We start from the raw sequence: 72,089 nt of genomic DNA on the forward strand, positions 1-72,089 counted from the left end.
ACCTCCCCGCCCCCTCCCCTTACCAAAAGCCACATTTCCCCTGTTTCCGCCTTCCTTTCCAAGTTGAAACCTTCACTCCTTGCTAGCAGCGCCGCCTCCTCGCCGGCGACACTCCTTCACGCTGCTCGGCCTATCCAGACAGGTAATCCACACCCGAGCCCCATCCTCCTCCTCCTTCCACATCCCACATGCTCCGACCGCCGGTGTGAGCGCGTCACCTTCCACCCAAATCACCGACCCCTCCACCAAATAAGTGCCGGCCTAAGCCATGGTGCACGCAGTATAGCTAGGATCTAAAGGAGCATTTGGCAGCGGAGAAGCAAATCGCGGCTGCGCGCGTGGATGAGGTCGCGATGGCTGCCATTCGTGCCGACCCCCAGATCTTGGAGGAGAACCTCACCGTCGAGGCCACCGTTGATGCCTCGCGCACCAATGCCACGACGCCGTTGGCTGCTTTAAAGGACGGTTTGTGGCATTTTCTCGAGGCCACCGTCGGTGCCTTCGACGAAGACTACGAGGTGTTTTCTCAGCGTGCACGTGCTTACCTCATCTCGAGAGCCTGCAGGTTGGTGCCCGGAGCGGCTCAGGCAACTCACCACTACAACAAGGGCACCCACGATGCGGAGGCACTACTAGGGAAAACCTTATACACAGAACTTTAGCATTAGCGCTTGTTAAAAAAGAGCGCTACTGCTACACAACAGTAGCGCGTGCGGAAAAACCGCGCTGCAGATACATATATAGCAGTAGCGCGCCCCGTCCTAAAAGCGCTACTACTAGAATTCCCACCACTAAGCCGATAGACTACACATAGTAGTAGCGCTCTTTTAGAAACAGCGCTGCCACTAATATTGTTGTAGCAGTGCGTTTACGTGTAAGGCGCTACTGCTAATGAAAATAAAATAAAATGAAAAACAAGTAGAGAAGTAAATGAAAATGAAAGAAATAGAAAAAGGAGAAAGGAAAAAATAAAATGTAAAGAAAAATAAATAAAAAAGGGAAAAAAGGAGAAAGGCATAGCAGTAGCGCGTTTCGGAAAATGCGTTGTAGCTAACTTAGCTATAGCGCGTTTTCAAAAACGCGCTACCGTTATGTTTCACTTAACCAGCGGTTTCCCTCCCCCCACCACTTCTACCCCAAATCCCTCGCCCCACATCGCCGCCGTCTCCCCAATTCGCCGTCGCCGCACTTCGCCGCTGTCTCCTGCCGGCGTGGACGCCCGCAACCTCACCGTCTCCCCCCGAGGCCGCCCTCATCCTCACAGCCGCCGCCCGAGGCCGCCCTCAGCCTCACCGCCACCGCCCGAGGCCACCCTCGACCTCACCGCGGCGGCCCTCGACCTCACCGCCGCTGCCCATGCCCGAGCCCGCCCTCCCCGCCCCTGCCTCCGTCGTCGAGCAAAAAATTTAGTTTAGAGCAAAAGATGTTAAGTAGTAGATGTGAGAGCAAAAATTAGTTTAGAGCAAAAAATTTGGTTTACAACAAAAGTTAGTTAGGGCAGTAGGGTTTAATTAGGGTTTTTGTTTTCATAGATGTTTTTAGTTAGGGCAGTAGGGTTTTGCTAGGTTAATTAGGTTAGTAGTGCTGCTAGTAGTAGTGGTACAGTAGGTTAATTAGGTGAAGTTAAATGAATAACCTAAATGAATGAAATTAGTAGTTAACTGAATTTTTTTCCTTTCATCATTATAGAGCACTAAAGTTAACTGAATTTTGTTCTATTAGTAGTTAAATGAATTTTCTTCTACACTTAGTTTTTGAATTAGCTGGTGAAATTTGCACATGTATATTTGGACATGTGGTTGTTCGTGTTTATTTGGACATGTGTTGCGGTGTCGAAGATGGGTATTTGAACACTATTTCCAGGGAATGAAGCCGAGTGGCCTATGTTTTGCCGGAATGTTGATTCATTTCCGTCCCGGCAAATTTCAGGTTCTCAATTTATCCATTTTTTAGCAAAAGTCATATCGAAATTTTCCGTGAATTTCGGCATGACTTGTGCTACAAACTAGGACATATAGAGTGCCCGGGATTTGCTGCACCGGGAAGGAGTCAACGTTCCTGCAGAGCATAGGCCTTTTTTTATGTCATTATTAATTTTATTAGGTCTAGATTTAACTGACTAGATTTAATCTTAGGAAACATGGCTAGCAACGATGAAGGAGACGGTTCTGGTGACTGCGACAACGTGTACCTGGCGGCAGAGGATGTTTTTCGGGAAGCCGACGATCAACAGTTGATGTTGCTGGGTCCACCTGTCACTGAGACTGAGACCGACATCGAGACCGGCACTGGGACTGAGACCGGCGCTGAGACTGAGACCGGCATCGAGACCGGCGCTGAGACTGAGACCGGCATCGAGACCGGCGCCGAGACTAGCGGAGCCGGTATAGAACCGAAAGCAAAGAGGCAACGGCTTCCTAACAAGCTCAGGACTACTAGACTGGTGGTCACGGAGGTGGACGACGTCAATTTTGAGCCAAACGCGCTCGAGGAAGTGCGCGCGTGCTACGACAATCAAATAGGCTGCATCATACGGACAACCGCCACCATCAATGATGAGAAACTAAACAAGATAGATAATATGAGGCCCTCCCTTCTAAAGAAGATGCACCAGATATTCTTGTTCCCGGGCCGGAATGAAAAGGATTATTAAGATCCAGATAAGGACCCGGCAATGAAGAAGATAAACAAACACGCCATGACCAAGTTTAGCGACGCGTTCGCCGCCTGGAAATCAAGGGTGAAATATCGGATCGTCAAGAAAAAGGAACCCTGCTCCGAGATTGTAAAGGATAATCCGACAATCACGGCAGAGCACTTTAAAATATTCAAGGTGGCTTGCGAGGCCGAAGCTGCCAAAAAAAGTCGAAGTACATGAAGGGGCTTCAACAGAGGAACATTGGAAGCCACCACCTCAGAAGCCATGGTTACGGCGGGAAGAGGTCCATATGGGCCAAGGAGGACGTGGAAGCCACGCGTCTGGGCATCCCAGACCCCTTGGCGGAGTTCACCGTCCCGCAGGAGCGTGACGTCCTCAGGGCTGGGCACCGTTGGGACCCAGTGAAGAAGGTTTTTGAGACGAACACGGTCACGACGGAGTTCATGAGACTGCTGGTAATTTTAGTTTCTGATCAATTCGACTGCACGTTAGTCATATTTGTAAACGATCCTTGTGCCTTTTGCAGAGAGAGCGGCACAGGATTGCGTCCGAAAGCGACTCGCCGTCTGAGGCGTTGGCGAGGCCCAAGTGGGACACTCCATTCAACCGGGCGTTGAACAAATTGAAACGACTCCCGGTGGAGACTCGACCGTCGTATGGACGCGTGCACGGTTCGGAGACGGCGCCACGTGGAAGAAGTAGTACCGTGAGACCACGGAGGAGAGAAAGGAAAGACGGAGGTTAACTGAAGAAAACATCGACAAGAAGGTTGAGATTGCGGTTGAGAAGAAATCATCTGAGACAGTCGCAACAGCGGTAGCTGCCGCAAAACAGGTGCTTGTAGATATGTCTACTACCTTGGTTCCGGCCGTTTTGAATTGTAGCAGGAAAAATCCAGAAAAAATGCAGCGGACTTTCCCCTTGCTGACTTCTTCGGGACAGCTCGACTAGCGTTGCACCAGCACCTGCAGCTGCACCTGCTCCCGCACCGGCTCCCGCACCGGACGTGCTCGGCGGTGCTTCATCTTTGGCTGAGCTCGACGCCCTCACGGTATCTTTCACACCGGCCCCCTTCAATAAATGTATAATCTCATGTTTTCGTTGCCTTTCAGATGTCTCACGTCGCAGACTTTTCTTTGCAGGCCGACAAAACCCCGTGCATCATATTGTACACCATCGGCGACTAGAAGGTGGGCGTGGGGAAGGCGACGATAATGGAGCCGAACGAACCATTGTTCCACAGTCGGCCGATCCCCCTGGACGTCTTCAAGGTTTCCGTGGCCAGTGTCAAACCGGGCCACGAGAATTTGGCTCCTGTGGTACTAGTGGGGGATGACGACGAGACACTGCGGCGGCTCGGTGATTGTTGCAATGGGTGGGTCCTGTTGTGGCCAAAGAGTCTACTTAGTCTGGAGGCGGCCGGGAGCACACCATGAGCACGCAGTTAGGTATGAGCATCAACACCTTACCTACCCAATTAGCGTCGGCTGTTGTGCTGGGTGATAGCGGAGGGGGTGAGGAAAAGGCTCCATTAGTCGCTGGTGACGTCGCCATAGATGAGGATGAGGATGACGATGGCACTCAACAGTATGTCAATACTGGAGCCTACTTAGGGTTTGAGCGTCATGAGTCGGTGCCTGAATTGCCGTCTCCGGAGGCTGAACGTATTATGGACGACCTTCCGGTAGTAAAGAAGTTTAGGAAGAGATCGAGGAAAGGCAAAAAAGCTGCTTCTATGATCCAGCCGCCTCAGCAGCCTCGGGTTCAAGACCGTATAGATATCCCCGGTGCGGAAAAATGGCATATCCCCGGTCAAGCAATCCTACCTGAAGCAGTGCTAGGGGCTAGATTCGGCGATCTAAGGAGACTTCATGATGATGTGCTGTGGATAGAGAAAGGCGTCATCGCCTCGAAAGATCCAGGATACCCACTCTACGTGGTTAACGTTCCGCAACAATTGTTATACGTCGACACATTCCCCGCGGAGAAGTTCTTCCTTCGATTCGATTACATATTCGACATGTTTCACGTGAAGAAGCTGGATTTTACGTTTGTCCGCCTTTATGCCTTGCACATGAACTACCCCATCGGGGTTGAGCAGATACCTCATATATGTGTCGCTGACCCATAATTCATGCACGAGAGCTTCTTGGGAGTCTGCGCAAAGCACCGTGAATACGCGAGGGAATACATCGTCAATTTCATGCTCGCCAATAAGGACAAGGAGGCGATTCTCGTGCCTTATCATCCCTTGTAAGTCATCTGCGCGGATATCCTTCCTTCGATTTCAATCATTCATTTGCACGGTGGAGGCTAATTAATTTGAGGTGTACTTATTTTGCGCAGCGGCGGGCGCGCCGTCCTCATCATCCTCTACCCCCGATACTCCCACGTTCTTTACTTGGACTCGTCGAAGAACATTGACAAAAAGGATTACACCCACATCAAGTCTGTTCTCAACAATGCTATGTTTTACTACGACGCACGGGGTGGAGAGCTCACGGACAAGAAGAGAAGGGACGGCAGGCCCGCCTTCGGCCATAAGACCGATTTCTACTGCATCCAGCAATCGAGTGATTCTCTTAACGATGGATTCTATGTCCTACACCACATGCTGGAGTACAGACGGGATCACCAGAATCTTCGCATGTCACCTACATCCGACGATGCCCATATTCTGCAACGGGCAAAGAACGTAGGAGATATCGAGGATCATCGACTTCGAGCTGAGTTCTATCACATCTAGCGTGAACTTGCCCAAATCATCATGAAGGAGGTTGTCGGAAAAACAGGGATGTTCTACGAAGAAGGACAAATGTCGCGGGAAAACGTCCGAACACGGGTAGCCGCTGAGCGTCTCGACCTGAAGCCTTTCACTAGGCTCGGGGACTATCTCCCTGACTTGGATGGATGGCACTACATGTTGGAGTGATTGTCGATATATGACAATGTGTCCGTTTAGTCCATACTTTCTGTATGACGATACTTTGAGTTATGCACGACGAAACTTTATTTGTGATGTAATTAAACCGTCCTCCTTGACTAGCGATGATCACTCTAGTTAGGGCATTTTGGGTACGATCAACTTTGTTATTTATGCTTATGATATGTTGCCTCTATTTTTGCCAAGTCTGTCTCTTTCTGTTGCTCAACTATATATGTTGCATATCATCGACTGATGTGACGATGCAGGTGCATAGATCATCGATGGCGAAGGAGTGCTACGCCAGGAGTATATATACGACGAGTGGCCAGTGTGTCAGGCCCAGGTGTACCGGTTTCCGGTTTTCGAGCGACAGGCAGTAGTTAGTTTAGGTTCACGCTAATGCGAGAGAGGGATACGAACTCATGTACTGCATAGTTCCGCTCTCACTCAAAGTGATAGCTCTTCTCGCGTATATCATTGTTTAGATGGATGACGATGTAGTTGCAAGTAATCGAGACTTGTATCGCTATTTTCGAGATGATGACGAGAGACCACTTTGTGTTGGATGATGATTATGATGATGAAATGATTTGATGAGACTATTTGTATGTATAAGCTATGATTACATTTGTATGTGTATGATATGCTAAATATTATTGTATAAAGCCCAGTAAAAAAACAAATATGCAGAAAAAACAGAAACTAATAAAACTAGCAGTAGCGAGGGAACAAAGTTAGCAGTAGCGCTCCCTTACCAGTAGCACTTCCTGCTAAAAAGCGCTGCAGATATTAGCAGCAGCGCTCTGCACTAAAGCGCGCTACTGGTAGCCATGTATAATAGTAGCGTGGGTCGACAGGCGCTACTGCTACACGTTAGCTGTAGCGCCCTATCAGTAGCGCGTCGTCCCGCGCTACTGATAGGCAAAATACCCGCGCTACTGCTAGGGTTTTCCCTAGTAGAGAGGCCTCGCCCTCTTCCTTGTCCAAGGAGCCAATCGTCATCGATATCTCCGACAATGAGGAGTAGCTTGTCTTATTAGCTCACTATAAGGACCCATGTCCGGTTTGCTAGCTACTGCCTTTCCTTAACAAATTCTAGTGAATTGTGCTATCTACTTTTACCATGCAATCTTCTGCTATAGTGTATATGCTCTATATGTCGTGTATTGTGGTGTTCAGTTAACTGCTTGGTTCAATTCTACAAATGTGATGTTCAATTCTTCAGGGTGCAATATTTCCAAGTTGTTAAGCACACTTGGTTTGGTTAACTATCCGATCTTCTATTACGAGTATGTTATATTGTGCAATGTGGAGCTCAGTTAACGTTTAGTTCATTTGTTGTGGTGTTTAGTGAACTGCTTGGTTTAATTCTGCAATGCGATATTCAATTGTTGTGGCTGCATTCTGTTATTGTATACCATGTGAGGAATAAATCGAATTTGGCTATACTAAATACATGAGAAACAAACACAATTGCTATATTTCCAATTTGTTAAGCATGCTTGGTTTCGTTAAGAGTATGTTATATTGTGCAATGTGGTGCTCAGTTAACGTTTGGTTCATTTGTTGTGGTGTTTAGTTAACTGCTTGGTTCAATTCTGCAATGCGATGTTCAATTGTTGTGGCTGCATTCTGTTATTGTATACCATGTGAGGAATAAATCGAATTTGTCTGCACTTAATACATGAGAAACATATACAAGTGCTATATTTTCTCGTTCTTAATCATGTTTGCTTTGGATAAATGGGTTTTCCATGTGGCTTGAATTAATCTGATGAATCTGCAATGTGCTTATTTATCATCAACATATTTTACTGATAGCATGCGAACCCTTACTTAACCTGATGACTCACTACCTTATATGTGTTGCAGGGAAACAATGGGAAGCACTGAGGTTTACAAGATGGTGGTAACTATTATACGTTGCCTTTTTTATTCCATTTCCCCCTTTCCAATATAGAGAAGATATTTATGCACATCCTTGTTTTCAGGCTTCACTGATGATTACCTCGCAAACCACCTCTGTGGTCAGGAGGCGAGGAAAGTTTTCATACCCACGGTTCAATATTGAAGTGTTCCTGAAGAGGTCGAAGGATGGACAGTCAATCAACCACAGGCACTGGCCTAAATTTGAAAAGACCTTCAACATGAATGAAGGCTCAGTATTTGCCTTCCGCTTCAGCAGTTTCCAGTTGAGATGCATCTCTCTATGTACCGTCTATGATGCTAATTTTGAAAGGTTCTAGATGTTGCATGTGAAACTTGCTGCTGGTGCAGTTGTGTAATGGGGTAGCTGAGTGCTGAAGCTATATCATGTTGTACTCCGATGTATTTCAATTATGAAATCCTGCTTCCTTGATATGGAAATGGAATATATTATGTTCTTAATATGAATGTCAATTAGATTAGTAAATGAATTATTAATAATAGGCAATTAGCCCGCTAATTGGCCAATTAGCTTGCTAATTGAGTTTTCCTATTGCAAACGGTCATTGAGAACACACCATGGGCAATGACCTTAGGCAACGCACGCAATTTCTAGGAATAAACCGTGTTGGATGAACGAACAATCACACACGACATTCTCTTGAAAACTGTTTGCGTTACGCCACCTTGCGCAAACGTTTTCCTTGGAATGACTGTGTGGGATGTATATAGGAACGGAAATGTTTAGCGGTGACTGACTGTGTGGGATGTACTTACGATCGGAAATGATTTCGCCTGTATAATTGTTTTTTAGCACTACTGTACGTATTTTTGTATTTGAGTGCTCGCCGGTCGCACACGACCTCATTTTGCCGAGCGTGGGTGCCAGGAGGGTGCTACCTCTTGAGCACTGCGTTGGTTTTCCCTTGAAGAGGAATGGGTGATGCAGCAAAGTAGCGTAAGTATTTCCCTCCGTTTTTGAGAACCAAGGTATCAATCCAGTAGGAGTCCACGCACGAGTCCCTCGCACCTACACAAACAAATAAATCCTCGCAACAAAAGCGATATGGGGTTGTCAATCCCTACACGGTCACTTACAAGAGTGAGATCTGATAGATATGATAAGATAATATTTTTGGTATTTTTATGATAAAGATGCAAAGTAAAATAGATGCAAAATAAAAGGCAACGGAAATAGCTTGTTGATGGGAGATTAATATGATGGAAAATAGACCCGGGGGCCATAGGTTTCACTAGTGGCTTCTCTCCAGAGCATAAGTATTATGGTGGGTGAACAAATTACTGTTGAGCAATTGACAGAATTGAGCATAGTTATGAGAATATCTTGGTATGATCATGTATATAGGCATCACGTCCGAGACAAGTAGACCGACTCCTGCCTGCATCTACTACTATTACTCCACACTAGTCTCAAATTCTTTTGCGAATTCATAAATTCTTTTGCGAATTCTTTTGCGAATTCATAAATTCCTTAACAATAGTCTCAAATTCAGAAGGCATCTTATTAAAGTTTCCATAAGAATTGTTGTAAGAATTACCATAATTATTAGAGGAATTACTAGGATAAGGCCTAGGATTAAAGTTTCCTCTATACGCGTTGTTACCAAAATTATTCCTTCCAACAAAATTCACATCCATAGGTTCATTATTATTCTCAATCAAAGTAGACAAAGGCATATCATTAGGATCATAAGAAACACTCTTAGTAGCAAATAATTTCATAAGTTCATCCATCTTTCCACTCAAAACATTAATTTCTTATATCGCATGCACTTTTTTATTATTAGATCTTTCAGTGTGCCATTGAGAATAATTAACCATAATATTATCTAGGAGTTTAGTAGCTTCTCCAAAAGTGATTTCCATAAAAGTGCCTCCCGCGGCCGAATCTAAAAGATTTCTAGAAGCAAAATTCAATCCGGCATAAAAATTTTGTATAATCATCCACAAATTCAATCCATGCGTAGGGCAATTACGTATCATTAATTTCATCCTCTCCCAAGCTTGTGCAACATGTTCATGTTCAAGTTGCTTAAAATTAATAATATCGTTTCTAAGAGAGATGATCTTAGCGGGAGAAAAATGTTTAGAGATAAAAGCATCTTTGCACTTATTCCAAGAATCAATACTATTTTTAGTCAAAGATGAAAACCAAGCTTTAGCACGATCTCTAAGCGAAAAAGGAAATAGCTTCAATTTAACAATATCATTGTCCACATCTTTCTTCTTTTGCATATCACACAAATCAACGAAGCTATTTAGATGGGTAGCGGCATCTTCACTAGGAAGGCCGGCGAATTGATCTTTCATGACAAGATTCAACAAAGCAGCATTGATTTCACAAGATTCAGTATCGGTAAGAGGAGCAATAGGGGTGCTAAGAAAATCATTGTTGTTGGTATTGGTGAAGTCACACAATTTAGTATTATCTTGAGCCATCGTGGCAAACAAGCAATCCAACACACGAGCAAACAAGAAGCGAGCGAGAAGGAGGCGGACGAGAAATAGAGGGCGAATAAAACGGCAAGGGTGAAGTGGGGGAGAGGAAAACGAGAGGCAAATGGCAAATAATATAATGCGGGAGATAAGGGTTTGTGATGGGTACTTGGTATGTTGAGTTTTGCATAGACTCCCCGGCAACGGCGCCAGAAATCCTTCTTGCTACCTCTTGAGCACTGCGTTGGTTCTCCCTTGAAGAGGAAAGGGTGATGCAGATAAGTAGCGTAAGTATTTCCCTCAGTTTTTGAGAACCAAGGTATCAATCTAGTAGGAGGCCACGCACGAGTCCCTCGCACCTACACAAACAAATAAATCCTCGCAACCAACGCGATAAGGGGTTGTCAATCCCTACACGGTCACTTACGAGAGTGAGATCTGATATATATGATAAGATAATATTTTTGGTATTTTTATGATAAAGATGCAAAGTAAAATAGAAGCAAAATAAAAGGCAACGGAAATAGCTTGTTGATGGGAGATTAATATGATGGAAAATAGACCCGGGGGCCATAGGTTTCACTAGTGGCTTCTCTCAAGAGCATAAGTATTACGGTGGATGAACAAATTACTGTTGAGCAATTGACAGAATTGAGCATAGTTATGAGAATATCTAGGTATGATCATGTATATAGGCATCACGTCCTAGACAAGTAGACCGACTCCTGCCTGCATCTACTACTATTACTCCACACATCGACCGCTATCCAACATGCATCTAGAGTATTAAGTTCATAAGAACAGAGTAACGCTTTAAGCAAGATGACATGATGTAGAGGGATAAACTCATGCAATATGATATAAACCCCATCTTGTTATCCTCGATGGCAACAATACAATACGTGCCTTGCTGCCCCTACTGTCACTGGGAAAGGACACCGCAAGATTGAACCCAAAGCTAAGCACTTCTCCCATTGCAAGAAAGATCAATCTACTTGGCCAAACCAAACTGATAATTCGAAGAGACTTGCAAAGATAACCAATCATACATAAAAGAATTCAGAGAAGATTCAAATATTGTTCATAGATAAACTTGATCATAAACCCACAATTCATCGGTCTCAACAAACACACCGCAAAAGAAGTTTACATCGAATAGATCTCCACGAGAGAGGGGGAGAACATTGTATTGAGATCCAAAAAGAGAGAAGAAGCCATCTAGTTAATAACTATGGACCCGAAGGTCTGAGGTAAACTACTCACACATCATCGGAGAGGCTATGGTGTTGATGTAGAAGCCCTCCATGATCGATGCCTTGTCCGGCGGAGCTCTGGAACAGGCCCCAAGATGGGATCTCACGGGTACAGAAGGTTGCGGCGGTGGAATTAGGTTTTTGGCTCCGTATCTGGTAGTTTGGGGGTACGTAGGTATATATAGGAGGAAGGAGTACGTCGGTGGAGCAACAGGGGGCCCACGAGGGTGGAGGGCGCGCCCTGGGGGGTAGGCGTGCCCCCTACCTCGTGCCCACCTGGTTGATGTCTTGACGTAGGGTCCAAGTCCTCTGGATCACGTTCGTTCCGAAAATCACGTTCCCGAAGGTTTCATTCCGTTTGGACTCCGTTTGATATTCTTTTTCTGCGAAACTCTGAAATAGGCAAAAAACAACAATTCTGGGCTGGGCCTCCGGTTAATACGTTAGTCCCAAAAATAATATAAAAGTGTATAATAAAGCCAAATAATGTCCAAAACAGAATATAATATAGCATGGAACAATCAAAAATTATAGATACGTTGGAGACGTATCAGAGGGCATATCCCCGATGGTTTTTGGGTCGTGTGGGAAGGACCCCCTATAGCCCACACTCACTAGGTGACGGTTCCGAACGCCGTCGCGGAAAGGGGTTAAAAACATTTGTATAGCACTGACGTGTATGAGTGTATTATGCTTTTTTTGATAATTAATTTTACTTTTTTTATCAATTTAGGAATTTTATTTCTTTACTACCAGTTCAAATTTGATTTTTTGTCAAGTCTTTCATTTTTAATCTTAGTCTTTTTTTTATTTGGCATGTTATTAGCTATGGCGTTGCCCTTTCTCCCAACGCCAGTGTTAATCTATTCGGGTCAACTTAGTAAAAGACCTAAGTCACCACTCTCTCTCATTTCACACCCCTCCCGCTGACCAAAGCCGCCGTCGCCGCCCCGTCGACGCCCCGTTGATGGCCCCATTGCCGCCCCAAGTTAGATGCACTGTACTCCTTCCATCGTGTCTCATTCCTCTCCACTCTCCCACGTCCTCCGTTCGCGGACACGCCGGCGGGATCCATCGGGATTCATGTAGTTGATTAGGGCATCCACAATGCAGACGCTTACCACGGACGCTAGGCTCAGATTCCCAGCCAATTAACAGTTATTTTAGTGAATCCCGGTGTCACATTAAGCACCGGCGCCAACTTGTGCACCAAGCGCTAGGCTCGTTTTCTTTCCTCATCAAGCACTCCAGGTGGTTTAATTAACCCAGGAAATTAGCGGCTGCCGTTGTAGACTAGGGCGCTTAGATGCCTTTTTTATATTTTGGTATTTATTCTTTTATGCATGTATAAGCAACTGCCATTGTATATTCCCTTATGGGATTGCTTTAATTTGTGTAGAAATTTAGTATATATATCATGGATTACTTTGTGTCATGTAGAATCCAAAGTTAGTTGCATGGATTTCTTTTTGTCATGTAGAATCCAAAGTTAGTTGCATGGTTTGCTTTGTGTCATGTAGAATCCAAAGTTAGTTGCATGGATTGCTTTGTGCCATGTAGAATACAAAGTTAGTTGCATGGATTCCTTTGTGTAGAAATTGTAGCTAGTGATAATGTCATAGCCCTATAATTGATTGCAATTAGTTGCATCAACATCTTGCATCAAGTGTAAAATTAATTGAAACTTGAAATGGCGGATGACCAAACCCTAGCACCAAAGTAATTCAAATAGGTTCAACCCAAAATATTTTCAATGAACCCAAAATGCCCTTAAAATATTCATGATTTATGTAAAAAGGTGAAACCTTAACCAGAGACGATCCACATTTATCCTGCGCATTTTGGTCTTTGAATTAAATCAATACTTATTTGAATTGGAGATATAAATTCCTATAAATACTTTTATAACTCCAATAATTCTGAAAATTTGTGAGTGGCTCTGAATATTTTGTATCAGGCCACATAATAATTTTCAGAAGCTACAAAAATGATTTGGTTTAGGAACTAACTCAAAATAGAAAGAAATAAATAGAAAACAAAAAGGGAAATGAAAAAACAGAGAGAGAGAGAGAGAGAGTTAGAGTTTACCTGGCAACCCACTTACCTGGCCCAACTCCTCTAGGCAGCCCAGCCCACCTGGCACTGCCAGTCATCCTCAACCTCGGGCCAGAGGGCATGAGGGCGCGTGGTCGCCGCCCGCTGGCACACGACCCGACCACCTCCAGCCTGCCTGCTCGCGGTGGTTACATCCCGCGACGCCACGGCACACCCCCAGAACCCCTCGGTCTCCCCCCGTGCCCCTCTCCCTCCTCTGTTCCTCTCCCTCGCTCCTCTCCGGACGCATCCGAGACCGGCGACGAGGACAACCACGGCCATAGCTACCCCTTCTCCCCTCGGTTGTGCCCACGAGCTTCGCCGCCGTACATTTCATTGCCTCGACTGAGCCCCGAGCGCTCGAATGCCCTGCATCGACCGCCACATCCTCGTCTTCCACCTTCGGCCGCCGAGATCGCCGACAATGCCACGACGCTGCCAGGACCTCCCCGAGCTCGCTGACCTCCTCTTCGGCATCGCCGTGAGCTCCTGCTCCCAAAACCTTTCTCCCTTCGGCATCGCCATCGTTGCGCTTCGTCGCCGTCGTCGCTAGAGCCGATGTAACTCGAAGCTGAGCACACCCCCGTGCTCACTGCGTCCTCAGGTGCCCATAGCAACCCACCGCCCGTCCTGTTGCTCGCGACAATGCTGTGCCCGTGCATGCCCGAGCTCCAGCAGCCGCCAAGCACGACGCCGGCGAAGATCCCAGCCACCCCAGCTCCTTCCACCCGCACAACTCGATGCGGGCGAGTGTCCACTACGCGTAGGTGCCCTCCGGCCCGCATTTAGCCGCCGGAGAAGCCATCCCGCAATTCTCCACTGTGTTTGCCGTCGCCGGTGTCAAGCCGCCGGTGGCGTTGACCCTTTTTAAACAGGGGTTTGATCTCCCCGGGTCACTGACAGGCGGGGCCGAGCCGTGCTAATCACGTACTTTGGGTTAGTCAACTTAGGATTAGCCACAGAGTCACTGACATGTGGGCCCCAGTGTCAGGTTTGACCCTGACCGCTCCTATTGACTTGCTGACATCACACAGACATCATGCTGCCGCAATTAACAATTTTCTGGATTAAAAATAATCCAGGAAATTTCAGAAATTTTTTAAAGCTTCTAAAAATCATAGAAAATAATCTACATCTCAGATGGAAAAGATTTATCTATGAAAAATGATCAAAAAAAATCCAATCTATCCATTGGTGCTTGTTTCATGCATGACTAATAAACTTAACCTTGTTGTTTCATCAAAATAAGTTAATGCACTTTGTAACTTCATAACTTGAGTTTGAATTTGAACCCTTGGTTTAAATAAGCTCAAACCCTTCTGGTTTTAGTTGCATTAGCTCAAACCACAGCATATTGCCATGTCACATTCATGCATCATATTGTTGCGTTGCATTGATTGTGTTTCCTCTCTGTTGCCGGTAATTGTCCCACCTCAGTACACGTTGTTCTGGCGATGAGTTCGATGACACCGATGAAGAGCTATACTATCTTCAGAAGTTCCAGGCAAGCAACCCCCCCTTAAGCATTCCGATAGAATCCCACTCTCTCGCTCCTGCTCTCTTTTACTGCATTAGGACAACAGCGATTCAACTATTACATGCTGCGGTAGTTGAACCCCTTTCCTCTGCATGACCTGTCTTTGCCACAGTAAATAGTTGAATCCCACTAGCATGAGTAGGAGTTGTTTGAGCCATGATGTGCCAACTCATTTATGCTTCCTTGTCATGCCTGCTATTGCTTAGAGTTGTGTGATACGTCTCCAACGTATCTATAATTTTTGATTTCTCCCTGCTATATTATCTTCTGTTTTGGACATTATTGGGCTTTATTATTCACTTTTATATTATTTTTGGGACTAACCTATTAACTGGAGGCCCAACCCAGAATTGCTGTTTTTTGCCTATTTCAGAGTTTCGCAGAAAAAGAATATCAAACGGAGTCCAAACGGAATGAAACCTTCGGGAACGTGATTTTTGGAACGAACATGATCCAGGAGACTTGGACCCTATGTCAAGAGATCAAGCAGGAAGCCACGAGGTAGGGGGCGCGCCTACCCCCCCCCCCCCCCCCAGGCACGCCCTCCACCCTCGTGGGCCCCACGTTGCTCCATCGACGTACTCCTTCCTCCTATATATACCTACGTACCCCCAAATGATCAGATATAGAGCAAAAAACCTAATTCCACCACCGCAACCTTCTGTACCCACGAGATCCCATCTTGGGGCCTGTTCCGGAGCTCCGCCGGAGGGGGCATCCATCACGGAGGGCTTCTACATCAACACCATAGCCTCTCCAATGAAGTGTGAGTAGTTTACCTCAGACCTTCGGGTCCATAGTTATTAGCTAGATGGCTTCCTCTCTCTTTTTGGATCTCAATACAATGTTCTCCCCCTCTCTCGTGGAGATCTATTCGGTGTAATCTTCTTTTGCGGTGTGTTTGTTGAGACCGATGAATTATGGGTTTATGATCAAGTTTATCTATGAACAATATTGGAATCTTCTGAATTCTTTTATGTATGATTGGTTATCTTTGCAAGTCTCTTCGAATTATCAGTTTGGTTTGGCCTACTAGATTGATCTTTCTTGCAATGGGAGAAGTGCTTAGCTTTGGGTTCAATCTTGCGGTGTCCTTTCCCAGTGACAGTAGGGGCAGCAAGGCACGTATTGTATTGTTGCCATCGAGGATAACAAGATGGGGTTTTTGTCATATTGCATGAATTTATCCCTCTACATCATGTCATCTTGCTTAAGGCGTTACTCTGTTCTTATGAACTTAATACTCTAGATGCATGCTGGATAGCGGTCGATGTGTGGAGTAATAGTAGTAGATGCAGGCGGAGTCGGTCTACTTGTCTCGGACGTGATGCCTATATACATGATCATACCTAGATATTCTCATAACTATGCTCAATTCTGTCAATTGCTCAACAGTAATTTGTTCACCCACCGTAAAATACTTATGCTCTTGAGAGAAGCCACTAGTGAAACCTATGGCCCCCGGGTCTATCTTCATCATATTAATCTTCCAACACTTAGTTATTTCCGTTGCTTTTTACTTTGCTTTTATTTTGCTTTGCATCTTTATCATAAAAATACCAAAAATATTATCCTATCATACCTATCAAATCTCACTCTCGTAAGTGACCGTGTAGGGATTGACAACCCCTTATCGTGTTGGTTGCGAGGATTTATTTGTTTGTGTAGGTGCGAGGGACTCGCGCGTAGCCTCCTACTGGATTGATACCTTGGTTCTCAAAAACTGAGGGAAATACTTACGCTACTTTGCTGCATCACCCTTTCCTCTTCAAGGGAAAACCAACGCAGTGCTCAAGAGGTAGCATTGTGTCAGGTATGATTAATCGGGGATGATTTGGAATGTGGTCATCATGTCCTATTGTTGAGAGCTAAGTGTGTGAACACGATTTGGTAAATGTAGCGGTGAGAGGCCATGTAGGAGTACATGGTGGGTTGTCTCATTGAATCCTCAGGAACTGAGTTCTGTGTGTGTGATTCAAAATCAGCTACTACCACGCGTTGGGCCTGAAACGAATGGAACCTCTCGACTTACTAATTAACCTATTCTCTGTCCAGGAGTTGCAAGTAGTTTCTGGTGTTTGTAGTATGCTGGAGGCCGTGCGAAGCGCTGACCCTAGGGGTGGGCTGTGATGCGGAAACCCTGCACATATCGTTTGGGGTCGTAACTTGGACTAGAGACTTGTGTGGTTAGTCAGGTCGTGGCCGACACCCTCGCTGGGCTTTCGCTTGAAGGTTGCCGAGTACATGTCGTGTAGGCGGCAATAAGTGGTGGAAGCATGTGTGAAGGAGTACACCCCTGCAGGGTTATCAAACTATTCGAATAGCCGCGTCCGCGGTAATGGACTACTTGGTTGCGTATGCAGTTCGAAGACAAGTGAAAGTGGATACTCTAAAATGTGCAAGATAAGCGTGAGTGCTATGGATGGCCTTCTCGTAGGGAGACGGGACTGGATCCATATTGGTATATTGATATGGTGAATATGTGGACTCGTGTGCGCCACCCCAAAAGAATTACCAGCAGTCATAGTACAGGATAGCCACTGAGTCAAAGATGGCTTGCTGCAGTTAAACTCCACCACCCCCTTTGTTGATACTGATGCATATGTAGTTAGTTCTGATGTAAGTCTTGCTGGGTACATTTGTACTCACGTTTGCTTAATTTATGTTTTTGCAGAGAGACCTCGTTCTCACTAGTAGTTTCACGTGGGCTTCGACAATTAGCCTGCGAATCCCAGGCAGAGGTCTGGCTCCTTTGGAGGGTCTTATAGATAGACAGGCTTCCTAGCCCTCTTTCTTTTCAGATGTCTGTACTCAGACATGTTTATGCTTCTGCCTGTGCTTGTTGCTTGTATGACTTGAATCCTGGGTCATGAGACCCATGTTTGTAATATCTGGCTCCTCGGAGCCTATTGAATAAATATTTTGAGTCGTAGAGTTTTGTTGTGATGCCAAGTTGTATTTGCACATATCGGGCATATTGTGTGTATGCTTTTGAAATGCTTGCACTACAAAAAAATACACTTCCGTGATGATACGTGTTTGTCACAGTAGTTCGCATTTTTTGTCATGCATGTACATCCATGACAAATTTATGACAGAATCAAGATAGTCATACCTGTGCTGTCGTAGAAGTGTTCCATGACATTACCAAAATTATCATCACGGAAGTGTCCACTTCCATGACGATAAATCACGCGTCACAGAAGTGCTTTCGTCGAGGGTGACCGACACGTGGAATCCACCGTAACAGAACGCCTTAAGCTATCGGGTCCGGTTTTGGATCCGATGACCCGTTAAGAACCCCGACCAATGGGGATTTTCCACATGTAAAATCATCATTGGCTGGAGGAAACACGTGTCGGCTCACCGTTGGGACAGATGTCATCCACTCATTGGACACAAAGCGCCTATGATACGTCGGCACGTGGCACGGCCCAGCAGAGGCCCATTCCTGTGAAAAGGCCGGCCCGTTTGACTTGGTCAAAAGGTGGCGAGTCGGCCCTCGGCAAGCCTGTTAACGGCTTGTTTGCATATAGCCCATTTACAGCCCGCTAACCCAGGGCCCGTTTACGGCCTAACCGAATTAGGCAAAGTAGCGTCATCTGGGCCGTCCAATATAATTCCAGCCCATTTTAACTTCCGGCCCATGTATGGCCCATGACGTCTTTCGGCCCATATGTGGCCCTTATTACTCTCGGCCCATTAACGGCCCGTGGTAAAACTGGCCCGTAATGAATAGTGTATCACTTTATACCCATTAACGGCCCGTGGTGAAACTGGCCCGTAATGAACAGTGTATCACTTTATACCCATTACGGCCCATTATTCCGTTGGGCCGTTTCCAGCCCATGTTATCTTTCGGCCTTCTCGGGGCCCATTAATTCTTGGGCTCATTTCCACATTCGTTTACTTATGGCCCGTTACTGTCATTTTCAGCTTGTGGGCTAAATTCAGCCCGTGGTTATAGTCTGCCCGTTTGTGGCCCGTTAATACGTTGGGCCGTTTTCATAGCGTCATCAAAATACGGTCGATTAATGACGGCCCGTTATGGTCGGCCCATGAACGGACGATTTCAACTCTAGCCCATTCACAGCCATATTGTGGGCTGTTGATCGGTTGGCCCATGTTTGGCCAACCGATAATAAGCCCGTAGAAGGCCCATTGATGATACGGCCCATAGAAGGCCCATTGTGTCTACGGCCCGTATAAGGCCCATTGTTTCTAGACCACGTAGAAGGCCCACTGTTTCTACGGCCCTTAGAAGGCCCATTGTTTCTACGGCCCGTAGGAGGCCCATGTTAACTACAGCTGGTGGGCATCAAAGTTCGCCACCAGTGCAAATATAGGGAACACCCTACACTATACAAAAATGGCTTGCTATTTTCTTCAGCCGGTGGTTGCACGTTAAGAACAAATTTTGTCTCGCACCAAAACAAATTACAACTATAAAACAAAAGGAAGGTTGGCATAAAAGTTAACCGTCTAGCAGATAAATGCACCACCAGAAGTTCAGAAGCTCAGTTCATTTGACCTGACCGTTATGTTTTCATGTTGTATTGTTCGATGGAGCACCATATCCTTGGCCTTCAGTTCTCCTAGACTCCTGAACAACATAGCAAATGTCTGATAGTCTGGTTTCAAAACCATGCATATCTTGACAACATCGAACAATGTCTCTCCTTGTTTCACAAAGGGTATCTGTTAGGGAATGGACTTGTGTCTGGAGCGCAGATACAACATTGTTTTGAGCTTGCATATCTTGATCATGAGGCAGTTTGGACGAGATTGCCTTAACAACCAACCCAGTATTACGCAGGAACGTGCTTTTGGCACTGTTAGTGGACAGGTACTTACCCACTGCAGCAAGAGCTGACATTGCGGTTATAGTTGCCTCGCCACCTTCAGAAGGTAGCGGTTCCACCATTTTTTCCATAGCTCGCTGAAAAGTTGTGGTTTTACATTAGTAGTACCGAAATAGAAGATATTAAGGAGGCAGCAAAACCAAACAAAATAGCTTTGGTCTATATACAGAACTTATTCTGGTGAACCCATGTAAAATAATAGTTGTATTTTATTGCAAAGTACATAATAAAACCAGGTTCCAAACATATGACCATGTACCATCGCTAATGTATTGTCTATTTCTTCACATTGTATTGAGGGCTAAGAATAAAGAGATGAAGTTTATAATACGGTAAGCACAGTATGACATCATTCATATCACAAAACAACTGAGAACAGACAAACAGGCAATTGTAACATTGTGTGGGCAAGTCCAGCACGGAACTAGATTACAGGTCAAGATCAAAGGAACATCACTCCTCTCTTTTAAACCTTGTAAGGTGCAATGATACGCTAAGACAATTGTGTATAAAATTGAAAAGAGTAATAGACATTGGCTGCAAACCATGCAGTTCAAGGCACAAGTCAGAGTAAGTAGTAGTTAAAAGGCATGAGGATTAAGGACTTACAACAGCGGCTTTGACTGGTGTAGTCATGCCCTTCTTCTTGCTGGTGTGACAGTCCTTGAAGATTTCCACAGCAATTGGTTCAGGTACTTTTTGGTCCTTGCGGGCTTTCCTCTGCATTTGGAACAAGTCAATATAGATCTGATAATATGGTACAGCGAAAAGAGTGAAACAGCAGCTAATTACAAGAGCCTCGCAGTGTGCAATATAGCTACGAGATCCTGTCGTCTGTTGGAATTTCACTTTCGTACAGTTGGCCTTGTTCTTTGAACAGTTCACCTACAAGAAGATAGATTTGTGTGGCACATGCGTAAATAGGACTTCAACATGTGATCTGATGACATATATATAATGTACCTGATACTTTGGATCGGACCAGTGTTTAATGAGGCCTCTCCAGTCTTCATCAGATATATTTTCCACTTGAGATGTTTGGGCAAGTTCACTGTTAGCCTTACCTTCAAAGTGAGTTTTCCTCAAGTTATACCGATACTGTCGCAGAGCAGACTTGAAAACATGGGTGCAAGCTTGTCTGGTTGCATCATCTTGGCTATCCAACTTGAACCTCATCTGTTGAAAATTATGGGACTCTCATTATCAGCAACCTAGAAAGTATTGGACAGAGCAAGACGATATTACTAGTTTCCATACATAACCATACTTACAGATAAATGGTCGAGGAAGGTGTTGAACTGGGTTTCGTCTTTGTCATTCCTGTACTGAATCCATGTTGGGAGGATATGTGCATGACACCTAACAGCAACCGCTGCCTCTGATACTAACTTGGCTGACTCTGTAGCATCACGTGGCCTTTTTAAACCTGCCTCAAAACGGATCTCCATTCTTCCTCCTCTAGATTTAGTTAACCTATCGAGCATTATCCCTGATGTTTGTTTCCTCTTGCGCCTAGGTGCTAGTCCAACAACAAACATAGGAAGTGTTAGTGTACATCAAACTGTGAGACTACATATAAAGATGCATGCAACTATAACTTGACTACAGCAACTACCTTCTTGCTGTTGAAGCTCACAAAGTTCATCTAATCTTGCCAACTCATCTTTTGTCAAGAGTGCTTCGGAAGTAGTGTCTGGTGGCAAGGGAGCTTGGGAATGTGCTGCTAGCTGAGTTGACGAACGAGTAAATCGTGCAGCTGGTGGTACCGTGGAAGGTGTTGCAACAACTAGGGTTGTCTCTGATTGTTTGGTGGCAGCTATTTGTTTCTGTTTGGCTTGTTCTACAGCTCGTGTAGCATGGGATACCCTGTTGGTACAATTTTCCGCTGGACTCTGACCTTCTATTGCACCATCAGTACCAGTAGAATCTGCAGGATTGTTGCGGTTCCCTTTCCCTGCCATTCTGTCTTGCTTCCTCTTTCTCTGTGCCATGTTAAGTCAAGCCGACAAGAAAAACGAATAACAATTTAGTTATTCAGAACAAATGTACTTTGATGTAAGAACATGGTGTGATAGATAGATATTGTATGTTCTAGAAACAGGAACACGTGTCTTGGTCACAAGTATAATGTGTAAAGTAAGCAGATGCAATTTAACAAAATTAGAAGCAATACAAGCTAGGCATCATACATAACATGCAACCACATATAACAGTGCCAAGTTAGATGGAGCACCTTTGATGGTGCACTAGGGGAGACCTGCTCATCACCAACACAGCTACGTTGAGTGTCTATGCAGGTGTTGTCTTGGAAATCATCTTGGGGGGATGGAGGAGTAGAATCTATAGAGGCCCTCCATTTGGAAGGAGCACCTTCATCCGCTGTCTTGCTAACTTCCTTCCGCTTTATTGATTTTGAATTGTCAAGTAAAACCAACAAGAAAAAGCAATAAAAATTCACTCTTCAGAACTCATTCGTGCATGATACTGACAATCAATACTTTGATGTAAGGCAAACACATGATTCCAGGATGGAATAATACGAAAAACAGGACGGCATGGCATATTCACAACTGTTTGTGTAAACTAAGCAAAACCATTTCACCAAATAAGAAGCAATGCAAGCTAGACACCACGTGAAAGATGCAACCAATATGACTCTGCCAAGTTAAAAGTGTCCCATCATAAATGGCATTTCAACAAATTAGAAGCAGCGCATGCTATAAATCATATCAAAGATGCAACTAATATCACACCGCATATACTGAAGGTGTCTCGTCATATTGATTTATGCGGGATACAAAAAAACAATAGTTTTATGTGAGTACATGCTTAATAGACAGATGTACTATGTACTAAATACAGGAAGGCATGTCACATTAACAGGTATAATGTATAAGCTAAGCAGAATAGCACATGCAGTTTAACCAGATTGGAAGAATTACAATCTAGACACCATATGCAACATGCAACCACATATCACGCTGCCAAGTTAGAGCAAGCACCTGCGATGCTAGTGTAGGGGAAATGCGGTAATCAACTACAGAGCTACGTTCACTATCTTCATCTAGCCTTGCTGTTTCTTGAGAATCATGTCGGGAGGCTGACGATGCATTCTTTAAATGAGGAGTATTCCACTTGCCTGACTGCCTCATCATAAGTGATTGATGAGGGATACACAAGAACATTAGTTTGATGTAAGAACATGGTTAATACACAGATGTACTAGTCTGTACCAAAAACAGAAAGGCATGTCATATTCAAACGTATAATGTGTAAGCTAAGCAGATGCAATTTAACCAAATTGGAAGCAATACAAGATAGACATCCGGCTGGAGTGGTGAGCATGATCATCTAGGACCTGAGAGCCTGGTGGGAGGCGGGCTGCTTCGCCACCATCGCGGCTTTTCAGTTGGCTTCCAGGTGATGCCTCTCTTTGCTGGGCTTGTCACTGGCTCGGCCAGTGACCTGACTAGCTATTTGTCTTCTGGTGCTCACGGGATGGTGGTTCATGTGAAAAATATCTTTCCTTATCTTAATAAAGACCGACTTCGGCCTTTTGAATACAAGCTAGACACCATATGCAACATGCAACCACATATGACACCGCGAAGTTAAAGAAAGCACCTGGGATGGTGGTTCATGGCGAGCGAGATCATCAACTCCAGAGCTACTTTTACCGTGTCCATCTACAGACACTGCACCCTTTATAACGCTGAAACGTGTCTTGTCTAAGCCCGAAGAAATCTGGAGCTGCTTCTCTCTTTTATTTCGTGCTTCTAGCAACTGATTGGCAGAGTCTGAAATACCCATGCATAAAAAAACAATAGTGAGAGTATGGGTGAAGAGTGTGCAGAACTAAAGCACTGTAAAAGTAGCAGATAGCAAGTGGCTGAAAAATAAATGACAAGAGACATATGATAGCTCTACAACATTGCCTGGCAAACAAAATTAGATTCTACCCCGTATGATTTTGTAATATATGAGCACAGGGATGGCTGGGAAATGCAGGTACTCCTCCAGCACACCACCACATGTGGTCATGTCAAGATAATAGTCGACTGAAAATAAATAGGTCACTCGATTTTTTTAATGAACCGTACGATCTATAAGGAACGGGCAGATGGCCTTCGTCTACCTCCCGCCAGTCACTGTTGAAAATCTTTCTCGAACCGCCAGCGACCACCGGCCCAGACTCCTGCCTCCACCGCCCCGCCCTCCCCTCGACCTCACACCACCGCCGTGCTTGGCAGCGCCCCCAGGCCATCCCTTTAATACCGGCCGACCTCCAGATCAGACGCCAGTAGCTCTAGGCCCCACACGCCCCTAAGATAAACACCGAGGCGCTGCTTCCCCGGCGTAATAGGCGGACTAGTGCCTGTTACGCCGGGGAATGATTCCGTTAATTGGGAATCAACTGACTAGGAATTGAAATTCAGGGGGGCGACGGACCTCTAGCTAAGGTGAAATAGTATATGAGGAGAAACCTTGTGCATCGCGAGTTACTAGGAACATCTAGTATCAAGAAGCGGTCAACTAGTGTCTTCTGTGGGATGAATACCGTGCAAGCAGACATGTAAGATTTGCACGAATAAGGGAAGAGGAGTACCCTTATCGGTTGCTAGTGTGGTCTCCTCCATATGTCGCGGCGATCTTCTTTTTTCTCCCGGGGGAACCGATGTTTCGGAGGACCGTGGATTCTTGGACAAACCAATGGCCAAATTGTTGACTGTGTTGCCGTGGCCGTATATCGGCCGAGGGGAAGCAGATCCGAGGCGGCGAAGGACGGCGTAGCAGGAACGGCTCCGGTGAGGTGGAGGTGGCGAAGTTGGAGCGGCAGCGGTGAGGCGCAGGACGGCGTGGTTGAACTTGCTCGGGTACGGACGGCTCGGCCTCGGCTTCAACTACTAGCCGTGGAGGGCGTTGCGGTTGAGGTTGCGGAGGACGATGACGTCGAGGTATCGGCTCCGGCGTGATGGAGGAGGGCGGTGGTTGATCGGTGGAATGGGGTGGCGGACGGAGGACGTCGGGGTTTCGCGGCTGGTGGAGAGGTAGTTTTTGCGCCCACGGAGTACGAATGGGGAATCGGACGGGTGGGCGGGGGGGGGGGGGGGGGGGGAAGGGGGGAGAACCATGTTTCGGTCTGGGACGCACTTGTTTTTGGCTTTTTTGAACAGAAGATGGGACGCGCTTGTTTGAAATTTGGGGAAGTACAAACTTTGCCCCCTCTTAAATTTCGGACCTACTATGGGTCGGGAGTAGGATGGTAATCCCAGGTGTCCCAAATAGTGGGCGGGAGCGATTTCGGCCGCGTGCATGTGTGCTTAGGCGGCCATTGTGTATGAATGTTTTTCGGAGGCGGTTGCGTGGCGTCTAGATGAAGCTACAAACCTACCCCGGTTTAGACCTTTGGACGTCGGGCCGGTAGGTTTCACGGGTCGGAGTTATTAGAAAAGTAATTTCCTTGTACTACCAAACATTGGTCTCACGTGGTTTCGGGCGAGTAGAGGCCCTTTTGGCGCTTCGTTCGAAATTTTGAAACACAAGCATTCACGTTTAGAGTACTCTTGAACTTTGAGGATTGACCTAAATAGACAACGTTAAATTTGACCTTGTAGTTTGAAAACCTCATTAAATTATCCGCTTCTTTTTGAAATTTTGACACTTGAAAATCCTATAACTACGAGTATTTTGGAATGTAGGAGCTAAATTAGAATCTATTTTCTACACGACTACATATGCTATTATGTACAAAATCAAAGCAAAGATTGGTGCCCCCATAATTTAGGTATGATTTACAAATGCCATGATATCAAATTCAAATAATTGAATGGACTTCGTGTTGAATTCGATTTTTTAAAACCACCTTAAGTTGAATTCAAATGTATGCTAGTTCATAGGTAGCTATTTATAATGTTCATTGTGTAACTTCCGTATGTATAATGTGCTTTACACAGACAACATGAACTATACTAACGTTTATATTCGATTGCTAAAGTGATGCATTGTCTGGAGTTCAAAATACTAACTATGTGGATCAATTGTGTCAAATAATTACATAGACATGCTCAAATTCGATAGGATCTAGATGTCTGATGGATCAATGACTGTTCCTTACGCGAATTGCAAATATCATGATCCCATCCTAATATTTGAATACAATTTATATCTTTACTCAATGTGTACAGCAGTGTTGTACGTGTAGTTTGAGTCTCCATCGGTGGTCTCTCACACATGCTCACACACTCTCTCCTGAGGTGTCTTTCTCGCACACATGCTCTCGATATAACCCTCCCTCCCTCTCGTAACCATTTACGACTGTTTTCACTAACCTTTATCACAAGCACTCTTCCTCTCGCAAGCATACACACGCACAATCCCCATCGACCCTTTCTATATATATAGACCTGCCTACGTGTCTCCTGTACGCACATTATCTTTAGGCCTGTCTCTCACGCATTGTCTCACACCTCTCTTCCTAATCGACGAGTATGATTCTAGCAGAGCATTCAGTAGGATGCCCCTTAAAGTTAGGTTGGATGAATAGTAATATCAGAGATAAATGGGTTACCTTAGTCCGAGAACCTAGGGTTACAAATCCTAGCCGGCTTTGTCAATGTACATAGAGTCCTTCACAATTATGCTATCTTTGTCTTGTACGACTAGTCATCCATGGGTCTCCCTAAATGCGTCACGGGCCGACCAATGTGACGCAGGATGGAACCGAACGAAGGGCCTCACCTCGACCCACCAGACCTCACGCGGTGACACACCCTCTGCCCCCATGTCTCGTTATCTTCTCACACCCACACATACCAACACAGACACCACACACACAAAAAATATATTCTCCTGGTGCGTCTATCCACTCCCCCCTTGCATATACACACTCAAGGGAATCTCTCGCCGTGACGTCATATTCGTCTCTCTCTCTCTAGACCACTCTCATTTCTCGTGCTATCTCTCCCACGCCCCCCCTGTCGGCCCCTCTATCCATGCCTCTCTCGAATACGTAATACACACACATACCTCTCTAGGCCCTGCCAAATGCATCAACTACACATTCACACATGTTACATCACGTACCCCATTGATCTAAAAAGCCCTCTCTTCACGCTTATTTCGCATACAACATTCCTTTTGAATATAGTGTGGCCAAAAAATTATTTTAGAATTTCTACCTATATACAACATTACAAAGTTACATGGAGGAGTATGAACGCCTGCATGCCCACAATGATATTTATTCCGCACTGTGAATTTGTATATTTTTATACTATATATAAAGTTAGTCATAATAAAGAGAAACGAAGAGCATCTCTCTCTCCATCGCATACCCCCCCTCTACGCCCCTTTCACGTACGCACACAAACTATCCCCAGGTCCTCTAAAAGTAAGGCCCCAGCACATTCATACATGTTTCATCTTTCTCTCGCGATATATACAGTGACGATCATTGTACTTGAAGCGAAAGCACGATACGTACATTGGACTTCAGAATCCACTCATTACGGTGACCATTTATGTTTTGTGGTTATTATACAGTCACGGGCTCACCGTACAACTCTGTATTTGCTCAAGACACAACTAGTTGACCAGTTAAACGCTCCATGTGGCACCTCTAGTGTTGCATCACATTATCTCACTATCATTGGGCCCACCTGTCGGCTTGTATCTACTCTACATCTACACTCTTATAAAATACTAGCAAGATGCCCATGCATTGCACGGAACATCAAGATGCATTTGTATGAGTAGTTTATCTTGTGGGAGAAAAGGATGATCAAGGGAAGGCCTTATTTGCAAGTGTGGAGATGGGTGTGGGTATCTTTTTGCAAAATTGCCGTAGTTTCCTTCCTATCCGTCAGATATAGATCGGACGGCCTATATTGCAGGATGGCAGACACAAGATCATCACCGACTATGCTTTTTATAAGAGTAGGGATAAAATACACTCTTATAAAAAACAGAGTTGGTGATGATGGTGTGCCTGCCATCCTGCAATATAGCCCGTCTGATTTATATCTGACGGATAGGAAAGAAACTATGACAATTTTGCCTAAGATGTACCCACACACCTCTCCATTTGCAAATAAGGCCTTCCCTCGTTCATCCTCTTCTCTCACAAGATAAACTAGTCATACAAATGCATCTTGATGTTACGTGCAACGCACGGGCATCTTGCTAGTAAGAATGAAAACAAACGACAAAAAAATATTGGACGGTTGTTCGAAGTCATGACCGCGGGCACAGCGGACAAGGTGGCCTTGTATTGGTATGTTGAGCCGTCTGTTTTAACACAAGAGCTGGTGTGGTGATTATACACACACGCACGCATGCACACGAACTGCATGCACGCAACACTCACACGAACACATGCACCCACGCACGCACGCAACACTCACACATACACACGCAGCCACGCACGCACGCAACATTCACACGCACACACGCACGCATGCATGCACACACCAGTACACCACACGACCAACACACACTCTCACGCTCAAGTGCTCAACCTACACGTGCATGCGCACACATCAGGCCCTGACAGACACATACACAACCAGGTGATTCCTGCGCACGGGGTGGAGTCTTGTCGCGCCTGCGTAAATTTCTGTTTATCTGACCTTTTCCCTATGCGAACTGACAGGTGGGACCCACAAGGAACGTGGTCAATTTAAGTAGTCAACATGGTGCCACGCAGACTATTTGGCCGGTCAACAGAGTGCAATCTGATGCTGAACCATGAGCAAGTGACCGTATAATCACCGCAAAACGTATATAGTGACGGTAATCAGCTTATTCTGAAGTTCGGTGAACGTATTACGCTTTTCTCTCTGTAGGCCCTCCAAAACTACATCTCTACACGTTCTCGCATGTTACATCTAACAACTATGCAATACAGCACTACTACTACACTCTAACACAATAAATCATATGTGTTTTTAGTTTTACTAGATATCATATTGTTACTTAATTATTCAGTTTGCATACATTAAAATTGCCTTTGAAATGTATGGCCAGTATCATATACCGCGCGAGAAAACTCCCGCCCTTTCCTGTTTAATTGGGTTTGTATCGATGGATCATGCGAAACAACAAAACTATAGTACTATATAAAGTACAAGTGACAGTTCACTGGGCCGTCGTGTCGTGTACTCCTCCGTCGTAAGAGTGGAGCGCTCGCTTTCATAAATCTTGTAGTCCCTTTCGCCGACATGTGGGGCATCAAGCTACCGGGTCCACGTGCCATACCGGAATACAGTGCAGAGCAGCCGGGGTGAAGCACCCAGTCATGGCGCCGGCGTAGTAATGAGCAATGAGGCGTCAAATCTCAAAGCTGCACCTTTCCCGCAGTTAAGTTGGAGGGACGAAGTAATAATGCTAAAAAAAGAAGTTGGAGGGACGAATCAACCATCATTTCACTCGTTGCTGAATCCGCTTCTCCCTCATCTTCGTCAAGTTAACCACGTGTTGCTTCTACCGTTGTTCTGCCTCATGTGGGAAGCGGATCGGCTTGGTAAAGCACTGACACGTGGGACCGCATGTTAGCAAACCGCCAGGGCAACGTCCTCTAAAAATAAGAAACCTCCCCCGCCATCCGCGCGGCAAAATCACCTCCTTTTTACTAATCTTGATTCTATAATTTTTTAGATCAATATAATTGAGATTTGTATAGATAGCACACAGGAGCAAAACCAAGTGGTACGGTTAAGGGCATCCACAATGTGTAGCCAAATGTGAAAATAGCTTTTGGCTTCGTGGGAACCATTGTGGACGGTGTTGCCAAAGCCAAAAGGATGGAACCGAAGCTCCCTGATTGATTGATTGAAGGAATAGAAAAATGCAACGTCTCTCCTCTTTCTCCCGTGCTTCGACGCATGTACAGTATAGAGGACAGAGTCTACTCCCCTGTCCCTTCCATCACAAATCACAAAGCTGTGAGGCGTCAAATCACAAAGCACGGACGAAGCAACCATCATTTCACTCTTCGCTGACTCCACTTCTCCATCGTCTTATTCGAGAAACCATCTCACCGCACTAAGCTGGACGGACGACGCTATTGTGTACGAGTAGTACTAGTACATTTATGCGTCCTTTGGTTCAACGGACTTCCTGGATGCAAATAAGGCGGTTGGCTCGGCTAGCTGGCGGCACTTGCGAATGACTTACCGTGGTCTCCCTCAATGGTGTTCTCGGTCGAACGCACTTCACCAAACCACAACGTTCGAGATATCGTCGACGTCACCACAATGGGGAAGGAAGTCAAATATAGTTACTACCTCCATTTTTTTGTACACAAGGCCAGTATATCAAAATTACAATTTGCAAAAGGCCACTAACACTAATCGAGGCAAAATTGATGGGGTTTGCCTCGTACTAGCAACCAAGGACATTAATATCACCTGCATGCATGCGGAAGTGAGAAGGTTGGTTTGCATGGCGCTGCATTAATCAAGCGATGAGGAGTGAGATGGTTAGCTCTTTGGGCTTTGGATAAAAAAATATGCATTAATTGACACGTGAAACGAGGATTTGTATCGATTAATCCCGCGAAGGAAAACCCCACCTTTCTTTTTTAACACTAGTACTCCTAGTACGTAGTACTACGTACTTATCCTGTTTGGGTCTAGGCCTTGCATTGCCATACTTCGCCACACATTTTTGCCAAGCTTGCCTAAAGTTTTCAAAATGAAAAGGAGGTACACTTGCGCACGGCTGTCGCGGTCGCACCGCACCCTCACACGGTCGCTCCTGCACGCCGCGGTCGCACCGCACCCTCACATGCACAGTCGCTCATGCACGCCGCAAACCCAACCAAGGGAACGCACCCTAACTGACACGTGCTGCCGCATGTGAACAAACCAAACTCAGCCATCCTACCGCTGACACATAATTTTCGTTCATAGAGTATGTTTATCCAACCGAATGTTGGGGAGTATCCGTACGGCCCGTGCGGTGGTCAGTTGGGGAAGAAGAAGAGGTGAGGAAGAAGGGTTAGGAGACGTAGGATATTCATCCAACCACCTGAAATGGTAGAATGACCCAAGTCAGGCGACTTGCATAACAATATATATTTTTACACAACAAAAGATCCATAAAAACAACAACATAAAGAAAAACTATCACTGCTCGCAGAACGAGACGACCTCGTCGTCTTTGGCTGCCAGCGCGAACCAGCCGTAGCTGCTGACGTGTGTTTCCACACCGTGGTTGTCCTCGGCCTCCAACTACTCGTTCACGTGGAGCATGCGGGCGCTCTGCACGGACGAGAGCACCGTCCGGTTCAAGTCGAGGACGTCCGGTTCCGCCTGCAGGAGGGCCTCGATGGCAGCGGCATCCGCGTGCTCCGCATCGAGTCGAGCCTCCGCCGCCCAGTTCAAGTCCAGGACGTCCGGTTCCACCTGCAGGAGGGCCTCGATGAGAGCGGCATCCGCGCGCTCCGCGTCGAGTTGAGCCTCTGCCGCCCGGTTCAAGTCCAGGACGTCCAGTTCCTCCTGCAGGAGGGCCTCGATGGCAGCGGCATCCGCGCGCTCCGCCTCAAGTTGAGCCTCCGCCGCCCGGTTCACATCCACGACATCCGGTTCCGCCTGCAGGAGAGCCTCGATGGCAGCGGCATGCGCGCGCTCCACGTCGAGTTGAGCCTCTGCCTCCCGGTCCTCCTTTAGTATTGCCAGGTTGAAACGCTGGTCCGCCTGCACCATGGGGGACTCGGACGCCGGCACGAAGTCAGCGTCCATCGTCTCATACCCATCGGGGGACTTCTGCGCCGCGACCTCCGCCATGAACATTGGATCGGCTTCCTCCTCCTCGTAGCTTGGCTCCAGAGAACTCGGGGATTGGCCTGCCGGAAAGCGAGCTTGGGAATGGAGGTCTCTGGCGCCGACCGCCGCCGTGATTTCTGCGCGGCGCTCCGGCGTCACCATCTTGTAGTACGTGATCTTGCGGCGCACCATGGCTTTCCGGCGAACTAGGGGATGCTTGATGCGGGCTAGGGGATCGAAAGGTGGGGGAAGGAGCTGGAGATTAGGTGTGGTTTTAGGGCAGTGGCTGGCGTAGGCCGAGCAACGAAGGTTCTGGTGTGAATAGTGGTTTCGGTGACGACCGGTCAATCTGTTTTGACTGTACATCGCTCTTGTCACCTTCGCGTTGCAGCCCAGCACGCTGGACCCTCCACTTCGCTCACCGAATGGAACGCGCTTCGTCTTGCATTTTCGCTCGCTTGTGGGACCGCAGTTGAGAGCAAACCGACGTCCCTCCCCCTCCCCGCCCGCGTCCTTTTATGCGGAGTAAATAAAAACAGAGGGAGTATACTACGGATGTGGATCCCCTGACGTGGCCGAACCCATTGAGTAACTGACATGCAGGGCCTGGCAAGCATGGGGTCCGCCAGTAAGTGACCGAAAGGGAGGGTAAGGCAGGGATACGTATGTGAAAGGAGCTTCCAATGATATAATTTTTCACATTATACATCTCATGTACTATTAATCTTGTCAATAGTCAAATGCGGTTTTGAAAAACGCATTAGAGCATGGTTAATAATATAGCCAGTCGATGGCTATAAGGAACTGCCATGTCATCTATAGCCATCATCTATTATATGCACTCATACAGTAGTGTAGGCTATAAGGTTGGCTATTTCCCGCAAAAAAAATTATAAGGTTGGCTATTGTATTAGTACTTTTTTCCATCTCCTCTCCATCTCTTTCTTCATATTTATTGTACGTATTTAACTAGGAATGCGTATATAGCTAGGCTCTTGCATGAGAGCTCACTCCCCTTACTTTTTCACATCTCTCTCCTCCAAACTAAGACGCGAAGCGACACGTAGTGGAGGCAGAGTGAAACTTCAAACAACCCGTTTGTTTGTATGCATGTCGGACAAATTACAAATAAACATTGGAAATACAAGCATGGTCTAGGCCCACATGCGAATGATACTCGGCAGAATGTTCAAATGAGGCATGCGGGAGGATGGACTCGACCGGAGGGCGACATGATCGATGGAGAAGAGGGTTGGAGATGAATGAGAAATAAGCAAACACCACATGATTATACTTGACCGGCTCAAATAAACAATAAGTTGTCTCGCTTGGCCTACATAGTGAAAGGCCTAATGCGCAACGCGGAGCACTGACGCTCGAATATGGCCGGGAAAACAGGGAAACCGACAGGTGGGGCACACCTGTCGGGACAACGTAGCGCAAACTAGTCCAATGGAGGAGCTGGCCCACGACCTCCGAGCTCGCCACCGGCAACCGTTCATGTGGGTCGTGGGGGCCAACAACGTGGCGCAGCTCCAGCACCGCCTCTGGACACAGCGACCGCGGTGAGCGACACGCTCATCGTCGCTAGACACGATCGGTTTCAGTGTGCCGAGGGTGGCGTTAGTGCTGTGGCATGACCAACAGCTAGTATGTTTGGTTTGTGCCCAAGGTTGCCCCATCAAAGCATTGGGTAGCCAAAATTTTGGTTGAGGTTTTGGTTGCCCATGATTTGGCCGACATCGGCAAGAAAAATGAACTAGAGTTGGCTAGAGTTCATTGGCATGCCCAAAAAATGGCAACCATCCAATTTTGGGTCAGGACCAAAACCTTAAAAAAATGGCAACCATCCAAACAAAGACCAATCTTTGGGTCATGACCAAAATTTTGGTAAGGTGCACTTTGGCCACAATCCAAACACACCCCAACACCCGGCTCGTCGAGGATGCACAGGGCGCTGGGACGCGTCCACGGAGTGGTGTAGCGCGGCCAGTTGCATCCTCAGGACCTAGACCATGCCGGGTCGTCTTGCTTTTTCAATGACATGCGTCGATCGCATGTGAGCAAAGGGCATCTCCAACGTTGCCACGGCCGCAGCTGACTACCCTGGCACACCAAAAACCCTCGTCCCTCGCGTCGTCACGCGGTGCGTTCCCAGCCGGCGCCAGCTGCCCGCATTCATGCTGTCCGTCCGTATGCCGTCGTTAAGAGGCTCGGTGCCCGAGGAACCAACTCCGGCGACTTAATGACGCACCAGGACGCTTGGCCTCACCAGAATGCGCTACTTAAAGCGGCAACGCCCAGCTAACCTCCACACCATAGCGCATTGTCCTCCTACCTGGCACCACATCTGCCATGACCGCAAGCGCGAACGCTCTGCGTGAGAGCTTGTCTTCGGGATGGAGCTCGAGGTCGCCGCCCTCGCTCAAGTCGCCGCACAAGCGGTGGCCACGCTGGCGGCCGGCGACGGGAGCACTGTCAGCCACGCATCCTACTTGCCGCCATCCAACGTCCGGCACCGCCTAGGTCGGGGACTCCTCCAAGGATGAGTAATGCATGGGAGGCGGCAGGGCATGGTGTGCCAACTGGCCGGTCCGTCTCCCGTGTTCTACTTTTCCTCGCCGGAGACCGCACCTTCACTTCACGGGTCTTGAACCCCGCCGCCGTACTAGGGTCGGGTTTGTTTAATTTTTCTATCCTATAAAAGTTTGAAATGTAATGAAAATCTGCCGTGTTTGCATTAATCTCGGCCGGTGTATATGAACTTTCACAATAATATATATAGTATATTGTAGGAGTACTAGCAAGATGCCCGTGCGTTGCACGGAAGATCAAGATCTTGTGGGAGAAAAGGTTTAAAGAGGGAAGGCCTTATCTGCAAATGCACAATCACGCATTTCACATTTTTCTACATCTACGGGAACCTACGAAAGGGTTAACGTAAATTGCCTCTCTCTCTCCTCCCCTGATTTTCATGGTGGTGGGCCCCTCCCTCCCCCCAATCTACAATCAACGGCTCACATGTTTCACATTATGTTAATTACGTAACTGGGACTACGTAGGTGTAGCATTACTCGTCCTAAAAAACCCAACTAAGCCAACCTCCCAGCATATCGCGCAGGAAAAGACCCGGCCGCGCCGTTTTAGTCGGGATTACCGGATTACTAGTAGTAGTATCGATGGATCGCGCGAAGCAACAAGTTTTTTTTGAGGGGGCGAAGCACCTAGTTTGAAAGGAAAAAAGGCGGTACACTCACAGCACCCCTGCAACGGTCGCATTGCACCCCACACACGTTCGGTCCTACACACGGCTCACGAAAAAGGAACGCGCTTCGGCTTGCCTCTTCACTGACACGTGGGACTGCACTTGGAGAAACCGACCATGCACCAAACTCCCCCCGCCCACCGCGTGAAAATCCTCCCCCACCCAAAAATTCCCCCCAAATCCTCGATTCAACCGCCCTTTGGCCAACTAGCCAATAATATTCCCCAAACCCCTCTCCCCCGTCCCCATCCACTGCATTCGCTCCGCCAAAGCCGCCCTCCCCGCCACGCCGATACGTCGGCGCCGCGGTTCGTCGAGGGGACGCACGGCGATCCTCTCGGTCCCACAGTACGCTCTCATAGACTGCCGTCCTCTAGCCGCGCCACCACCGCTGGCGACGTTCTTGTGGAGCCGCATGCCGGTCAGCGCCGCCACCGCTGTCGACGTTCGTGTGGAGACGCACGAGGTCAGCTTCTCCCACGGTACGCGCATTCTAGACGGAGGCCCCATGCATGTCGGTGTAGCGCTGAATGTTAGCTGATAGACGCTGTTAATCTCACTGTTTGCCGAAGTAGTTTACAGTCAATATGCTCTGCTTAAGAAGCTTCCTTGCCCTGTTCTGCACTCAATCTGCTTAGCTGAGATGGCATGCCAAGGCCGATTAGTTGGTAAAATATCCTGCCATATATTCATTGTGACGTAGATTGCCATGGTCTAGTAGCCAACCTGTTAGGTGAAATAGCTCTACACCGTTTTATACTCGATCTTTGTTGCTGTGATGGCCTTCGATAGTTCGATGGCTGTGTGCTCGGCCTCATTGACTGCTGAAACAGCCTTCCATAATTTAGCACTCAAATCTGTTTGCTGAATTAGCTTTACATATATTTCGTTACTTAGATCTGCTCGTCCAAATATCTTGCCATAGCTTTAGACATCGACCTAGGTATTTTCTTCTGGACATCATAAAAAAGCATATATGTTTTTCCTGTAATATCTAGTAGAAGAACTAATTTGTATGTCTAACAAATGGACAGGACTTGGATAACTTCTTCTCAAAGATTCTCCGCTGCATATGTCGAGGGGGTTGAAAACTTCATCAACTGTATCAGAGCTGAGTACGGTGGTCCGAAATCAGATGTGCTCTGCTCGTGTAGCAGTTGTATGAATTCAGTTACAAGACCCCAGTCAACTGTGCAAATCTACACTTGTATGGGATGTTGGTCACATATACTAGGTGGGTTCATCATGGTGAAGCTGTGAACGTCAATGTTATTGACTACGTGGAAGCAGCAGATCACCATCTTGATCTGCCTGATGCTCAGGTGAAAGAGGAGGAGGAGGTGGTGGCGGAGCCAGTGAGTTTGACCAACATTGAAACAATGCTACGAAATGCTGGTGCATTCCATGAACTTTCACCTGCAGAAGAAAAATGGTGGGCCCGCATGTTGGAACAATGCAACGTGGCTGTCACCCCAGGAAATAAGCTGTCAGTATTCTCAGCTATGGTCACCTTTCTTCAGGTGAAGACATCTGAGCGGATGACCAACAAATCATTCGATGCGATGTTGGCTGCTTTCCGCAAAGCTTTCCCAGATGCGTCTGAGCTGCCACACACCTACAGTAAAATGAAGAATTTCCTTCATGCAGTTGGAATTGGATATGATATGATCCATGTTTGTAAGAATAATTGTGTTCTGTTCCGGAAGGATTATGCCAACTTAAGTGAATGCCCGAAATGAAAATCATCAAGATGGAAAGATGGCGATGATGTGAAGAGGATTCCTCATAATGTTCTGAGACATTATCCAATTACACCAAGATTGCAGAGGTTGTTTCATGATGGTGAAACAAGAGAAGATGTACCGTGGCATTCTAGGAACCAGGATTTCAGAGATCAGAATGTAATGAGCCATCCATCACATGGTAGTGAGTGGAAAAGCTTCAATCAGAAGCACGGAACATTTGCTGCTGACCCGAGAAACATTAGACTTGGCTTAGCTTCAGATGGATTTAACCCATTTGGCCACCAGAGCGCCACATATAGCATGTGGCCAGTGCTTGTTATCCCTTACAACATGCCTCCAAATGTCTGCACCAAAGAATCAAACTACATGATAGCCTTGCTCATCCCAGGTCCAAAAAGTCCTGGAAAAGATTTTGATTTGTTCATGGAGCCTCTTGTGGAGGAACTTCAATAGCTATGGAGGGGTGTTCTCACTCGAGACCTATATAGCAGCCCACCAGCTGATTTCTTTCTGCGTGCTATTATAATTTGGTGCATCCATGATTATCCGGCTTTGGGCACTATGTCAGGGCGAACGACACATGGTTATAATGCATGTGTTCGCTGTGACAGGAATCCGCTGTCATATGCAATACTTAGCAAGATCTGTTACATTGGACACCGTCGTTTCCTTGCCAAGGACAAGCCGCATCCTAGAAAATACCGAAGACATGTGTTCAATGCAAAGCATGAAAACCGTGATGCGCCAAAGAGGCTCACCGCCGATGAGTTGCAAGTGGAATTAGAGAAGGTCAGGCATATTACACCAGGAAACCATCCTGATAATGGTAGCGGGAAAAGGAAGCGTGGCAGGGTAGAAGAGAGATTATTGTTTACCCGCAGGTCCACTTTGTGGGACTTGGAGTATTGGAAAGATTTGGATCTGCGGCATAATCTTGATGTGATGCACATCGAGAAAAATATATGTGAAATCATTATCGGCACACTTCTTAATATTGAAGGCAAGCGAAAGATACCTTAAAATCTAGGATTGATTTGACACACCTAGGTATCAGAAAGGATTTGCAGGTGCAAGATGAAGGTAAACCACAGGATATGGCACCAGCTGTGTACGTCTTGGACAAGGTAAAAAGAAAAGAATTCTGCAAGGTCTTGTCACATGTGAGATTCATACATGCATTTGCTTCCAACCCTGAAAGGAGAGTCAGTGCAGATGGAGACAAGGTACAAGGGTTGAAAACTCATGACTGCCACATCCTACTTCAAAGGGTTTTACTTGTTATCCTTAGAGGATTAGGCCGCCCTGACTTATACAGAGTAGTTGCAGAGTTGGGACAATTCTTCAGGGAACTCTGCAGTAGAAATATCAGGATATATGCTTTGGAGCGTCTTAGAGACAAGATACCAACTATCCTATGCGACCTTGAGAAGATATATCCTCCAACCTCCTATGAGGCACTACTTAGAGGTCCAGTAGAGTATTGCTGGATGTACCCTATTGAAAGGCGGCTAGGCACTTTCAAGGGCTATGTTAGGAACATATCTAGACCCGAGGGTTCCATTGCAGAGGCCTACATTGCTACAGAAGCGTTGACATTCTGCTCAAAATACATTGAAACAGCTGATCAGCTTACCAAAGACGTGGATGAAGACAATCCCGGGCTCAATGTTTTTGATTATTCTGTTCGAGTTACAGGGAAGAGTCGACAAGAGGACAAACCTAAAGATTTGGACAAAATGGTTTGGTATGTGTTGAATAACTGTCCTGAGATACTACCTTATATCAAGTAAGTGCTAAGTACTGCAGCTTATACATCGTAATCTACTAAACTTGCAGCACATTCTTATATATTTAGATGTTTGACGCGATCACTATGTTGTGCAGCATCTACAAAAAGGATTTACTGCCGCAAAATCCAAGAAACATTGACAAACTAGTTATGGCAGGATTTGAGAAATGGTACAAGAGCCATGTAAGCTTTTGAGTTGCACTGTCGGTTTTTTTAATATATTGAGTACATAAGATGATCAGCTTGTCTATTTTCTAACCATAGGTTAAGAAGATGCGGGAGAATGGGCAGGCAGTTGATGATGCCATTTACTCACTAGCAATGGGTCCTGATACTCGGGTAAGACATTATGAATCTTGCGTTGTTGGAGATGTGCGCTACAACACCCTTGCACGAGACGAAGGAAGGAAGACACAAAACAGTGCCATCATGAGCACAGATACGTATGACAAAGAGACAACTGAAATGTATGCTAACATAACAGACATTGTTCAGTTGCAGCATATATCCAGTTTCGAGGATCATCGGTGTGTGGTTCTGTTGTGCTGTCGTTGGTATAACCTGTTTTCCAGGATTGCAAAACCCAGTGCCGATGATTATTTCAAATCCATCAATGTCAAGGCGGCGTACCAGACCAACGAGCCTTTTATTTTGGCAAATCAAGCAACATAGATATTTTTCTTGTAAGACACATTTGCACGCAGCGATGACTGGAGAGTAGTGCGAAGGTTTGAGCAGAGGAATTCGTTTAATGAAGTTTCACAACAAGATGATGCTTACACTGCTCCTGATGTACAAGATAACACAGATGTTCCTATTATCTTTGAGAACCATCACGTCAATGACGCTGGCGAAAAAATTGCCTGTCGTGCTGTGGACATACAAGAGTTGATCAAGAAGAAGCCAACATTCGAGGACGTTGAGGACGAAGAAGAAGATGACACCATGGGGAATTACAATTCAAACTGATACACATGGCGTAGATGTTGACGCTGCTGTTGCGGATGATGATTACATTGCTTTTGTCGTATTTGCCTGTCAGAAGACATTTTTTTATCTACTATGTGAAATTGTGTTTGCTATGACAACTGAAACCTGATGAACATGTTGTTTAGTATTTTTCTGTGAGAACATCACTTGTTATGTATGCTGATTTGTGTTTGGTGATTGTATGACGACTAAAACATGATGACATTGTTGTTTAGATGTACTCATATTTGGCTGTGAAACTTGAATTTGATGACATAGTTTGCTGTTGGACTGCAATTTGCTCGACGTCTTCGAATGAGAACAAAGCTGACCCGACAGGTCGTCTGTTAATTTGTTTATTTATTACCAAAAGGGCCTCTGCTATTTATTTATTTATGAGCAAAAGGGGATACCCCCTGATTTCCGTTAACAGAAATCATTAGATGTTCACAACACTACGCCCACCCTACTACACAGGCTTCATTCATTACTAGTTTCAGCAAAGTGCTCATGTCATAGCCACTGAATACATCACGAGTGCTACATACACTGCAAATAAAGAGACAATCATCCTATAGAGCACATCGATTTTGACCATTATCTTCACAAGCTCTTTCATCTCCTCATTGCTGTCAACGCCGTTCAGCAGCTGTTGCTTAGCCATGACCAGAGGAACTGCATCTTTAACCTTCTGCTCTGCATCTTCCTCTTCTTCCGTTCCTTCGGTTACTTGTCCAACACCCCAACCTGTTGGTATTGGGATTCCTCGGCTAACCAAATAATCAGCGTAGTTGCACTCCCCCACATTAGCAACTTCCCAAAAATACAAATCACACGAATCTTCCCTTTTTGCACGAATCAAATTGGAAGATCCTCAACCAAACTATTAAAAAAATCAGCAACTGAAAGTAGCAGAACAACACTTAAACGTATTATTAACCCATGATTCGGGCATTTGTAGAAGACTCGGCCAGGGTTGAGGATTGTGGTTGAGACGCGACGGATGACTCTGCGTGATTTGCAGCAGTGGCACCACACCAACGGCAGCGGGTTGCGATGAGCATTCGGCTGCGGTGCGCGTGCCGGCGGGGGTGTGATGAGACCCATAGGCAATGGTACGGGTGTCGACTTGGCGCATATTTGGTTGTTGCCTGCTGAAGAGCAGGTGGACGAGCAGCCAGCGGACATGGTTGCTGCGGCCAGAGCTTCTCATGCTAGGCAGAGTAACTAGAGAAGAGGAGAAGCGAACGTTGCATATGTCAGTTTCATTACTTGCAGAGTAGCATAGCACCATATATAGTCATAGTCTAGGTTTGGATTCGAACCAACTACAGGAGCACGTCTCTCTTTTTTCTAAAACTCAGCAACGTCTCTTTACTGGTACACTAGCTTGTTCTGTACGCCTTTTCAAGTCTTTGATTCCTCCACCTAACATCTGGGACCCACCGGAAGGGTCTCTGTATTTCACAAAAAAACATGCCCCCCGCTGACAGGTCGGACCCACCAGCTATCTTCGCACGCAAGGAGGTGCCTCCTTATTACGCACAAAAAAATGAATACTCCCCCTGCCAGCTGGAACCCAGCATCATGGGAGGCTGACTTGTGGGCCTACCAAGTTGACGAGGATGGAGGGCTTTGTCAACTTAGTCAATATGAACGATTCTAGCTCTAGTTACCGTACGATGTTCATCCAAGGCAGTAGTGCTTCTTCAACCTCTGGTCTTCTTGCTCCAGCCGCCCAAACCAGCGCCGGTCATGCCGCGTGCTCCTGCCTCCCGTGGCCGGCTGTGATGCCGCGGAGGCCTCACCGTCCCCTACTACTCCCACCGCTCGCCAGGCCATCCCTCTACTCACCCACACCCCCTGTTATTCTGCGGCGACGGCAGCCTCACACCGCAGCCGAACCAGTGAACCCTCGTACTCCTCTCCGCGTGGGCATCCACTGCCGTGTCTTCCGCGGCTCCGCGTCGTCCCCTTCCTAGGCCTCGCCGTCGTCCACCGCCTTGGTGCTCTCGGCGCGGCGTGGTCAATGTGGTCAACGACCGACTTCTATCGGAAGAGTACTGTATGTGGAGAGGCTGACAGCTCGGTCCACGGCCGCAGCTGGGTCCATGGCCACAGCCCAGTTTTTTTGTGATTTGCCAAGTAAGTCGCTTTATCAGGCCTATTGGGCTGCAAATCTTTCAAGACGAGGAGAGCTTCATTCGGCTGGCCGAGAAAATGGCCTATCAGTAATGAGAAATGGGCTATACATTTTTAAAACACATCAAACCGGCAATTAGTTTCAAATTTCTTTTTTTTCATTTCGAGATTTTAAATTGCATTAATTTTTATGCGTGGACAATTTGTTGGATTTTATATTGATATACATTTATTTTTAAAATCAGTTTGAATGTGACTCGAAATTTCGTGATTAAAAACAGTTCGGACAGCACCAAAATATGCAAAATTTCGTATAATTTTTTAACCGTGGCCACAATATGGGCTGTAATGCTAACAAAAAGCATATGGGCTTCAAAAAAACCTTAAGAATTAGCAAATGGGCTATAAATTATTAGAAATAATGGCAGATGGGCTGTATGCTGTTTTCCACAGATTTGAGGCTTTCCTAAAAAAATGGTTGACGCACAAGCAGTGACTGTTGGATGTCCATCCAACGGCCGTCGTGCTTCTTCAATCTCTACTCTTCCTGCTCCAACCGCTCAAACAAGCGCCGGCGGGACTGCCTGCTCCCTCCTCCCCGCGCCCGGCTGTGCTGCCGCGCAGGCCTCACCGCCCCACCGTACTCCCATCGCTTGCCTAGCCATCCCTCTACTCACCCACACCTGCTGTTATTCTCCGGCGACGGCAGAAGAACCAGTAAACCCTCGTACAGTCGTACTCCCCTCCGCGTGGGAAAAACTGCCGAGTCTTCCCTGCCTCCATGTCTTTCCCTTCCTAGGCCTCGCCGTTGTCCACCGCCCTGGTGCTCTCGGCGCGGAGTGGTCAACGTGGTCAAGGAACGACTTCCATCAGAAGAGTACTGTACGTGGAGAGGCTGACAGCTGGGTCCACGGTAGCCGCAAGGAAGTGCCTCCTTATTATGCGGAAAATAATTATTCCTCCACCTGACAGCAGGGACCCACCGGACGGGCCACCGTATTTGGCGAAAAAACGTTTCCCACTGACTGCTGGGACCCACCGGACGGGCCAACGTATTTCGCGAAAAAAATGTTCCCCCCGCTGTCAGCTCGGACCCACCGGAGGTGCCTCCTTATTACGCACAAAAAAATGAATACTCCCCCTGCTAGTTGGGACCCACCTTGGTGGGAGGCTGACTTGTGGGCCTACTGAGTTGACGGGGACGGAGTGCTTTGTCAACTTAGTCAATATGAACGATTCTAGCTCCAGTGACCGTACGATGTCCATCCAACGGCCGTAGTGCTTCTTCAACCTCTGGTCTTCTTGCTCCAGCCGCCCAAAGCAGCGCCGGTCGTGCCGCACGCTCCTGCCTCCCGTCTCCGGCTGTGCTGCCGCGGAGGCCTCACCGCCCCCTACTATTCCCACCGCTGGCCAGGCCCTGCGGCGACGGCAGCCTCACACCGCAGCTGAACCAGTGAACCCTCGTACTCCTCTCCGCGCGGGCTTCCACTGCCGCGTCTTCCCCGGCTCCGCGTTGTCCCCTTCCAAGGCCTCGCCGTCGTCCACCGCCCTGGTGCTCTCGGCACGGCGTGGTGAACGTGGTCAAGGAACGGCTTCCATCGGACGTGGACTGTACGTGGAGAGGCTGACAGCTAGGTCCACGGCCGCAGCAAGGAAGTGCCTCCTTATGACGCGCAAAATAATTATTCCTCCACCTGACAGCGGGGACCCACCGGACGGGCCACCGTATTTCACAAAAAAAACCGTTTCCCCTGACTGCTGGGACCCACCAGCTACATCTTCGCACGCAAGGAAGTGCGTCCGAAAAAAAAACGATTCGCCCCCTGACTGCTGGGACCCACCAGCTACATCTTCGCAGGCAAGGAAGTGCCTGACAGTCGGGACCCACCTGGTCGAAGCGTACGTAGCGTTGTCATTCTGGTCGCGAACGTGTACGTACATACTGGTCGATGTAGAGGTGTGCAAGTGTCATAGTAGAGGCGCGCAAGTAGCATGTACACGTACATACAGCGGCCAGGGTGCAAGAAAGTAAATACGGCCACATACGTACATACGGGCGGGGTCTCGAGCGCCTACGCGCGCGTACGTACGGCCAGGGCTCATGTACATGGTTGGGTCGGAACGGAGAAACAGCGTCGTCGTCGTGTTCATGGGGAGCCAACCGGCTGGGTCGGAACGGAATGCGTCGTCGTGTTCATCGGGAGGGCTTGGACGGAACAGCTGATGGAAACGAGGCCTGGCATACCACAGAACGGAGGAAACGGCCTTGTGTTCGACCGGCCATGTTCGAAACGGGATCCTGTTCATCGGGAGGGGTCTGGCGTACCGCAAAATGGAGGAAGCGGACCTCCTACGGTCGAAACGGGGGTCCTGTTGATCGGGTGGGGTGTGGCGTACCGCAAAACGGAGGAAACGGACTTGTGTTGGAGCGCTACGGTCGAAACGGGGGTCCTGTTCATCGGGAGGGGTGTGGCGTACTGCAAAACGGGACTCCACAGGATACTGTTCATCTCCACCGTCGACCCCCTCCAGCCTCCATGGGCTACTGTTCATCCACCGTCGACCTCCTCCAGCCTCCACCTGCGACTGTTCATCCACGGGCTCATGTTCATCCAGCCTCCACCGCGTGCTACTCCACCGGCTACTATTCAACCAGCCCTCTCCACGGCTCCTGTTCAACCACCCCTCCACGGGCTACTGTTCATCCAGCCCTCCACCGTCTACTATTCATCCTGCCCTCCACGGGGTGGTCCAGTTCATCCTGCCCTCCACGGGGTCCTGTTCATCCAGCCCCAACCGGCTCGAACGATCGGGGTCCTGTTCATCCAGAGGCAACGCCACAGGGTCCTGTTCATCCACCCCCACTGGGAACTGTTCATCCAAAACCCCCAGCAACGCTCACTGTTCATCCAGAGGCAGCATCGATCGGCTTCAGTTAGCAGCAGTAGCGAAGGAATCGCTTGATCGGGTTTAGTTAACAGCCATCGATCGATCGCTCGGTTTCAGTAACGCGTAGCCTGCAGTGCAATCGCTCGGTTTCAGTTAGAGCCCAACGCCTCGCTCGGGTTCAGTTAGAGCCCAACGCCTCGCACCCACGCGCGTGCGTGTACGAGAGAAACGCGCATCGCTCGGCCCCGACCACCCACCGTAACTGGGAACACCCCGATATTTTCCTCGCCCTCACTTCTACCACGGTTTTTCCGTCATGGACGGCCCAAAGAATGTCATGCAGCTGCGTCTCCGGCCCGCCCAGGACGAAAAGCCCATTTTCTGTCATGATTTTTTGTCATAGAAGTAGGACCCCACCACATCTATGATGATACCGTGTTTTGTCACAATTATCATCATAGATGTGTCATAAGTATGACAGAAAAGATTTTCGTTCGGCCCAAAATGTCACGGATGTGTCATTTTTTTGTAGTGTTGGTATGTGTGGGATCCGACAATCTAGTTGTTTATTCTTGGTAGCCTCACTTATGGGGAAATGTCTCCTAGTGCTTCCACTTAGCCATGGTAGTTCGCTACTACTCCCGAACACTTAGGTTGGTTGGCATGTGTCCTTCTTTGCTCATGTGTCTGTCCCTTCGGGGAAATGTCACGCGATGTCTATCGGAGTCCTCATAGCTTGCTAAATTCCGAATTCACTCGCTGTTGACCGACACGTGCATTGCTGGGTCATGTATGCCTATCCCTGTAAGTTAGTGCCACTTTTGGGTTGACGACTACTCATGTCGGCCCGGGTTCTCTGTCATATGGATGCTAGCGACACTATCATATACGTGAGCCAAAAGGCGCAAACGGTCCCGGGCCAGGTAAGGCGGCACCCGTGGGGATGCCGTGCGTGAGGCCGCAAAGTGATATGAGGTGTTACAGCTAGATCGGTGTGACTTAGGATCGGTCCTGACAGATAATTACTAGTGTAGAAATTCTAGCTTTGTGTAGAAATTTTGTTTCTTTGTGTATGCAATTACTAGTGTACAAAGTGTTTATATACTTAGGCCCCAACCCGTCACCATCCGCTTGTACCTACTTGTTAAATTACTGTGGTTTTTCAATACTCTGCTATCAAACACAGCCTTAGTTTCAATTATAAGATATGTAGAATGGAGCAGCTGCCACCATGTCCAGTGTGCAAGTCAAGGTGGGCAACCGACCTTTCAAGTGGCACGCTGTTTGGCATCTACTTCTAGACGTGCTTTGTTCCTGCAGCGGTAACGCATTACATGAACCTTCTATAACAGTTTTTTCTTCCTATTTCCCGTAATGCAATGTGTTTGTTTTTTGGTTTTTGTACGCAGATCGTCCCTTGCAATGTGAGACTGGAGTTCAATGTAACAGCCTAATTTTTTGCCCTTTCTTTTTCTTTTGTTTTTCCGAGGTTTTTGCCTGAGTTTTCTTTCTTTGTGGCTTTGTGGTCTGGAAACTGAAGAAGATGCCCTCTTCTTTGCTTCCAGAGTGGCTTGTCATTCCCAAATCCTTCCCTAGACCCTGTCATTTTCACCCTAGCCCAAATCCCAATATTCTTTTTATTGGGAATATTCCTGTCCTATTAAAGGAATAACTCAAATTGCCCTAGGTTGTGAAGCAACCTATATTTCCATCACTCCTAAAATTCCCAAATAATTCCCATAAATTGTTTGGGTCATGACTTTCTCAAATATGGCAAAATATTTCATTTGCCATGATTATCGTCATCCTCAAACAATTCATTTCCTATTCTGCCCTAAATGGCACATTGTGAAGCAAGTGCTATTTATATTTTCCCAATTGACTCTAAACTTCTTGGACATCTTTTCATGTTCATATCATTGCCACATGCCAAAATTCAACTTCATTTGCCTAGTGATTATTTATTAATGATTTTCCAAAGTTTCTGTCCAGAAAGAAACTTTGTGAAGGAGGTACAAGCTAGGCATATTCAAATGAGATGAAATTTATGCATGACCTCAATACCATCATATCATAGACCTCCACCAAATTTGAGCTCATGTCATGCATCCATGTGAGCTGAGCATAAAATCTTTGATTCTGTCCAAAATTTCAGTTTGTGAAGCAATTGTAATTTATCTTGCTCCATTGTGGCTGCAAATTTTCTTAGGCCTTCTATTATCTATATAAACGATCTCCACCAAATTTGGGCTCATTTCATCTAGCCATTTTCCCTCAGGAGTTTTCCCAAGTTTCTATCCAGAGAGGTGTTGTATGAAGGAAATACTATTTTGGCTTGGCCAAATGGCATGAAAATTTTATAGCACTCTCATATGATCAAATCACCCTGCCATGTCAATTTTCAGCTTAATTCATCACTCCTAGTGAGTGCTTCTTCCTGTTTTTGATTATGGACCAGTTTAATGAGTTGTAAAGCAATTATATTAAATAGTGGTCCAAATCCCTCTAAACTTCACATGATTCTTGTCCTTCCTATCATAAACACACCAGAAAACTCATTTGGCTCCAAGCTCTTCGCTGTTGATCACTGTAACCTAATTCAGTTTGATACAACAATCTTCAGAGGAGTAATCCCATCGATCCAGAGCTCATTTATTTGATCCATCACCTCCCTCGGCCTCTATTATGCAGGGACTAGTCACTTGACAACTCCTTGCAACCTCCCTTGTCCTCTTCGTGCCAGTGAAAGTGGTGACCACCGTTTTGGCGTGCAACGGCCATGTCCAGAGCGCCGTTTTGCCTCGGCCCCACTCGTGCTCGTCTTCTTCCCATGCGTGAGCCTGTCCAGCGTGTTCCCCGCGTCGTCATCGTCCCCTTGGACTCCTCTCCCCCTCCTGAACCTCGCTCGCTGGCGCTCGTCGTCGCTCACCCACGGGTACTTTGTAGCCGACCATCGTCTTCTCCTCTGTTGGCTTCTTCCTCCTCTTGTCCCCGAGCTCCGCTCGTCTCTGTGACCTCTGCGGCTCGTCCGTTCCCTCCCTCGTCGCCAACCTCCGAGCCCATGCGCGCACACACGCGTCCGCGGCGCCGGCCATGCGTCCGCGGCGACGACAGCTCGGCCACCTCGCCCCCACCTGAAGGAAATATGCCCTAGAGGCAATAATAAAGTTATTATTTATTTCCTTATATCATGATAAATGTTTATTATTCATGCTAGAATTGTATTAACCGGAAACATGATACATGTGTGAATACATAGACAAACAGAGTGTCACTAGTATGCCTCTACTTGACTAGCTCGTTGATCAAAGATGGTTATGTTTTCTAGCCATAGACATGAGTTGTCATTTGATTAACGGGATCACATCATTAGGAGAATAATGTGATTGACTTGACCCATTCCGTTAGCTTAGCACTCGATCGTTTAGTATGTTGCTATTGCTTTCTTCATGACTTATACATGTTCCTATGACTGAGATTATGCAACTCCCGTTTACCGGAAGAACACTTTGTGTCCTACCAAACGTCACAACGTAACCGGGTGATTATAAAGGTGCTCTACAGGTGTCTCCGAAGGTACTTGTTGGGTTGGCGTATTTCGAGATTAGGATTTTTCACTCCGATTGTCGGAGAGGTATCTCTGGGCCCTCTCGGTAATGCACATCACTTAAGCCTTGCAAGCATTGCAACTAATGAGTTTGTTGCGAGATGATGTATTACGGAACGAGTAAAGAGACTTGCCGGTAACGAGATTGAACTAGGTATTTAAGATACCGACGATCGAATCTCGGGCAAGTAACATACCGATGACAAAGGGAACAACGTATGTTGTTATGCGGTTTGACTGATAAAGATCTTCGTAGAATATGTGGGAGCCAATATGGGCATCTAGGTCCCGCTATTGGTTATTGACCGGAGACGTGTCTCGGTCATGTCTACATAGTTCTCGAACCCGTAGGGTCCGCACGCTTAACGTTACGATGACAGTTTTATTATGAGTTTATGAGTTTTGATGTACCGAAGGAGTTCGGAGTCCCGGATGAGATCGGGGACATGACGAGGAGTCTCGAAATGGTCGAGACGTAAAGATTGATATATTGGACGACTATATTCGGACATCGGAAAGGTTCCGAGTGATTCGGGTATTTTTCGGAGTACCGGAGAGTTACGGGAATTCGTATTAGGCCTTAATGGGCCATACGGGAAAGGAGAGAAAGGCCCCAAAAGGTGGCCGCACCCCTCCCTATGGACTAGTCCGAATTGGACTAGGGAGGGGGTGCCCCCTTCCTTCTTTCTCCTTCTCCCTTCCCTTTTCCTACTCCAACAAGGAAAGGAGGAGTCCTACTCCCAGTGGGAGTAGGACTCCCCCCCTTGGCGTGCCCTCCTCCTAGGCCGGTCGCCTCCCCCCTTGCTCCTTTATATACGGGGGCAGGGGGGCACCCCAGAGACACAAACAATTGATCATTGATCTCTTAGCCGTGTGCGGTGCCCCCCTCCACCATATTACACCTCGATAATATCGTAGCGGTGCTTAGGCGAAGCCCTGCATCGGTAGAACATCATCATTGTCACCACGCCGTCGTGCTGACGAAACTCTCCCTCAACACTCGGCTGGATCAGAGTTCGAGGGACGTCATCGAGCTGAACGTGTGCTGAACTCGGAGGTGCCGTGCGTTCGGTACTTGAATCGGTCGGATCGTGAAGATGTACGACTACATCAACCGCGTTGTGTTAACGCTTCCACTTTCGGTCTACGAGGGTACGTGGACAACACTCTCCCCTCTCGTTGCGATGCATCACCATGATCTTGCGTGTGCGTAGGAATTTTTTTGAAATTACTACGTTCCCCAACAGTGGCATCCGAGCCAGGTTTTATGCGTTGATGTTATATGCACGAGTAGAACACAAGTGAGTTGTGGGCGATATAAGTCATCCTGCTTACCAGCATGTCATATTTTGGTTCAGCGGTATTGTGAGATGACGCGGCCCGGACCGACATTACGCGTACGCTTACGCGAGACTGGTTTCACCGTTGCGAGCACTCGTTGCTTAAAGGTGACCGGCGGGTGTCTGTCTCTCTCACTTTAGTTGAACCGAGTGTGGCTACGCCCGTCCTTGCGAAGGTTAAAACAGCACCAACTTGACAAACTATCGTTCTGGTTTTGATGCGTAGGTAAGAACGGTTCTTGCTAAGCCCGTAGCACGTAAAACTTGCAACAACAAGGTAGAGGACGTCTAACTTGTTTTTGCAGGGCATGTTGTGATGTGATATGGTCAAAGCATCATGCTAAATTTCTTGTATGAGATGATCATGTTTTGTAACCGAGTTATCGGCAACTGGCAGGAGCCATATGGTTGTCGCTTTATTGTATGCAATGCAATCGCCCTGTAATGCTTTACTTTATCACTAAACGGTAGCGATAGTCGTAGAAGCATAAGATTGGCAAGACGACAACGACGCTACGATGGAGATCAAGGTGTCGCGCCGGTGACGATAGTGATCATGACGGTGCTTCGGAGATGGAGATCACAAGCACGAGATGATGATGACCATATCATATCACTTATATTGATTGCATGTGATGTTTATCTTTTATGCATCTTATCTTGCTTTGATTGACGGTAGCATTATAAGATGATCCCTCACTAAATTATCAAAGTATAAGTGTTCTCCCTAAGTATGCACCGTTGCGAAAGTTCTTCGTGCTGAGACACCACGTGATGATCGGGTGTGATAGGCTCTACGTTCAAATACAACGGGTGCAAAACAGTTGCACACGCGGAATACTCAGGTTAAACTTGACGAGCCTAGCATATAACAGATATGGCCTCGGAACACGGAGACTGAAAAGTCGAGCGTGAATCATACAGTAGATATGATCAACATAGTGATGTTCACTGTTGAAACTACGCCATCTCACGTGATGATCGGACATGGTTTAGTTGATATGGATCACGTGATCACTTAGAGGATTAGAGGGATGTCTATCTAAGTGGGAGTTCTTAAGTAATTTGATTAATTGAACTTAAATTTATCATGAACTTAGTCCTGATAGTATTTTGCAAATTATGTTGTAGATCAATAGCTCGCGTTGTTGCTTCCCTATGTTTATTTTGATATGTTCCTAGAGAAAAATTATGTTGAAAGATGTTAGTAGCAATGATGTGGATTGGATCCATGATCTGAGGATTATCCTCATTGCTGCACAGAAGAATTATGTCCTTGATGCACCGCTAGGTGACAGACCTATTGCAGGAGCAGATGCAGACGTTATGAACATTTGGCTAGCTCAATATGATGACTACTTGATAGTTTAGTGCACCGTGCTTAACGGCTTAGCATCGGGACTTCAAAGACGTTTTGAACGTCGTGGACCATATGAGATGTTCCAGGAGTTGAAGTTAATATTTCAAGCAAATACCCGAGTTGAGAGATATGAAGTCTCCAACAAGTTCTATAGCTAAAAGATGGAGGAGAATAGCTCAAGCAGTGAGCATGTGCTCAGATTGTCTGGGTACTACAATCGCTTGAATCAAGTGGGAGTTAATCTTCCAGATAAAATAGTGATTGACAGAATTCTCTAGTCACCATCACCAAGTTAGTAGAACTTCGTGATGAACTATAGTATGCAAGGGATGACGAAGGTAATTCCCGAGCTCTTCGTGATGCTGAAATCGACGAAGGTAGAAATCAAGAAAAACATCAAGTGTTGATGGTTGACGAGACCACTAGTTTCAAGAAAAGGGCAAAGGGAGGAAGGGGAACTTCAAGAAGAACGGCAAGCAAGTTGCTGCTCAAGTGAAGAAGCCTAAGTCTGGTCCTAAGCCTGAGACTAAGTGCTTCTACTGCAAAGGGACTGGTCACTGGAAGCGGAACTACCCCAAGTATTTGGTGGATAAGAAGGATGGCAAAGTGAACAAAGGTATATTGGATATACATGTTATTGATGTGTACTTTACTAGTGTTTATAGCAACCCCTCGGTATTTGATACTGGCTCAGTTGCTAAAGAGTAGTAACTCGAAACGGGAGTTGCATGAACATAAACTAGTTAAGGATGAAGTGACGATGTGTATTGGAAGTGGTTCCAAGATTGATATGATCATCATTGCACACTCCCTACACTTTCGGGATTAGTGTTGAACCTAAATAAGTGTTATTTGGTGTTTGCGTCGAGCATGAATATGATTTGATCATGTTTGTTGCAATACGGTTATTCATTTAAATTAGAGAATAATTGTTGTTCTGTTTACATGAATAAAACCTTCTATGGTCATACAAACAATAAAATGGTTTGTTGGATCTCGATCGTAGTGATACACATATTCATAATAATGAAGCCAAAAGATGCAAAGTTAATAATGATAGTGCAACTTATTTGTGGCACTGCCGTTTAGGTCATATTGGTGTAAAGCGCATGGAGAAACTCCATACTGATGGGATTTTGGAATCACTTGATTATGAATCACTTGATGCTTGCGAACCGTGCCTCATGGGCAAGATGACTAAAACGCCGTTATCCGGAACTATGGAGAGAGCAACAGATTTGTTGGAAATCATACATACAGATGTATGTGGTCCGATGAATATTGAGGTTCGTAGCAGGTATCATTAATTTCTGACCTTCACAGATGATTTGAGCAGATATGGGTATATCTACTTAATGAAACAGAAGTCTGAAACATTTGAAAAGTTCATATAATTTCAGAGTGAAGTGGAAAATCATCGTAACAAGAAAATAAAGTTTCTACGATCTGATCGTGGAGAAGAGTATTTGAGTTACGAGTTTGGCCTTCAGTAAAAACAATGTGAAATAGTTTCACTACTCACGCCACCTGGAACACCATAGTGTAATGGTGTGTCCGAACATCGTAACCGTACTTTATTAGATATGGTGCAATATATGATGTCTCTTACCGATCTACCACTATCGTTTTGGGGTTATGCATTAGAGACAGCTACATTCACGTTAAATAGGGTACCATCTAAATCCATTGAGACGACATCTTATGAACTGTGGTTTGGCAAGAAACCAAAGTTGTCGTTTCTTAAAGTTTGGGGTTGCGATGCTTATGTGAAAAAGTTTCATCCTGATAAGCTCAAACCCAAATCGGAGAAATGTGTCTTCATAGGATACCCAAAGGAGACAGTTGGGTACACCTTCTATCACAGATCCGAAGGCAAGACATTCGTTGCTAAGTATGGATCCTTTCTAGAGAAGGAGTTTCTCTCGAAAGAAGTGAGTGGGAGGAAAGTAGAACTTGACGAGGTAATTGTACCTGCTCCCTTATTGGAAAGTAGTTCATCGCAGAAACCAGTTTCTGTGACGCCTATACCAATTAGTGAGAAAGTTAATGATGATGATCATGGAACTTCAGATCAAGTTATTACTGAACCTCGTAGGTCAACCAGAGTAAGATCCGCACCAGAGTGGTACGGTAATCCTGTTCTGGAGGTTATGTTACTAGACCATGACGAACCTACGAACTATGAAGAAGCGATGGTGAGCCCAGATTCCGCAAAATGGCTTGAGGCCATGAAATCTGAGATGAGATCCATGTATGAGAACAAAGTACGGACTTTGATTGACTTGCCCAATGATCGGCGAGACATTGAGATTAAATGGATCTTCAAGAGGAAGACGGACGTTGATAGTAGTGTTACTATCTACAAAGCTAGAATTGTCGCAAAAGGTTTTCGACAAGTTTAAGGTGTTGACTACGATGAGAGTTTCTCATTCGTATCTATGCTTAAGTCTGTCCGAATCATGTTAGCAATTGCCGCATTTTATGAAATCTGGCAAATGGATAAACAAAACTGCATTCCTTAATGGATTTATTAAAGAAGAGTTGTATATGATGCAACCAGAAGGTTTTGTCAATCCTAAAGGTGCTAACAAAATATGCAAGCTCCAGCGATCCATCTATGGACTGGTGCAAGTATCTCGGAGTTGGAATATACGCTTTGATAAGTTGATCAAAGGATATAGTTTTATACAGACTTGCGGTGAAGCCTGTATTTACAAGAAAGTGAGTGGGAGCACTACAACATTTCTGATAAGTATATGTGAATGACATATTGTTAATCGGAAATAATGTAGAATTATTCTGCAAAGCATAAAGGAGTGTTTGAAAGGAGTTTTTCAAAGAAAGAGCTCGTTGAAGCTGCTTACATATTGAGCATCAAGATCTATAGACATAGATCAAGACGCTTGATAAGTTTTTTCAATGTGTACATACCTTAACAAGATTTTGAAGTGGTTCAAAATGGAACAATCAAAGAAAGAGTTTCTTGCCTGTGTTACAAGGTGTGAAATTGAGTAAGACTCAAAGCCCGACCACGACAGAAGATAGAAAGAGAATGAAAGTCATTCCCTATGCCTTGGCCATAGGTTCTATAAAGTATGCCATGCTCTGTACCAGATCTATTGTATACCCTACACTGATTTTGGCAAGGGAGTACAATAGTGATCTAGGAGTAGATCACTGGACAGCGGTCAAAATTATCCTTAGTGGAATAAGGATATGTTTCTCGATTATGGAAGTGACAAAAGGTTCGTCGTAAAGGGTTACGTCGATGCAAGTTTTGACACTAATCTAGATGACTCTAAGTCTCGGTCTATATACATATTGAAAGTGGGAGCAATTAGCTAGAGTAGCTCCGTGCAGAGCATTGTAGACATAGAAATTTGCAAAATACTTACGAATCTGAATGTGACAGACCCGTTGACTAAAATTATCTCACAAGCAAAACATGATCACACCTTAGTACTCTTTGGGTGTTAATCACATAGCGATGTGAACTAGATTACTGACTCTAGTAAACCCTTTGGGTGTTGGTCACATGGCGATGTGAACTATGGGTGTTAATCACATGGTGATGTGAACTATTGATGTTAAATCACATGGCGATGTGAACTAGATTATTGACTCTAGTGCAAGTGGGAGACTGAAGGAAATATGCCCTAGAGGCAATAATAAAGTTATTATTTATTTCCTTATATCATGATAAATGTTTATTATTCATGCTAGAATTGTATTAACCGGAAACATGATACATGTGTGAATACATAGACAAACAGAGTGTCACTAGTATGCCTCTACTTGACTAGCTCGTTGATAAAAGATGGTTATGTTTTCTAGCCATAGACATGAGTTGTCATTTGATTAACGGGATCACATCATTAGGAGAATGATGTGATTGACTTGACCCATTCCGTTAGCTTAGCACTCGATCGTTTAGTATGTTGCTATTGCTTTCTTCATGACTTATACATGTTCCTATGACTATGAGATTATGCAACTCCCGTTTACCGGAGGAACACTTTGTGTGCTACCAAACGTCACAACGTAACTGGGTGATTATAAAGGTGCTCTACAGGTGTCTCCGAAGGTACTTGTTGGGTTGGCGTATTTCGAGATTAGGATTTGTCACTCCGATTGTCGGAGAGGTATCTCTGCGCCATCTCGGTAATGCACATCACTTAAGCCTTGCAAGCATTGCAACTAATGAGTTAGTTGCGGATGATGTATTACAGAACGAGTAAAGAGACTTGCCGGTAACGAGATTGAACTAGGTATTGAGATACCGACGATCGAATCTCGGGCAAGTAACATACCGATGACAAAGGGAACAAGTATGTTGTTACGCGGTCTGACCGATAAAGATCTTCCCAAAATATGTGGGAGCCAATATGAGCATCCAGGTTCCGCTATTGGTTATTGACCGGAGACGTGTCTCGGTCATGTCTACATAGTTCTCGAAGCCGTAGGGTCCGCATGCTTAAAGTTCGATGACGGTTATATTATGGGTTTATGTGTTTTGATGTACCGAAGGTAGTTCGGAGTCCCGGATGAGATCGGGGACATGACGAGCAGTCTCGAAATGGTCGAGACGTAAAGATCGATATATTGGACGACTATATTCGGACATCGGAAAGGTTCCGAGTGATTCGGGTATTTTTTGGAGTACCGGGGAGTTACGGGAATACGAGAAAGAAGTATTGCGCCTTAATGGGCCTTAGTGGGAAGGAGAGGCAGTAGCCAGGAGGTGGCGCGCGCCCCACCCAAGCCCAGTCCGAATTGGACAAGGGGTTTTGGGCGCGGCCCCCCTCTCCCTTCCTTCTCCTCTTCCCCCCTTTCCCCCCTTCTCCTAGTTGGACTAGGAAAGAAGGAAGCCTACTCCAACTAGGAGTAGGAATCCTACTCCCTTGGCGCGCCCCTCCTAGGTCCGGCCTCCTCCTCCCTTCCTCCTTTATATACGGGGGCAGGGGGGCACCCCATAGACACAACAATTGATCCCTTGGATCTCTTAGCCGTGTGCGGTGCCCCCTCCACCATAATCCACCTCGGTCATATCGTAGCGTTGCTTAGGCGAAGCCCTGCGTCAGTAGAACATCATCATCGTCACCACGCCGTCGTGCTGACGGAACTCTCCCTCAAAGCTCGGCTGGATCGGAGTTTGAGGGACGTCATCGAGTTGAACGTGTGCTGAACTCGGAGGTGCCGTGCGTTCGGTACTTGATCGGTCGGATCGTGAAGACGTACGACTACATCAACCGCGTTGTGCTAACGCTTCCGCTTTCGGTCTACGAGGGTACGTGGACAACACTCTCCCCTCTCGTTGCTATGCATCACCATGATCTTGCGTGTGCGTAGGAATTTTTTTGAAATTACTACGTTCCCCAACAGTGGCATCCGAGCCTGGTTTTATGCGTTGATGTTATATGCATGAGTAGAACACAAGTGAGTTGTGGGCGATATAAATCATACTGCTTACCAGCATGTCATATTTTGGTTCAGCGGTATTGTGAGATGAAGCGGCCCGGACCGACATTACGCGTACGCTTACGCGAGACTGGTTCTACCGACGTGCTTTGCACACAGGTGGCTGGCGGGTGTCAGTTTCTCCAACTTTAGTTGAACCGAGTGTGGCTACGCCCGGTCCTTGCGAAGGTTAAAACAACACCAACTTGACAAACTATCGTTGTGGTTTTGATGCGTAGGTAAGAACGGTTCTTGCTAAGCCCGTAGCAGCCACGTAAAATTTGCAACAACAAAGTAGAGGACGTCTAACTTGTTTTTGCAGGGCATGTTGTGATGTGATATGGTCAAGACATGATGCTAAATTTTATTGTATGAGATGATCATGTTTTGTAACCGAGTTATCGGCAACTGGCAGGAGCCATATGGTTGTCGCTTTATTGTATGCAATGCAATCGCCCTGTAATGCTTTACTTTATCACTAAGCGGTAGCGATAGTGGTAGAAGCATAAGATTGGCGAGACGACAACGATGCTACGATGAAGATCAAGGTGTCGCGCCGGTGACGATGGTGATCATGACGGTGCTTCGGAGATGGAGATCACAAGCACAAGATGATGATGGCCATATCATATCACTTATATTGATTGCATGTGATGTTTATCTTTTATGCATCTTATCTTGCTTTGATTGACGGTAGCATTATAAGATGATCCCTCACTAAATTATCAAAGTATAAGTGTTCTCCCTGAGTATGCACCGTTGCGAAAGTTATTCGTGCTGAGACACCACGTGATGATCGGGTGTGATAGGCTCTACGTTCAAATGCAACGGGTGCAAAACAGTTGCACACGCGGAATACTCAGGTTAAACTTGACGAGCCTAGCATATAACAGATATGGCCTCGGAACACTGAGACCGAAAGGTCGAGCGTGAATCATATAGTAGATATGATCAACATAGTGATGTTCACCATTGAAACTACTCCATCTCACGTGATGATCTAAGTGGGAGTTCTTAAGTAGTATGATTAATTGAACTTTAATTTATCATGAACTTAGTCCTGGTAGTATTAGCATATCTATGTTGTAGATCAATAGCTCGCGTTGTTGCTTCCCTATGTTTTATTTATTTTCCTAGAGAAAACTAAGTTGAAGGATGATAGTAGCAATGATGCAGACTGGGTCCGTGATCTGAGGTTTATCCTCATTGCTGCACAGAAGAATTATGTCCTTGATGCACCGCTAGGTGACAGACCTATTGCAGGAGCAAATGCAGATGTTATGAATGTTTGGCTAGCTCAATATGATGACTACTTGATATTTAGTGCACCATGCTTAACGGCTTAGAATCGGGACTTCAAAGACGTTTTGAACGTCATGGACCATATGAGATGTTCCAGGAGTTGAAGTTAATATTTCAAGCAAATACCCGAGTTGAGAGATATGAAGTCTCCAACAAGTTCTATAGCTAAAAGATGGAGGAGAATAGCTCAAGCAGTAAGCGTGTGCTCAGATTGTCTGGATAGTACAATCGCTTGAATCAAGTGGGAGTTGATCTTCCAGATAAGATAGTGATTGGCAGAATTCTCTAGTCACCATCACCAAGTTAGTAGAACTTCGTGATGAACTATAATATGCAAGGGATTACGGAAACAATTCCCAAGCTCTTCGTGATGCTGAAATCGACGAAGGTAGAAATCAAGAAAAACATCAAGTGTTGATGGTTGACAAGACCACTAGTTTCAAGAAAACGGCAAAGGGAAGAAGGGGAAATTCAAGAAGAATGGCAAGCAAGTTGCTGCTCAAGTGAAGAAGCCCAAGTCTGGTCCTAAGCCTGAGACTAAGTGCTTCTACTGCAAAGGGACTGGTCACTCGAAGCGGAACTGCCCCAAGTATTTGGCGGAAAAGAAGGATGGCAAAGTGAACAAAGGTATATTTGATATATAGATTATTGATGTGTATTTTACTAGTGTTCGTAGCAACCCCTCGGTATTTGATACTGGTTCAGTTACTAAGAGTAGTAACTCGAAACTGGAGTTGCAGAATTAACAGAGACTAGTTAAGGGTGAAGTGACGATGTGTGTTGGAAGTGGTTCCAAGATTGATATGATCATCATCGCACGCGCCCTACACTTTCGGGATTTGTGTTGAACCTAAATAAGTGTTATTTGGTGTTTGCGTTGAGCATGAATATGATTTGATCATGTTTATTGCGATACGATTATTCATTTAAGTTAGAGCATAATTGTTGTTCTATTTACATGAATAAAACCTTCTATGGTCATACACCCAATGAAAATGGTTTGTTGGATCTCGATCGTAGTGATACACATATTCATAATATTGAAGCCAAAAGATGCAAAGTTAATAATGATAGTGCAACTTATTTGTGGCACTGCTGTTTACGTCATATTGGTGTAAAGCGCATGAAGAAACTCCATGCTGATGGAATTTTGGAATCACTTGATTATGAATCACTTGATGCTTGCGAACCATGCCTCTTGGGCAAGATGACTAAAACGCCATTCTCCGGAACAATCGAGCAAGCAACAAATTTGTTGGAAATCATACATACTGATGTATGTGGTCCGATGAATATTGAGGCTCGTAGCGGGTATCATTATTTTCTGACCTTCACAGATGATTTGAGCAGATATGGGTATATCTACTTAATGAAACAGAAGTCTGAAACATTTGAAAAGTTCATATAATTTCAGAGTGAAGTGGAAAATCATCGTAACAAGAAAATAAAGTTTCTACGATCTGATCGTGGAGAAGAGTATTTGAGTTACGAGTTTGGTCTTCAGTTAAAACAATGTGAGATAGTTTCACTGCTCACGCCACCAGGAACACCACAGTGTAATGGTGTGTCCGAACATTGTAACCGTACTTTATTTGATATGGTGCAATCTTTGATGTCTCTTACCGATTTACCACTATCGTTTTGGGGTTATGCATTAAAAACAACTGCATCCACGTTAAAAAGGGCACCGTCTAAGTCCGTTGAGACGACACAATATGAACTGTGGTTTGGCAAGAAACCAAAGTTGTCGTTTCTTAAAGTTTGGGGTTGTGATGCTTATATGAAAAAGTTTCATCCTGATAAGCTCAAACCCAAATTGGAGAAATATGTCTTCATAGGATTCCCAAAGGAGACTGTTGGGTACACCTTCTATCACAGATCCGAAGGCAAGAAATTCGTTGCTAAGAATGGATCCTTTCTAGAGAAGGAGTTTCTCTCGAAAGAAGTGAGTGGGAGGAAAGTAGAACTTGATGAGGTAACTGTACCTGCTCCCTTATTGGAAACTAGTTCATCACAGAAATCTGTTCCTGTGACTCCTACACCAATTAGTGAGGAAACTAATGATGATGATCATGTAACTTCAGATCAAGTTACTACCGAACCTCGTAGGTCAACCAGAATGAAATCCGCACCAGAGTGGTACGGTAATCTAGTTCTGGAGGTCATGTTACTTGACCATGACGAACCTACGAACTATGAGGAAGCGATGATGAGCCCAGATTCCGCAAAATGGCTTGAGGCCATGAAATCTGAGATGGGATCCATGTATGAGAACAAAGTGTGGACTTTGGTTGACTTGCCCGGTGATCGGCAAGCCATATAAAATAAATGGATCTTCAAGAGGAAGACGGACGCTGATAGTAGTGTTACTATCTACAAAGCTAGACTTGTCGGAAAAAGGTTTTTAACAAAGTTCAAGGTGTTGACTATGATGAGATTTTCTCACTCATAGCGATGCTTAAGTCTGTCCGAATCATGTTAGAAAATTGCCACATTTTATGAAATTTGGAAAATGGATGTCGAAACTACATTCCTTAATGGATTTCTTAAAGAAGAGTTGTATATGATGCAACCAAAAGGTTTTGTCAATCCTAAAGGTGCTAACAAAATATGCAAGCTCCACCGATCCATCTATGGACTGGTGCAAGCATCTCGGAGTTGGAATATACGCTTTGATAAGTTGATCAAAGCATATAGTTTTATACAGACTTGCGGTGAAGCCTGTATTTACAAAAGTGAGTGGGAGCACTACAGCATTTCTGATAAGTATATGTGAATGACATATTGTTGATCGGAAATAATGTAGAATTATTCTGCAAAGCATAAAGGAGTATTTGAAAGGAGTTTTTCAAAGAAGGACCTCGGTGAAGCTGCTTACATATTCAGCATCGAGATCTATAGAGATAGATCAAGACGCTTGATAAGTTTTTTCAAGGTTTACATACCTTGACAAGATTTTGAAGTAGTTCAAAATGGAACAGTCAAAGAAAGAGTTTCTTGCCTATGTTACAAGGTGTGAAATTGAGTAAGACTCAAAGCCCGACCACGGCAGAAGATAGAAAGAGAATTAAAGTCATTCCCTATGCCTCGGCCATAGGTTATATAAAGTATGTCATGCTGTGTACTAGATCTATTGTATACCCTACACTGATTTTGGCAAGGGAGTACAATAGTGATCTAGGAGTAGGTCACTGGACAGTGGTTAAAATTATCCTTAGTGGAATGAGGATATGTTTCTCGATTATGGAAGTGACAAAAGGTTCGTCGTAGAGGGTTACGTCGATGCAAGTTTTAACACTAATCTAGATGACTCTAAGTCTCGGTCTATATACATATTGAAAGTGGGAGCAATTAGCTAGAGTAGCTCCGTGCAGAGCATTGTAGACATAGAAATTTGCAAAATACTTACGGATCTGAATGTGACAGACCCATTGACTAAAATTATCTCACAAGCAAAACATGATCACACCTTAGTACTCTGTGGGTGTTAGTCACATAGCGATGTGAACTAGATTATTGACTCTAGTAAACCCTTTGGGTGTTGGTCACATGACGATGTGAACTATGGGTGTTAATCACATGGTGATGTGAACTATTGATGTTAAATCACATGGCGATGTGAACTAGATTATTGACTCTAGTGCAAGTGGGATGCTGAAGGAAATATGCCCTAGAAGCAATAATAAAGTTATTATTTATTTCCTTATTTCATGTAAATGTTTATTATTCATGCTAGAATTGTATTAACCGGAAACTTGATACATGTGTGAATACATAGACAAACATAGTGTCACTAGTATGCCTCTACTTGACTAGCTCGTTAATCAAAGATGGTTGAGTTTCCTAGCCATAGACATAAGTTGTCATTTGATTAACGGGATCACATCATTAGGAGAATGATATGATTGACTTGACCCATTCCGTTAGCTTAGCACTTGATCGTTTAGTATGTTGCTATTGCTTTCTTCATGACTTATACATGTTCCTATGACTATGAGATTATGCAACTCCCGTTTACCGGAGGAACACTTTGTGTGCTACCAAACGTCACAACGTAACTGGGTAATTATAAAGGTGCTCTACAGGTGTCTCCGAAGGTACTTGTTGGGTTGGCGTATTTCGAGATTAGGATTTGTCACTCCAATTGTCGGAGAGGTATCTCTGGGCCCACTCGGTAATGCACATCACTTAAGCCTTGCAAGCATTGCAACTAATGAGTTAGTTGCGGATGATGTATTACAGAACGAGTAAAGAGACTTGCCGGTAACGAGATTGAACTAGGTATTGAGATACCGACGATCGAATCTCGGGCAAGTAACATACCGATGACAAAGGGAACAACGTATGTTGTTATGCGGTCTGACCGATAAAGATCTTCGTAGAATATGTGGGAGCCAATATGAGCATCCAGGTTCCGCTATTGGTTATTGACCGGAGACGTGTCTCGGTCATGTCTACATAGTTCTCGAAGCCGTAGGGTCCGCACGCTTAAAGTTCGATGACGGTTATATTATGAGTTTATGTGTTTTGATGTACCGAAGGTAGTTCAGAGTCCCGGATGAGATCGGGGACATGACGAGGAGTCTCGAAATGGTCGAGACGTAAAGATCGATATATTGGACGACTATATTCGGACATCGGAAAGGTTCCGAGTGATTCGGATATTTTTCGGAGTACCGGGGAGTTACGGGAATACGGGAAAGAAGTATTGCGCCTTAATGGGCCTTAGTGGGAAGGAGAGGCAGCAGCCAGGAGGTGGCGCGCGCCCCACCCAAGCCCAGTCCGAATTGGACAAGGGGTTTTGGGCGCGGCCCCCCTCTCCCTTCCTTCTCCTCTTCCCCCCTTTCCCCCCTTCTCCTAGTTGGACTAGGAAAGGAGGAAGCCTACTCCAACTAGGAGTAGGAATCCTACTCCCTTGGCGCGCCCCTCCTAGGGCCGGCCTCCTCCTCCCTTGCTCCTTTATATACGGGGGCAGGGGGGCACCCCATAGACACAACAATTGATTCCTTGGATCTCTTAGCCGTGTGCGGTGCCCCCTCCACCATAATCCACCTCGGTCATATCGTAGCGTTGCTTAGGCGAAGCCCTGCGTCGGTAGAACATCATCATCGTCAGCACGCCGTCGTGCTGACGGAACTCTCCCTCAAAGCTCGGCTGGATCGGAGTTCGAGGGACGTCATCGAGTTGAACGTGTGCTGCACTCGGAGGTGCCGTGCGTTCGGTACTTGATCGGTCGGATCGTGAAGACGTACGACTACATCAACCGCGTTGTGCTAACGCTTCCGCTTTCGGTCTACGAGGGTCCGTGGACAACACTCTCCCCTCTCGTTGCTATGCATCACCATGATCTTACGTGTGCGTAGGAAATTTTTTGAAATTACTACGTTCCCCAACACTATGGCCTCTGGCCATGAGCCCCATCGCTGCCCGAGCCGCCGTCCGCCGGCGTCGAAGCTGCAGCCACCCCATCCATCCCCGGCGGCCGTGACCTACCCCTTCGGATGCGGCTCCTCCTCCTTAATCCATTCGTAGCCGGAGCGCCGCGGAAGATGGCATGTAGCGCCGGCGAGCGTCGCCGGAGCTCGCCCCTGCCTCGGCCGAGCGCGGGCGTGAGCGAGGGAGACGAAGACGGCGACCCCTCCCTGCCAGCTGGCCGTGGGCCCCGCGCATCAGCCACACAACCCGTTGACCCCACCCACGCTGACGTGGGTAAGTGGAAGCGCATTCGCGCGAATGTGTTTTCCTTTTTCGAAGGCGTACTTCTCCTCTGATTCATGCTGAAGTACGTTTTCCTTTCCTGAAAGCGTATTTTGCTTCTACTTCGGCACAGAGTACGTTTTCCTATTCAGAAAGCGTATTTCTATAAATCTGTTCTTGTCTTATCCACTCAGGGACCCGGCTGTGAATATTCTTTTTGCAAACAAGTCCCTGATCTTCTACACCTCATAACTCCGCAACCGTAACTCCGATTGAGGTGAATCCAACGCCCACATCTTCGTCTCCTCGAGCCTGAACTTTTGATATCATTTTCACTTGTTTGACATACTGGAAATGAACATTTTACCCTTGCCCCTAATCAGCCCCCTTCGAGAGAGAATCTTTTCCGGCGATTCTTTCCGCGATCGTTCCGCACTCACTACAAAAAAATACACGTCGGTAATGATACGTGTTTGTCACAGTAGGTCACGTTTAATGTCATGCATGTACATCCATGACAAATTTGTGACAGAATCAAGATAGTCATACCTGTGCTGTCGTAGAAGTGTTCCATGACATTACCAAAATTATCATCACCGAAGTGTCCACTTCCATGACGATAAATCGCGCGTCACAGAAGTGCTTTCGTCAAGGGTGACCGACACGTGGCATCCACCGTAACGGAGCGCCGTTAAGCTATCGGGTTCGGTTTTGTATCCGATAACCCGTTAACAGCCCCGACCAATGGGGATTTTTCACGTGTAAAATCATCATTGACTGGAGGGAACACGTGTCGGCTCACCGTTGGAACAGATGTCATCCACTCATTTGACCCAAAGCGCCTATGATACATCGACACGTGGCACGGCCCAACAGAAGCCCATTCCTATGAAAAGGCCGCCCCATTTGACTTGGTCAAAAGGTGGCGGGCCGGCACACGGCAAGCCTGTTAACGGCATGTTCACATATAGCCCATTTACAGCTCGCTAACGCAGGGCCCGTTTACGGCCTATCCGAATTAGGCCCAGTAGCGTCATCTGGGCCGTCCAATATAATTCCAGCCCGTTTTAACTTCCGGCCCATGTATGGCCCATGATGTCTTTCGGCCCATATGAGGCCTTTATTAACCCTCGGCCCCTTAACGGCCCGTGGTAAAACTGGTCCGTAATGAACAGTGTATCACTTTATAGCGGGTCCTGCAGCGCCGCCTCCCTCGACATTGGATTTTTCACGCGACAAGGCCGACGTGATGGACTCTCGGTAACCAGGACGACGACGACAAAATCGCAATGGAAGACCCCTACACAAGCGGGTCCAGCGGCGCGGTAGGCGAGCGGCTGCCGGGATGGGGCCATGGCAAGAACCTCGGACATGCGGCTCGTGATCCTATCGAGCTAGGGGATGTGGGCTCCCGTGGTGGTCTCGTCCTGTACGCTGCATGGCCGTACGATAGGGATGCCGCGACCTCCTCTTGCGATAGCAGCTGCTCCTGCAGCACCGCCTCCCGCGAGGGTTTTTCTGGTAGCAACGCGGACGTGATGGACTCTTGGGAAGCAGGACGACGACGACAATATTGCGATGGACGGCAGGCGAGCGCCTGCCGGGATAGGGCTATGTCGAGAACCTCGGACAGGTGGTTGGTGATTCTGTCGTGCTCGGAGATGTGGGCTCCGGTGGTTCTTGGCAAGCCTGCCATGGCCACCACAGCGGCCAACTCCAGCAGCGCAAAATCCACGACGGCTTGGGGAAGGAGGGAAGCTGCGTGCATCGTGCTTTGTCGGTAGCGTATTCGATTTGTTTTTTGGCCGGGTTTTAATTTTACGCACACACGACAGTCCAAACGCAAGGAGAGATGTATGTGTGCGGGTACAAATCTGCTAAGCCCATGGTGGAATCGGTGAAGGAATTGGCTTTTCTTTCCTTCCATGTACGTGTCCAAACTGTTTTTCTCAGTTCTATTTTAAAATCTCAGCCGTCAATTTTTATGTTAACATAAAATCAACGGATATAGGTGATGGATGGAGAACTATGAAAGGCTCCGTTCTTTATTTTTATGGATACATTAAATATATTGGAATTTTTTGGGAATACACGGTTCATTTTGTTTTAAATACATGATGAACATTTTCAAATATGTGTTCAACACTTTCTTGAATACATGATGAACATTTATTCAAATACTAGCAAAAATGTCCGTGCGTTGCAACGGTTACAAAAATAACTTTGACATTCTACCTGCCATGATGGACTACTGAGGTGTAGATCCCAATCCATCTTCTTCTGCGTCAGTTTATCTTTCCTTTGAAGTGGAACTGTTGGACTGTGAATACTGATATTGCAAATGCTACCACAAATTAAACACGTCAAGATAGAATTTCCCTTAGCTTCTAACACATTGTCTCTTCCCCAAGAAAAGTCTAGGTTTCCCCTGCCTCCTGCCGTCTCCGCCGTCGGTCCGCCTCGTCTCCGGTGGCCTTAGGGCCATGCCGGAGCGGTGGATCTCGGCCCTTGTCGGCGGGAGGGCTCTGTTTTCAGTTGTTTTTTCGCATTTTGTTAGGGTTTGTGTCCTGCTCAGGAAGATGAGACGGCGGCGGCTCCCTGAAGATAGAATAAGGTTCTCCCCGCCTAGCCCCCGTCCCGATGGTGTGTCTAGCATCATCGGTGGGCGTGTGGAGATGTGTCTCCGGCAGATCTGTCCTTGGTGGATTTGCTCGGATATGGTCGTAGTTCGTCTATGTTCATGTGTTTTCAGGTTGGATCCTTCTGATCTACGCTACTCTTCATCGGCGGCGGTTGCTGCGCTGCTGCGTTGGTCCTACGGGGCCTTAACACGACGACTTCCCGACTGTTTACTACAACAAATTTTGCCCAACTTCGGCGAGGGAGGGGCGATGACGGCGGCGCGCCTTCGGCTCGCTTCAGTGCTTGTAGTCGTCGCTAGGTGTTCTACGAATCTGGATGTAATTTTTATTATTTCTGGTGTTCATTATACTGCCGTGATTGAAGATGAATAGATTGGAAGTTTTTTCGCAAAAAAACACATTGTCATCATAACTGCACTAATTAAAAAGTAAAATTCTATAGATGATGACCACGTGAAAAAGGAAAAAAGAACACACACACACACAAACAGCAAAGTAACTTAAATTTAAAGTTATCTCAGTCGTCTGACTTGGTGCAACACGGATAAACACTTATAAAGTTCCCTCGGAAAAGACCACAAAGTGGTACTATGGTCCGTAATTATATGTAGAAAAAATAAGAGAAGGTAATTGCCAATTAATCGCTAATTTCTTACTTAATTTACTTTATTGTCATTATCTAATCATCTAGAAGGAGGTGCATTATTTTACCCAAAAGCGTGACATAGTGAGTTATGGGGTAACAACGGGCTCACATGGAGTGCTAGTATAAGCTGGAATCTGGGAATTGTTGCTTACTCCGAACAAAGGCAAACCCTATTTGGTGCTGCAGGCGCCCGTTATAGGCCATTTTGCTAACGGGCGCCTGCAGCGCACGTCCCCCCGCCGCGATTGGGCTGGCCCAGTTGGTTTCCTTCACTATTTCTGTAAAAACTGAAAAATAAAAGTCGGCGCGGTAAGAACTCGACGACGGGATCTCTTGGCTCAGGGCGAGATGCGGTAACCACCTGGGACAACACAAGTGATATGTTTAGTTTCTCCCATTCGCCTTTTTTGTTCTTTCTTTTTGTTTCCTTTTTCTCTTTCTTGTTTGTATTTTCTATTTTTTCTTTATTTTTCTGTTTCTTTTCTTTTCTTTTTTCTATTTCAATTATGCACAAACTTTTTAAATTCAATGAACTTTTTCTTCAAATCGATGAACTATTTTTCGAACTTGATGAACAATTTTCAATTCAATGAACTTTTTAAAATTTTGACGAACTTTTTTTCAAATTTGATGAACTTTTTTCAAATTTTGCGAACTTTTTACAAATTTTATGAACTTTTTGTGCAAAATTAATGAAATTTTCTCAAATTCGATGAACTTTTTCAAATTTGATAAAAAAGTTTCCAAATTTGATGAACTTTTTTCGAGATTGATGAATTTTTCCTTCAAATTGGTGAACTTTTTTCAGAATCGATGAACTTATTTTTCAAACTCGATGAACTTTTTGTCAAAACCGATGAACTTTTTTTCGAAAACGATGAACTTTTTCAACTTTAACATAAAGTTGTTTTTCCAAAATCTGTGAACTTTTTTAAGTTTGTGAACTTTCTTCAGAAATGATGAACTATTTCTCAAAATCGTTGAAGTTTTTTGAAGTTTTTGAAATTTTGTCTCAAAATCGATGAACGTTTATATTCAGGATTTTATAAAAATAAATAAATAAACTGAATGATAAATATAAACAATAGTAGACATAAACAATATAAGCATGTATATATGCCTACGTGGAAATCCCACAAACCGAGATTACGCTAAAAACACTTGCAATGATAGGCACCTCTAGAACACCACTTTGCACATGAATTCATACCTGCGATTGCTGATGTACCAATATCAGGCCTTCTTTCTTCTGGCTGGGCACTTATAACATTCATATAAAGTTGGAACTCCGTTGTTCCCACAGTACCCTCATCATTGTATCTGCTTGCAGGTTGGCCAGATAAAGCGGTGGCAACTTTCGCTGATGTCTCCAAAGTAGATCTGCTTTCCTTGGCAACCTGCGACCGAAACCAATGCAATTTGCCTAGAAAGTTTTCCGGGAGCGGCCTGCTGGCTTGGGCTTTGACGTTCGAGATGAGCTCCTTGAGTCCCTTCATGATGTGAGCGTTGCTGAGCCCCTTTAGTCTACCTCCAGCATCTCCTGCTAGAGCTGAGAAAATGGAGAAAGGATCAGGAACAGTAGGAGAGCCTTTATCGACTTGATTAAAGAAGCACGTGTACCTTGTGTCCGAGCAACACCATCGGCCTCGGCCTCATCATTCCCTGTTGCCGGTTGGTCTGGTGTCTTGAAAGCAGATCCACCTTGCAGCGGCTCCTGCTCCTCTCCTAACCTTGCAGCTGAAATTTAAAAGGATATGTTGAGAAGGGAAATGAACCATAAGATCGAGAGGTATTTCTTAATCTCATCGTTAAAAGAATCAGGCTTACTACCTTGTTTGAGACCAGCATCCTAAGCCTCGGCAGCAGCCACCTTTGCACCAGCCAGGTCGGTGATGTTGGGTGGCGAGAGGCTTCTCTTCCTCTTACTTGGCCCGGGGATGGCGCCGTTGAGATTAGAGGAGGAAACGTTGCGCTTGCGCCCCCTCTCCTGCTCCTCCGGGTCATCTTGGGCTGGCAGGTTGCGGTCGAGGTAGATCTTGTCATCGACAAGCTCCTTGTTGGAAATTCGCCACAGGATAAATCACATCAAATCACGATAAAGATACACACGAAAAATTGATACCCAAGGGCGTGTGTCGCACCCCTCTTTTCTCTTTTCTCCACGTTACAAAACTCACGCAACGCTGCATATATACATGCATCGTCCTAACCATGGCGCGTAGCCGACTCCACCATAACCTAACAGAACACAGTACTCAAGGCATGCAAGCCATACACCGACGCACACTTTCCTAATTACCGGTTATGCTGATCACAATTAAGCTAAGCCTACTCACATAAAACTAGTACTGCCAAACTGAAACACAACTTAGTACTAGTAGCACGTAGGCATGTTTGGATTATCCAACACTATTGGACGGAGCGCCACTCGTACCTGCCCGGACCAGGAGGGCCCCAGCCCCGTGCGAAAATGAGAAGTCTGGCTCAGGCGAACTCGCCGATGAAGGACGATGCGTCCACGGCCGCTTGTCGGAGATTGGACAGGAAGGCCATGGGCGACATGTTGCCGACAGCAGGACCAGGGGGATTGTTGGCGACGACAGCGGCTGCGCCATCGGTAGGGGGAGGATGTGGGCGGGCGCCGGCGCAGGTGAGGTTGCTGCAGAGTTGCTCGACGAACTCCTCCTCCTCCTTGGCGGCCAGGGCTTTTGGACCCATCGCACAGCCTGGTGCGTGAGCTGGAATGTACTCTGTAGTCTGTAATGTAAGGAAGGAACGGACGGAATGGCTGTGAGCCTGTGACTGGATTGGACGGAAAGGCCGGATATATATAGCAGCGTGGGTAGGTAAACTAGGAAAGAAGTAAATACAGATGAAAATTCTTTACATAATGTGAATAATTTTTTAATTATACGTTAAATAATTGGAAATACATGGTTAAAGTTTTTTAATTACACAATGAAAATTTTCAATATGTGTTTAACACTTTTCCAAATACACGATGAACGTTTATTCAAATATGTTTTGAACAGTGTTTCAAATATATGTTTAAAAAGTTTCTGAATACATGATGTTGGCAGCCAGGGCTTTTGGATCCGTCACATAGCCTGGGGCGCGAGCTAGAATGTACTCTGTACTGTATGGAAGGAAAGGAGGGAATGGCTGTGAGCCTGTGACTGGATTGGATGGAAAGGCTGGATATATATAGCAGCGTGGGTAGGTGGTAAGAGGGGCTAGGGTTCTGGGAGAATGGTAAACTGTAAGAAGTAAACTCGGCAGAATTGGAAGGAAGTAATGTTTATTGCGATACGGTTATTCATTTAAGTTAGAGAATAATTGTTGTTCTATTTACATGAATAAAACCTTCTATGGTCATATACCCAATGAAAATGGTTTGTTGGATCTCGATCGTAGTGATACACATATTCATAATATTGAAGCCAAAAGATGCAAAGTTAATAATGATAGTGCAACTTATTTGTGGCACTGCTGTTTACGTCATATTGGTGTAAAGCGCATGAAGAAACTCCATGCTGATGGGATTTTGGAATCACTTGATTATAAATCACTTGATGCTTGCGAACCATGCCTCTTGGGCAAGATGACTAAAACGCCATTCTCCGGAACAATCGAGCAAGCAACAGATTTGTTGGAAATCATACATACTGATGTATGTGGTCCGATGAATATTGAGGCTCGTAGCGGGTATCATTATTTTCTGATCTTCACAGATGATTTGAGCAGATATGGGTATATCTACTTAATGAAACAGAAGTCTGAAACATTTGAAAAGTTCATATAATTTCAGAGTGAAGTGGAAAATCATCGTAACAAGAAAATAAAGTTTCTACGATCTGATCGTGGAGAAGAGTATTTGAGTTACGAGTTTGGTCTTCAGTTAAAACAATGTGAGATAGTTTCACTGCTCACGCCACCTGGAACACCACAGTGTAATGGTGTGTCCGAACATCGTAACCGTACTTTATTTGATATGGTGCAATCTTTGATGTCTCTTACCGATTTACCACTATCGTTTTGGGGTTATGCATTAAAGACAACTGCATCCACGTTAAAAAGGGCACCGTCTAAGTCCGTTGAGACGACACAATATGAACTGTGGTTTGGCAAGAAACCAAAGTTGTCGTTTCTTAAAGTTTGGGGTTGTGATGCTTATATGAAAAAGTTTCATCCTGATAAGCTCAAACCCAAATTGGAGAAATATGTCTTCATAGGATTCCCAAAGGAGACTGTTGGGTACACCTTCTATCACAGATCCGAAGGCAAGAAATTCGTTGCTAAGAATGGATCCTTTCTAGAGAAGGAGTTTCTCTCGAAAGAAGTGAGTGGGAGGAAAGTAGAACTTGATGAGGTAACTGTACCTGCTCCCTTATTGGAAACTAGTTCATCACAGAAATCTGTTCCTGTGACTCCTACACTAATTAGTGAGGAAACTAATGATGATGATCATGTAACTTCAGATCAAGTTACTACCGAACCTCGTAGGTCAACCAGAATGAAATCCGCACCAGAGTGGTACGGTAATCCAGTTCTGGAGGTCATGTTACTTGACCATGACGAACCTACGAACTATGAGGAAGCGATGATGAGCCCAGATTCCGCAAAATGGCTTGAGGCCATGAAATCTGAGATGGGATCCATGTATGAGAACAAAGTGTGGACTTTGGTTGACTTGCCCGGTGATCGGCAAGCCATATAAAATAAATGGATCTTCAAGAGGAAGACGGACGCTGATAGTAGTGTTACTATCTACAAAGCTAGACTTGTCGGAAAAAGGTTTTTAACAAAGTTTAAGGTGTTGACTATGATGAGATTTTCTCACTCATAGCGATGCTTAAGTCTGTCCGAATCATGTTAGAAAATTGCCACATTTTATGAAATTTGGAAAATGGATGTCGAAACTACATTCCTTAATGGATTTCTTAAAGAAGAGTTGTATATGATGCAACCAAAAGGTTTTGTCAATCCTAAAGGTGCTAACAAAATATGCAAGCTCCACCGATCCATCTATGGACTGGTGCAAGCATCTCGGAGTTGGAATATACGCTTTGATAAGTTGATCAAAGCATATAGTTTTATACAGACTTGCGGTGAAGCCTGTATTTACAAAAGTGAGTGGGAGCACTACAGCATTTCTGATAAGTATATGTGAATGACATATTGTTGATCGGTAATAATGTAGAATTATTCTGCAAAGCATAAAGGAGTATTTGAAAAGAGTTTTTCAAAGAAGGACCTCGGTGAAGCTGCTTACATATTCAGCATCAAGATCTATAGAGATAGATCAAGACGCTTGATAAGTTTTTTCAAGGTGTACATACCTTGACAAGATTTTGAAGTAGTTCAAAATGGAACAGTCAAAGAAAGAGTTTCTTGCCTGTGTTACAAGGTGTGAAATTGAGTAAGACTCAAAGCCCGACCACAGCAGAAGATAGAAAGAGAATTAAAGTCATTCCCTATGCCTCGGCCATAGGTTATATAAAGTATGTCATGTTGTGTACTAGATCTATTGTATACCCTACACTGATTTTGGCAAGGGAGTACAATAGGATCTAGGAGTAGGTCACTGGACAGTGGTTAAAATAATCCTTAGTGGAATGAGGATATGTTTCTCGATTATGGAAGTGACAAAAGGTTCGTCGTAAAGGGTTACGTCGATGCAAGTTTTAACACTAATCTAGATGACTCTAAGTCTCGGTCTAGATACATATTGAAAGTGGGAGCAATTAGCTAGAGTAGCTC

Source organism: Aegilops tauschii, chromosome 3 (genome assembly GCF_002575655.3).
Source record: "Aegilops tauschii subsp. strangulata cultivar AL8/78 chromosome 3, Aet v6.0, whole genome shotgun sequence".
Lineage (NCBI taxonomy): Eukaryota > Viridiplantae > Streptophyta > Magnoliopsida > Poales > Poaceae > Aegilops > Aegilops tauschii.